Below are 72,089 nucleotides of genomic sequence, written 5' to 3'. Positions count from 1 at the left end.
TCTGGAAAACAGTATGGAGGTTCCTCAAAAAACTAAAAATATAACTACCCTATGACCCAGCAATTGCACTACTAGGCATTTATCCAAGGGATACAGGTGTGCTGTTTCGAAGGGACACATGCACCCCCATGTTTATAGGAGCACTATCAACAATAACCAAAGTATGGAAAGAGCCCAGATGTCCATCGATGGATGAATGGATAAAGAAAATGTGGTATATATAAATAATGGAGTATTACTCAGCAATCAAAAAGGATGAAATCTTGCCATTTGCAACTACGTGGATGGAACTGGAGAGTATTATGCTAAGTGAAATTAGTCAGTCAGAGAAAGACAAAAATCATATGACTTCACTCATATGAGGACTTTAAGAGACAAAACAGATGAACATAAGGGAAGGGAAACAAAAATAATATAAAAACAGGGAGGGGGACAAAACAGAAGAGACTCATAAATATGGAGAACAAACTGAGGGTTGCTGGAGGGGTTGTGGGAGGGGGATGGGCTAAATGGTTAAAGGGCATTAAGGAATCTACTCTTGAAATCATTGTTTCACTATATGCTAACTAATTTGGACGTAAATTTTAAAAATAAAAAATAAAGTTAAAAAAAAAAAGAAAAAAATTTGCTGCCCTAACTCCAAAAATGGAGTAATTAACTGTGTGGAAGGACTGAGAGATGCTTGCATGGAGGACAGCATCTAAGCTAAGGCCATGATCCTGGGGGAGTGGAAATGAAAAGGGTCACAGCTCATCCTGGCCCTTAAGGTCAATGGGGATGCCCATATGTTGGCTGCTATTTACATGGCATAATTGTTCAGGGGTAAGATGGGTTTTCCCTACAAATGTTCTCTATAACTGAGACCCTCCCCAGAAAGCTAAACTAGAGGGTAGAAAATAAACCCAAAGCTGAGAGGTCTCAAAATCGGGAAGCTACTAAGGGTTCCTGGGGACTCTCAGTGGGTCAGCCAGGTAGTGAAGGGAGGGAGAGATTTAGGCATTCTAGGCAGGGGGAAGTATGAGTGCCACATGGTGAAGGAAGGTCCAGGGGTGTTCAGTGAAGCAAAAGGCACATAAGCTGAACACTAAAGAGAGAAAGCAAAGAGTCCAAGCTGGAGGGACAAATAAAGCCAGATAATGGAGGACTTCAAAATCTACCATGAAGAGTTTGGAATTTCTTCTGTTAGTAGGAGCCACAAAAGTTGTCTGAGCAGAAAATGAAGGGAAAAGAGGAAAGAGCAGGACAGATGTTTGGAATGACGAGAAATGGCTACTATAAGGGTGGAGTTAGATAACTTTGGTCTGGGTAACTCCCCATCACAGGTACAACATAAATACAGGTTGGGGGAGGGGGTATCCTGGCTCTAAAGCCAAAAGACAAGAAAGGGGGTTCACCCTAAGAGGGTACAAAAGCAGAGAGGAAAGACATCCTACTGCACTAACCAGGGGTGGACTCTGCAGCAGGCAATAAAGCAGCTCTCTGGATCTAAACCAGAGAGCAACTTTCTGAATTTCTTCAACTGGAGCAACCAAATAGAGACCATCCCTTTTAAGCATGATCTCTACTCTCAAACTCTGAGAGAATCATGCACACTGTGAAGCTAATTCACAGAGCGACCTCCAAATCTACCTGCACCAGAAAGATACCATTCCCTTGTAAAAGACATCTTCTCCTTGGGGTTCACTCCTCAGCTGCCTTCTCTTTTCTAACTACAGTTATCATATCCAGTCCTACAGCTCCAAATGTCATCACTATTTCTAAGCCTCTCAAGTCTTCATCTCCAGCCCTACCTCTTTCCTAAACCCCAGACTTGTGTGTCCAAATATCTCCTTACATTTCCACTGGGACATCAAACAGCATCTCAATCTTAGCATTCCCAAACAAGAGTCTTGAATTAACCTGTTTCTCCTTCAATTTTCCCCAGTTCAGTAAGTTGGAAGGACCACCACATTGCTCAAGCAAACGCCTAGGAGAGACAGTCTTTATTATAATCATTCCCTCTCCCAAATCAAACTCATCAGCAAGTCCCTTTGTTTCTGTCTCAAAATACAGTGTAGCCCAGATCCCACCATTCTTGTCATCTCCCCTGCCATCAACCGTCTGGCCACCGTCTCTCTCCTGGAACCCTGCAACAGCTTCCTGATGGGGCTCCCTACTCCTCTGCGAAATGAAAACCACATCAGGTCACTCCCCTATGTAAAAGGCCCAATGGCTTCTCACCACACTAAGAAGAAAATCCAGCATTCTCCCAGGGCCTTCTTAGGATGGGGCCCTGCCACACTTCATTGTGTACCACTCCCCTCCATCCTGTTTTCCAACCATGCTGGCCTTCCACCTATGATTCCAGAAGGGCAAGCTGGTTCCCACCTCGAGGCCTTTGAACAAGCTATTTCTTTGGCCTGGAAGAGTCCTCTCTCCAGCTTTGTGTGGCTGGCTCCTTATTTCATTCACTCACTCTGACACTGAGTCTAAAAGAGTAGTCCCCAGTCACTCCAGATCACATCCTCCTCTTTCTGTTGCTGTTCTCAGCATTTTTCATATCTGTTATCTTGGTTTTGTGATACCTGTTTATTGTCCTTTTCCCCCTACTGGAACTTAAGGTCCATAAGAACACAGATTTTGATTGTGCACTCATGGTGCATGTTCAATGGGTGTATGTGTCCACTGAATGCACACAGAAGTCCTCTGTGATCTTGCTTCAGTCTACACTTACAGCTTGCTTCCCCACTATGCCCCCACATGCCACCTAGACTCCAGCCTAACCAGACAACTGCCCAGCCTCCACACCTCTGCTTATACCATTGCCTCCACTGAAGCACTATCCTAACCTTCACCTGGAAAAATTCTATCTATCCTATTAATTAGCAGCACCTCCTGGACCTATCACCAGTGCAAAATTTGTCACATTGCACTGAATCAACTCTACACCCATCTGTTTCCCACACCGAGCTGCAAGGTTCTCCAGGCAGAAACTGCATCTTATTCAATTGTATCTTGGGCACCAAGCACAGTGACTGACCAACTCTATGCAAAGAGACTGAGCTTTGGAATAAAAAACCATGTATTTGAGACCTAACTCTACCACTTACTGATTTTGTGATATTAGAAAACTTAGAAAAATTCTTTGTCTCTTTAAATCTCAGTTCTTTCATCTATAAAATGGGGTTAAAAATTCCAATAGTTGCTTAAAAATAAATTGAGATGACATGCACAAAGTAGTTAGTAATCTGATATCTTCTTACTTATTTAGTTGGTATTTATCATCTTTTCCCCTTTGGCATTATTTTTAATAGAAGCTTAATAAATGTTTACTGTATTATTGAAAAGCCCAGCTTATGTGTCAGCTCCTCCAAGAAGCTTTCCTTGATCCCCATTCTTCCCAGGCAATAGCAACCACTTCTTTGTCTTCAAGCAATATCTTTGGAAAGCTTTTGTGATCATCATCACAGTCTATGTTATTGTAGGTATCAGTGAATATTTTCTCTCCCGGAATGTATTAAAACTCCTTCAGAAAAAGTCCACACTTTATTCTTTACATCATTATTAGCACCCAGAACACCCAGAATCAGTATTTGGTAGATGTTTGTTGAATCAAATTCAACTGAATGGACTCTCCATTACATTGTGGCTCTGCCCCTCCATGCCTGGCACCACTACTCTGCCCCCTTTGTCCTGTTCTGTGCTTTCATCCCCCACCTTCCCCTTCAACCCAGGACCCAGCCTTTCTCTCTCTCTCAGACTTCTTGTGCATCCCTACTTAATCACCATTTATTATTTTCTTATATTTTTTATTGAAGTATATTGTATTGGCATGCAATGTTATGTTCATTTCAGGTGAACAACATAGTGATTGGACAATTGTATCCACTACACAACACTCACCACATGGTAAGTGTAGTCACCATCTGTCAACATACATTGTTAAAATATTACTGACAATATTCCCTAGGCTGTACTTTTCAGCCCCATGACTTACTTATTTTATAACTGGAAGTTTGTGCCTCTCCATCCCCTTCTGCCTAGTTCACTCATCCTCCCCCGACACAGCCCCATTGAAACAGAACTCCTGAGGGTGGTAATCTCCCCTCAGCACCAACACTTTCCACAATTTGTAGGATCCCAGACTGTAGCCATTCTATTCTCTTACTCCTCACTCTACTCTCCCCCTTCTTCTCCCTTGCAGTCCAAACCCAACGATCCCTATCCCCCAACTACTGAAAAGACCAGTTCCAAAGTCCCTCATCTAATCCTCCATGCCCTGTTGACTTTCATATGCTCAGACTTCCCTGTGAGTGCTCTGCTTTCTGACACAGACACACACAAATGTTCTTTCGTTGCTTCCGTTATGCTATTCATCTTTTCCACTGAATTTACAAGCCATTAAGAAGCTGATGAAATTGGGGCGCCTGAGTGGTTCAGTTGGTTCAGCATCCAACTTCAGCTCAGGTCATGATCTTGCATTCCATTCAAGCTCCACATCGGGCTCTATGCTGACAGTTCAGAGCGTGGAGCCTGCTTCGCATTTTGTGTCTCCCTCTCTCTCTGCCCCGTCCCTGCTCATGTGCTTACCTCTGTCTTTCTCTCACAAAAATAATAAACATTTTTAAAAATTTAAAAAAAAAAGAAGCTGATGAAATCAAGGTAATGCTAGCTTCAAGAATGAGTTTAGAAGCTCTCCTTCCATTTCTATTTTTTGGAACAGTTTGATAAGAATAGGTATTAACTCTTCTTTAAATGTTGAAGAAATTGGTAGAATTTCTCTGGGAAGCCATCTGGCCCAGGACTCTTGTTTGTTGGGAGGTTTTTGATAACTGATTCAATTTCTTTGCTGGTTACAAGCCTGTTCAAATTTTCTATTTCTTCCTGCTAAGTTTCAGTGTATGTGAGTTGCTAGAAATTTGTCCATTTCTTCCAAATTACCCAGTTTGTTGGCATATATTTTTTTTTATTTTTTAACATTTATTTATTATTGAGAGACAGAGTGTGAGAATGGGAGTGGCAGAGAGAGAGGGAGACACAGAATCTGAAGCAGGTTCCAGGCTCTGAGCTATCAGCACAGAGCCCGACACAGGGCTGGAACTCACAAACCCCGAGATTATGACCTGAGCCGAAGTCAGGCGCTTAACCGACTGAGCCACCCAGGAGCCCCTGGCATATAATTTTTCATAGTATTATCTTATAATTGTTTGTATTTCTGTGGTGTTGGTTGTGATCTCTTCTCTTTCATTCGTGATTTTATCTATTTAGGTGCTCTATCATTTCTTCCTGATAAGTCCGGCTGGAAGTTTATAAATTCTGTTTGTTATTTCAAAACACCAGCTTTTAGTTTTGATCTGTTCTATTGTTGTTGTTTTTTTTATTTCTAATCATTTATTTCAGCTCTAATCTTTATTATTTCCCTTCTTCTGCTGGATTTAGGCTTTCTTTCCTGCTACACCTCTTTTAGGTTTAATAATGAAGCAGTAGAAAAAGAAACCAAGGAACCAATCCCATTTACAATTGCAACAAAAACCATAATATACCTAAGAATAAACCTAACCAAAAAGGTAAAAGATATGTAAGCTGAAAACTATAGAAAGTTTATGAAAGAAATTGAAGATGACACAAAGAAATGGAAAAACATTCCATTGGAAGAACAAATATTGTTAAAATGTCTATACTACCCAAAGCAATCTACACATTCAATGAAATCCCTTTCAAAACAATACCAGCATTCTTCACAGAGCTACAACAAGCAATCATAAAACTTATAGGAATCAGAAAAGACTCTGAATAACCAAAGTAATGTTGAAAAAGAAATCCAAAGCTGAAGACATCACAATTCCGGACTTCATGCTGTATTATAAAGCTGTAATCATCAAGACAATGTGGTATTGGCACAAAAACAGACACTCAGATCAATGGAACAGAATAGAGAACCCAGAAATGGACCCACAAATGTATGACCAACTAATCTTTGACAAAGCAGGAAAAGAATATCCAATTGAAAAAAGTCTCTTCAGCAAATGGTGCTGGGAGAACTGGACAGCAACATGCAGAAGAATGAAAGTACCACTTTCTTACACCATACACAAAAACAAATTCAAAATGGAGAAAATCCCTAAATGTGAGACAGGAAACAATCAAAACCCTACAGGAGAAAACAGGCAGTAATCTCTTTGACCTCAGCCATAACAACTTCTCACTAGACAAGTCTCCAGAGGCAAGGGAAACAAAAGAAAAATGAACTATTGGGACCTCATCAAGATAAAAAGCTTCTGCACAATGAAGGAAACAATCAACAAAACTAAAAAGCAACCAATGGAATGGGAGAAGATATTTTCAAATGATATATTGGATAAAGGGTTAGTATCCAAAATTTAAAAAGAACTTATCAAACTCAACACCCAGAAAACAAATAATCCAGTGAAGAAATTGGCGGAAGACATGAATAGACACTTTTCCAAAAAAGACATCTAGATGGCAGACACACGAAAATATGCTCAACATCACTCATCATCAGCGAAATACAAATCAAAACCACAATGAGATATCACCTCACACCAGTCAGAGTGGCTAAAATTAACAACTCAGGCAACAACAGATGTTGATATTTGCAAACAACATATCAGATACAGAGTTAGTATCCAAAATCTATAAAGAACTTATCAAACTCAACACCCAAAAGACAAATAATCCGGTGAAGAAATGGGCAAAAGACATGAAGAGACACTTCTCCAAAGAAGACATCCAGATGGCCAATTGACACATGAAAAAATGCTCCACATCACTCATCATCAGGGAAATACGAGTCAAAATCACATTGAGATACCATCTCACACCTGTCAGAATGGCTAACATTAACAACTCAGGCAACAACAGATGTTGGCGAGGATGCGGAGAAAGAGGATCTCTTTTGCACTGCTGGTGGGAATGCAAACTGGTGCAGCCAGTCTGGAAAACAGTATGGAGGTTCTTCAAAAAATTAAAAATTAAAAATTAAAAATATAACTGCCCTACGACCCAACAATTGTACTACTAGGTCTTTATCCAAAGGATACAAAAATGCTGATTCAAAGGGGTACACGCACCCCGCTGTTTATAGCAGTGTTATCAACAATAGTCAAACATGGAAAGAGCCTAAGTGTCCATTCACTGATGAATGAATAAAGAAGACACACACAATGGAATATTACTCAATGATTAAAAAAAATGAAATCTTGCCATTTGCAACAATGTAGATAGAACTAGACTGTATTATGCTAAGCAAAATAAGTCAGTCAGAGAAAGACAAATCTATGATTTCACTCATACGTAGAATTTAAGAACCAAAACAGATGAACATAGGGGACAGGAAGGAAAAATAAGATAAAAACAGAGAGGAGGCAAACCATAAGAGACTCTTTACTACGGAGAATAAACTGAGGGTTGCTGGAGTTGGGTGAGGGGATGAGCTAGATGGCTGATGGGCATTAAGGAGGGCACATGTTGGGATGAGCACTGGGTGTTATATGTAAGTGATGAATCACTGGGTTCTACTCCTGAAACAAATACTACACTGTATTTTAACTAATTTGAATTTAAGTAAGTTATTTTTTTTAAGCTGATGAATGTCCTATTCCTTTTAGAACCCCACACGATGGATTTGCAACCACTTGTGTTGGCTAACTGACTGGGAGGCTCACTCAAGACCTGGAGCTTAATGTGAATTGAACATTTATTGAGTACCCACTGTCAGAACACATTTTGCATACAAGCAACTTGCATTCTTGAGTTGGAGATAGATAGTTAAATAGACAGCAACAGCCTAAGAGAGAGAGAACTGAACTGGGAGTCAGAAAACTTAAGTTCTTGTCCTGGGATTGCTGCTAATGCTACGTATGACTGGATAATTTTGTCCCCATACTGTGCTCCAGTATTCTCATCCTTAAAATAAGAAGCTGGCATAGTACAACTTACAATGTAGATTTCCCTCAAGTTATACTGCTCTGGTTTCATAACTAAGTGTCTAGGTGAATCAGCCAGCTTGATTAAGGACAGTAAATATTCCAGAGGCTGAAAAACACCTTGGCAGCAAACTAAAGGAAAAATATCATATGGGATTCTAGTGCCACCTACTGGTCACTGGATTCCCTGTGTCCTGAGATGTCTAGAAAAATGACAAAAGCTGTTGAGAAAGGAACAGGTCAGAGCATGGCGCTGTCTGCCCAGTAAACAAGTAAGATTTTTGTCAGATGGACTCATCATCAGTTTCTACTACAGTAGCTACTGTCCCTTCACTGCACAGTGTATATACAGCAGCAGTTTGTGAGTCCAATAGAAGTGAATTCCAATCTTGTCCCAACAACTAAGGTTCTTGTGTGACTTGAGCCTCAGTTTCCTCCTTTTAAAATTCTGATAATAATACCTTCTTTACACGATGGAGTACTATGTGGCAATGAGAAAGAATGAAATATGGCCCTTTGTAGCAACGTGGATGGAACTGGAGAGTGTGATGCTAAGTGAAATAAGCCATACAGAGAAAGACAGATACCATATGGTTTCACTCTTATGTGGATCCTGAGAAACTTAACAGAAACCCATGGGGGAGGGGAAGGATAAAAAAAAAAGAGGTTAGAGTGGGAGAGAGCCAAAGCATAAGAGACTCTTAAAAACTGAGAACAAACTGAGGGTTGATGGGGGGGTGGGAGGGAGGAGAAGGTGGGTGATGGGTATTGAGGAGGGCACCTTTTGGGATGAGCACTGGGTGTTGTATGGAAACCAATTTGACAATAAATTTCATATATTTAAAAAAATAAAAAATTTAAAAAAATTAAACTTGGGGAAAAAAAACTGAGAACAAACTGAGGGCTGATGGGGGGTGGGAGCGAGGGGAGGGTAGGTGATGGGTATCGAAGAGGGCATCTTTTGGGATGAGCACTGAGTGTTGTATGGAAACCAATTTGACAATAAATTTCATATATTAAAAAATAAATAAATAAATAAAAAATAAAATAAAAAGTGAAAAAAAATACCTTCTTTATAGGGTGACTGTAAGGACCTGTGGAGTGATTGCCATAGTGCCCAGCACATTCTAAGCACTACAGAACTATGGTAACACAACTCATGCTCTAAAAGAGCTTGCAATCCGTCAGGTACTAAGCTGAGCATATAAGTAATGATGATTCAATGTACAACACTTTTGTTCACCTCATGCATACCAAGGGCTATAACAGAAGGTGGTACCGTGATAAGAAAGAAAGCACCATGGAAACTCAAAGGAGGTGCAGATCACATGCTGGTGGGGCAAGATAAATGTCTTCATAGTCAAGGCAACATCTTCAATGGACTTCAATGAATGGTTAGGATTTAAATAAGCAGATGGGCTCATCCTTAAAATTTCACTTCAAATCTGATCTCCATAGTTATGCTGTACACTTACCCTAGTCATACTTTTTCCACATCACGTGTCTGTACCTACTATTCTCATTCCTCTATTGTGACATTCTAATTTTTCTACTTAATTTAAAGTTCATAATTTGTAAGTGTCTTTCATGCTGTCTTCCACACACTCAAGGAAATTATTGCTAGTATTCATTTATAAGACCCCACAGTGCAATGTCTAATAACAGCAGCATTTACATATGGAATATTAGGGCTACAGTTCAAAAGTCTCAGATTCATTCATTCATTCATCCAACAAACAATGATGATCATAATCTGTTGGGCACTGTGCTGGCACTGGAGGTTTACAGACATAAGGGTCCACCATCAAGAATTCATATATGGCGCAGGAAGACAATCTCAATTCCATGTGATGGGTCCAAAAGAACAAACAATTGTTTGCAAACACAACTGAAAAATAGCCCTTAACTTTCACAGAGCACTTCCTGTGCACTGGGCACAATGCTGATTCCAAAGCATGGAATCCTTTCATGAACCCTCATAAGTTAAGTGCTTTTTATCATCTCCACTTTACAGATGAGAAAGCCAAAGCACAAAGAGATTAAATAACTTCCCCAAAGTCATATATCTTGTAAGTAAAAAGGAAAGAATTCAAATCCATGCCCGACTTCTGGTATCCATGTTTTTAAATAACGTTTTGCCTCCGAAGCCAATGTAAAGAGCCTACCTGATAAGCACTTTAATTCATGGAGCTGAATCCCGCACATAACTGCCAAGTCAACCAGTCTTTGCTTAAACAGCTACACATAAGACATGATACTGGGACTGTGAGAGGTACAAACATAAACCAAGCTGCCCCTGCCCTCAAGGAGCTCACAGTCTACTGAAGAATGTAATACATAGAAACCAATACATTTAACCAAAAGAATAGTATGACAGTCTTATAATCAAGCACAAGGGCCAGAGGAAGACAATTACATCTGACTGGGAATACTAGTGGTATTCATGCTGAAGGAAGAATTTGCCTTTAAGGATGAGTATCTTTAGAGAAACGTAGGTGAAGAGGTAGAATGAAGGTCACTGGGCTTAACAGCATTAGGCATGAGAGATGTGTGACCAGGGCTTTTGATTGTCCTCATTAACAGGAAAGTAGCAAACTGTAATTGCTTTAAGAAAAAATAAAACAGCCTAAAGCATCACACCAAAAGTAAAGGCAACAAAAGTAAAAATTGATAAATTGGACTACATCAAAATTAAAAACTTCTGTGCATCAAAGGACACAATCAATAGGGTGAGAAGACAACCGATAGAATGGGAAAAAAATATTTGCCATATATATCTGACAAAGGATTAATATCCAAAATGTATAAAAAGAATACCAAAAACTCAACAGCAAAAAAACTCCAAACAATCCAACTAAAAAGTGTGTGAGAGATTTGAAGATGTTTCCCTGAATAAGGTATATAAACAGCCAACAAGCACATGAAAAGATGCTTAACATCACCAGTCATCAAGGAAATGCAAATCAAAAGCACGAGATACCACCTCACAGCCATTAGGATGGCTACTATTAAAAAATTAAATTTTTTTTTAAAAACAGAAAATAACAAGTGTTGGCAAGGATGTGGAGAAACTGGAAACCTGTGCACCGCTAGTGTTTATATAAAATTGTGCAGGCATTATGGAAAATACGTATGGCAGTTCCTCAAAAAATTAAGCATAGAATTATCATATGGTTCGGCAATTATACTTCTGGGTTCATATCCAAAAGAACTGAAAACAGAATCTTGGGACACCTGGGTGGCTCAGTCAGTTAAGCATCTGACTCCTGATTTTGACTCAGGTCCTAATCTCATGGTTCAGGGATCGATTCCTAAATTGGGCTCTGTACTGACAGCATGGAGCCTGCGTGAGATTCTCTCTCTCCCTCTTTCTGCCCCTCCCCCACTCATGTGCGTGCGCGCGCGCACACACACACTCTCTCTAAATAAATAAATAAGTAAACATTAAAAAAAGAAAAAAACAGAATCTTGAAGAGATAGTTGTACACTCATATCATCACCATTCACAACAGCCAAAAGATGAAAATAACCAGAGTGTCCACTGATGGATGAATGCATAAACAAAATGTGATATACACACAATGGAATGTTATCCAGCCTTAAGAAGGAAGGAAATTCTGACAGATACAACATGGTTGAACTTCAAGGACACTAAGCTAGGTGAAATAAGCCAGTCACAGAAAGACAAATATCGTATGATTGCATTCATGTGAGGACCCAGAGTAGTCAAAGTCATAGATACACAAAATAGAATAGTGATTGCCAGAGGTTAGGGATAGAGGGTAATGGGGGAATTATTGTTTAATGAGTACAGAGTTTCAGTTTTACATGATGAAGAGTACCAGAGATTGGTTGCACCACAAGGTGAATTAATTTTTTTTAATTCTTTTAATTAGAAAACGCTTACAGCAGGGCACCTGGGTGGCTCAGTCAGTTAAACGTGTGACTCTTGATTTCAGCTCAGATCATGGTCTCACGGTTGGTGAGATCAAGCCCTGTGTCCAGCTCTTCCTCTCTCTCTGCCCCTCCCCTGCTTATGCTGTCTCTCTCTCTTTCTCTCTCTCTCTCTTTCTCATATAAATAAACTTAAAGAAAAAAAACTTTAAAAAACGCCTAAAGCAATCTTAGATTGAATTAACAGAATTAGTGTCCAGCTAGGAAGGAAAAGAACTCCCTGCCCTGCACTGCTCAGTCCAGACACGAGAGAAGCAAGGCAATGGGATGAGGACCCATCTCCCAGGAAGACTTGAAAGACGCTAAGACATTTGCAAGTATCTGAAGATGGTGACATAGAGTAAGGAGGGATTGTACATTGCTTGAGAGTAGGACTAGAGCCAATAGGTACAAGTTAAAAGGAAAGCAATTTTACCCAATTCAAAGAGAAATATCCTTATATTTATAACAGAGTCCACTGCTTTAGGAGGTAGTGATCTTCTCATCAGCAGCCCTAAGAAGAAGCTGCATGACCCTCAAATTGTGACCCTCTTCCCTTGACCATGACCCTTCTTCCCATGACCCTTCTTCCTTCTTCCAGAGCAGCATTCATGCAGTACATGGGACTGGAGTTGGATGATTTCTAGGTTGAACTAGATGCCCCAACTCTCAGATGCTGTGACATAAGGGGGTCACCTAGTGCAACCGCCCACATAAGCCAGAAATCTCTGCCTTGGCATCCTTGCCAAATGGTTTCTCAAACTTTGTCAGAATCTCATTTAAAAATCAGTAAAGCTCTGAGATATTTTCACTCCTCTGCCTTACTTCTATGTATGGTGTAGCTGGATGAGATAGAGGTGAGTCAGATGAAAAATACAGAAGCCACTCTTCACATTCAGTCCCTCCATGTGTCTGAGCAGAGCACCCAGGGGCTTGTGAACCACACCACAGAGGCTCTCTTGGGTAAGACCAGTGGTCCATACAGTCACTGCTTATATGCTAACTGTGGAAAAGACAGGCAGAGGAAACAGTGTCCACACACATTAGGATGCCAGTTCACAAGCAGCTCATTAGGCTTTAGCTTCTGCAAATTTGTCCAGGCTCTTCTGGAAAAAACCTGCACTCTCAACCCTATCAACCACATCACAGAGTTAATCCCACATATTTACAAGCCATAATGTCCTAATTCTTCTCTCTTCATTTGACTTTGAAGTTCAAAGAGTGGGACACTGTTCTTTAGAAAATCCCCTCCCAAAAAAAGGTAGGAATTTCCAGACAAGGGAGCCACATTCAGGAGATATAAGAGGAAAGAGCTTGAAGTAAGATTCAGTAAACTACCAAAGCCCTCTCCTCTTTAGGATTTATTCCCTTTGAGGGAAAATAAAAAAGGCCAGGAAGCTAAAGAGACTTTTCTCCATAGGAATTAATAAGAGTTTTCATTTGGGGTGCCTGGGTGTCTTAGTCGGTTAAGTGTCTAACATTGGCTCAGGTCATGATCTCACTGTTCTTGAGTTCGAGCCCCACATTGGGCTCTGTGCTGACACCTCAGAACCTGGAGCCTGCTTCAGATTCTGTGTCTCCCCCTGTCTGCCCCTCTCCTCCATGTGCTCTGTCTCTCTCACTCTCTCTCTCTCTCAAAAATTAATAAACATTAAAAAAATTTTAATAAGAGTTTTCACTATAATTGATTACATAAAAGCTGATAAATAAACAAACAAAAAACCAGAGTAAGGAAAGGAGTCAGATTCCTTGACATACTGTTTCTGCCAGTTCAAAATATCTTGCCCATTGATAAGTAAATTTTATTTATTCATTCTTGGATTCTTTTATTCATTCATCAATAAATAGTGAGTGCCTACTACATCCAAGAACAATCTAGGCACTAGGGATACAGCAGTTTTTAAAACTGGACCAAAAAAAAATCCATGGTCCTCACAGAGTTTACATCCTAATGGATACATACTAGGATATAAATAAAATACATATTACATCAGATAATGACAAGTGTTATGGCGGGGGGAGCAATGGAGGAAGACAAGGAATTTGAGGGTCACAATTTAAATAAAGTAATCAGGGAGGGTCTCCCGAGAAAGTAACATCAGAGCAAAGACCTAAAGAGGAAGGGAACAAAGCAAATGAACACCTGGAGAAGAGCATCCAAGCCAAGGGAATGGCTGCTGTGAACACCTGGAGAAGAGCGGTCCAAGCCAAGGGAACGGCTGCTGTGAACACTCTAAAGCCACAGCAGGCCAGGTGAGTTCAGGAACAGCAGAGACACAAGTATGATCAAGGGTGAGTCACAGGAAATGAGGTCCAAGAGGTCAGTCTGCACACCCACTAATCTGATAGGCTTAAGGATTTTGGATTTTCCTCAGAGCAAGCTGGAGAGCCATCAGATGGTTTTGCCTTAACCCTTTCCTACTTCTTGCACACACATAGGATTTGTCCCTTATATGTTTGGAGCCCACAGATCCAGTCTAGATGATACTGACCCAAATAACATCCCATGCCTATACAGGCTATGATCTGACTCTTGGTCCCTGCACAGAGGTCCAGATGTCCTGTCACCTGGGAGCAACACCCTCAGGGATGCTGAGGTTAACCAGCATGATCCCACAAATGGTGTTGGCTGCCTAAGAATCACAACAGCCCACTAAACCCCCTTTTAGAGAGGTAGAAAAGAAACAAAACAGTCTGTCTCTAAGGAGTTTATAATCTAGTTAGAAAATCAAATGAATACACACACACACACACACACACACACACACACACACACAGGCTTTGCTTGCAAAGCAACCTATTCACCTGTGTAAAATTTAATACCACCCTATACCATATGTATATCTTTCTTACAATTTCACATACAAAGCTTACATCAATCCTTCAAAGTAGTAATAGCTATGAATACCTTACAGATTAAAAACAAAACAAAACAAAAACAAACACAAAACAAACAAACAAAAAACTAGTGAGCTTTAATGACTTCCCCCAAAAGGTTCAGCTAACTAATTTGTAGTAGAGCCCAGATTTGAACTCAGATCTTCAGAGTCCAAGCTCAGGGCTCCAGGCATTGTCCCAGAGCTGGGCCATCTCTGACAAACCACTAAATGTATGAGGGACTACCTAAGGAGGATTCTCTGAATCTGACAAAATTAGCCAGATCTTTGGAGGAGGAGTTTTAAGCCAAGTCTTTATACATGAAACAGAAGTGGATTGGCATCCTAGCAAAAGGCAGGAATCTGGGTATCTACAGTAGTTTGAGCAGAGATACAGAGGGACATCTCCCAAGTTAAATGCAAGAAATAACCAACAGATTGGGAGCTTGTGGGAAAGGGTCATTTCAGGAAGTGACTGAAGACTCTGTAAAAGAGGGTGCTCACTCCTTTCTTTCAGACTGCTCACCTTCTTAGCACCCATGACCCATTCTCTCCCTCTCCTTCTGTCTCCTCCAGTGAGGCTTTTCCTGCTCCTCTTTATGTATGCCAAGTGCTTCTCTACTTTGGCTGCCACTTTATCATCTGGTGAGTTCTAAAAAACAAAAACAAAGCCAAAAATGGACACTTGGATCCCATTCCCAGAAATCCTAATGTTCCTGTGATGTGATCCAAGCTATCTGCATTGTTAGAATCTCTCCACCACCCCATGGTTCTAATGCATAGCCAGATGAGAACCACCATGCCACATACCACCCCATACTCAATCTCAGCTCCTCTTGAGGCTACAACCATGTCATTCCTGCTGATGGTTTCCAAATTCATATCTTCAGCCCAGACTTCACTCCTGCCTTCCAGACCAAGTGTCCTATTGCCTTGTAGCCCTCCTCACTTGGTATCTCACAGGCAGCTCAAACTCACACACTCAAAGATTTCCTCTCATGTCCCTCTCCTTGCTTTATATCTGCCCAAAAGCTCCAGACAAACCGAGATCTCCTCCTCATTCCTTCTTCCTCCTTGTCTTCTGTATCCAATACTTCAGCAGGCCTTATGGGTTTCTACTTCTTAAAACATGATTCAAATTATTTTCTCCAGCCCAACTGTAAATATCTTAGCTTAAACCTCCATTTCTCAACTATTTCTCTGCAATGAATACCTAAGTGACTTTGCTGTCTTCTATCTAGCCCACCCTCAGTACCTTCTCAGTGTTTCTGCCATAGTGACCTCTCCAAAATGCAAATATGAGTATGTCATCATATCCTCTCCTGTCTTAAATCCTATAATGGCTCTCCATAGTCTACAAGATGAGTCTAAATCCTTTCTCTTTGCCCACAAAATCCTTCATGATCTTCCCTGCTTAGCTTTCCCACCCTCACCTCTTATCCCTCTCTATCACACCCTACACCCAACCTGGTCCATAGGATTCAGCACAAGCCCAGCCTTCTCTAAGCTGCCCTCTTCAAGCCCACTGTCTGGGTGATGCGCCCTTTCAGTGTGCTCCCATGATACCCTCTTCTATAGCTTTTATTATCCTGGATTAAAATAATGGGTTAAACTGCATGACTCCCTGACCACACTGTAATCTCCTCAAGGGTTGGGACCAGGTATAATTCCTCTCTATATCCCTGGTTCTTCACACATCACAGGTGTTTAATTAAGGTGTGCTGAATAAATGAATGAATGAATGATGGATGGATGAGGAAGGTCAACTGGCAAAGAGTTGAACAACTGACTAGTAATTATGCAGCAGGCAGTCACTGTAAGCTTCTTAATCAGAAGAGTAGCATAATAAAAATAGTACTTGAGGAAGAATATTTTGATAATAGATTATATATATATATACATATTATATTATATTATATTATATTATATTATATTATATTATAGACTGGATACTAAACAATGGATGTTGGGCAAATCTCTAAATTTTTATGAGTATCAGCTTCTTCATCCAAAAAAACTGGAGTATTATTACCTGTGGTACCCGTTTTATAAGGCTGTTGCAAACATAAAATGAAATCAAATTTGCAACAGTAACTTTCTGAAGCCATAAATCACTATACAAATGTAAGAAATTAAAATTATGTGAATAACAAGAAGTGCAGCCACCATAGAATTTTTGGTAAAACTCAAATCAGCAGGGCATAGTGGCAAAGACAATGGACTGAATGGGATAACATCAAACTAAAAAGCTTTTGCACAGCAAAGGGAAAGAAATCAACAAAATGCAAAGGCAACCTACTAGATGGGAGAAGGTATTTGCCAATCATACATCCAATAAGGGGTTAATATCCAAAATACATAAAGAACAACATACAACTCAATAACAAAAAAATTCAATTAAAAAAATGGGCAAAGGCATAACATTATTTCAAAAAAGATATACACTCGGCCAACAGGCAAACAACAAGATGCTCAATACCACTCATGAGCAGGGAAAAGGAGATCAAAATCACAGTGAGGTATCACCACACACCTGTTGGAATGGCTAGTATCAAAAAGACAAGAAATAAGTGTTGATGAAGATGTAGAGAACGGAGAACCCTCATGAATTATTTGTGGGAGTGTAAATTGGGACAGCCACCATGGAAAACAGTATAAAGATTCCTCAAAAAATTAAAAATAGAGTTACCATATGATCCATCAATCCCACTACTGGTTATCTACCCAAAGAAAGCAGAAACATTAATTTGAAAAGATATCTGCACCCCCATATTCACTGCAGCATTATTTACAATAGCCAAAACACAGAAACAACCTAGTGTCCATCAGTGGCTGGATGGATAAAGAAGATATGGTATATATGCATATGTGTTATATATATGTATATATGCGTTTTTTTTATGTTTGGTTTTTTTATCTTATATATATATAAATCTGTTGAACAGAATAGTACTCAACCATAAAAAAGCATGAGATCCTGCCATTTGAGATGCCGTGGATGGACCTAGAGGGTATTATGCTAAGTGAGAGAAGTCAGAGAAAGACAAATACTTCATTGTTTTACTTACATGTGTAATCTAAAAGACAAAACAAAACAAAACTGACCCTCACAGATACAGGGAACAGATTGGTGGTTGTCAAAGCAGTGGGGGGTAGGGGGTAGAATGGGTGAAGGGGATCAAGAGGTACAAACTTTCAGTTATAAAATAAAATAAGTCATGGGGATGTAATGTACTGCTTGGGGAAAACAGTCAATAATATTCTATTAACTTGGTAACGTGACAGATGGTAACTGCACTTACTGTGGTAATCATTTTACAATGTATACAAATGTCAAATCACGATGTTATACACCTGAAACTAATATAATATTGTATGTCAATTACACCTGAATTAAAATTTTAAAAAAGAATGTGGGCTGAATGTCATGTGACCTTGGGCAGGTCACCTGGCCTGTCTATGGCTCATTTTCCTCATCTGCCAAATATGAATACCACACTCATAGGTTTATTATGTTATTTTTGTACCTAGTATACAGCATGACAAATGGAAGGTATTCAATAAATTATAGTTTCCCTTCCCTCCTGAGCAACCACTCTGCACTTAACCCTGTGAGATATGATCCCAAGCCTCTGACACAGGAACCAGAGCCCAGAGAAAAGGAGGGTAGGTGGAGAGCTGCACTTACTGAGACTGGTAGTAGTACTTACGTAGAACAAGAGATAGAAAACTCTTTGCAACCAAGTGAGAACCACAAGGAGATAATGAGCTAAATGATGCCTTAGATAAATGAATTACATCAAAGATTAATGATGGATGGGATGAGGCATCAAAATAGCTCTGGAACCGGGTTTCTGAACAAGCAAGATTATGGGAGGGAATGGGCTAGACAGAGCGGGGTCTGGGAGTGAGGTCAGGGGAGAAGAATCCATCACTTACATCCTCCTTCTCCCTTGTGCTCCTGAGTCACCCTGCAGCCTCAGGCAAGTCCGTCCCACCTCTGCCTCCATCTCATCCTCAGGAAAGTGGGTGTCATAATGACATCCACATAGCAGAACACTGAAATGGTCTGGGCTCCTGAGAGCAAAAAGTTTCTGAGATGCCAGATCCTGATGACTGCGGGTAAAGAATAGCCTACGACACCAGTCCTAGATGTCCTGGACACATGGTAAGAAAAGGCCAGTGACAGAACAAATGTCCAGCAAACATGTCCCAGTTTCAGCAAGTGGGTGTTTGGTAGTTTTCATGAAGAGACTTTGCCTGAATCCTGACACATAGTAGGAAAAAGATTTTATGCAGAAACATAAAATAATCAGGCTGAACACCCCATAATTACAGAAGTTGATTATCAACTGATGGATAAAGGACAGAGAGGCAAATCTCCCAAGTCTCTGTGCTTTCAAGGAGGGTAATGTTCCAGGCAACGCTTAGTGAAAGCAAGAGTCTGTGAAGGCCCATGAGCAGCTCCACGAGCAGGCATCTCTTCCTGGCCTCATTGCTCTCTCTTGGGATCTGATCTCCTGGGATCTATTCCCAGCATTCTGCATTTAGACACCAAGAGAAGGAAAAGAACATGGCGATCCTTAAAAATTCTCTTCTTGCTTTTTTCCTCTAGGCTCAAAACTTATATGACCTCATTTCTTCTAGCACCCCCACCCCTAAGAGGGAGGGAGGAAGCAAGAGACATTATCTTAATTTCACACACAGACACCCAGGGCCTGGTGAATTTCAGTGACTCACCTAAGATCGAAGATAATACCAATCTCCAAACTGGACCCACAGCAGGAACTCTGCCCCCAGCCCACCAGCTCCCAATGTACCACATGGGCAGCCAGAGGCTACCTAAAAATTAACTGTTCCTGAAAAAGACACATTCTTACCCCCCTAACACTACTATGTGCCAAAAATATCCAAGTGCACAATTCTGGGAGGAAATTTGGTGGGGATAACACAAGGTCATTCTTACTATGTTAAAACATTATTGATACAAATGACTCCAAAATGTTGCTCATAATATAGTACAATCTGCATGATCTATACTCCTAAGACCTGTGTAAGAAGTTATGTCCAAACACATACCCCGTAATCAATATTCATGTATTACAATTCAATGGCATAATGAACCAGGGCAAAAATGAAAAGTTCAGTTCAGAAGACACATGGTTCATCTCCTGGCCTTGAGTACAAGCTCATGCCTAGAAGGTACGTGCAGTAAGGATGATATTTCACCTCCCATGAGAAATACAAAGGGAGCATTTCCTCCCCTCCCATGACTCCACAGGGCACAATGAAGTTCCATTAGGAGCCACAGAGAAGGAAGGAGACTGTGTGCTGCCTGTCTGAGTGGGACATGCTTGAGAACCTCAGCTTGAATTTCCTCAGGGATGTTCCAAGGACTGTCACTGTCAGAAGACAGAGTGAAGGAAAAAACAGAATTGGTTGAGTTTCAGATTTGGTGTACACTAGAGTCACCCCTTGGAAACTCACAACACACAGAAAGCTTTGAGAAGTCCTACTGTACAAGAATAATAAACAGGGGCTACTGGGTGGCTCAGTCAGTTAAGCATCCAACTCTCGATTTCAGTTCAGATTACGGTCTCACAGTTTGTGAGTTTGAGCCCCACGTTGGGCTCTGCACTGACAGCGCAGACCCTGCTTGGGATTCCCTCTCCCTCTTTCTCTGCCTCTCCCCTGCTTGTGTTCTCTCTCTCTCTCTCTCTCTCTCTCTCTCTCTCTTCTCTCTCTCTCTGTCTCTCTCTCTCTCAAAATAAATAAACAAACTTAAAAAATATTTAAAAATAAAATTAAAATTAAAAAATACTTCTAAAAAAAATAATAAATAAATAATGTGTTTCAATTTGCTTAACCCTGAGTTCCTACATTTTGTTAACATTAGAGCCTGAAGCACCTGCACCCCTAGGAAGATCCCATGAAACCAGTACTTTAACTAGAGACCCTCTGTGGAGAATGAGAGAATATCACAATGTTGCTTCCAAGCAAAAGAGAGCTCTCTGGCAACGCTCACATGGCCTGTAATCAGCACGATGATAACCACACACCACCTGGCTCCCTCTCTAAATGCCTGGAACTTGAAATCACTCATTCAAGACCAACCTCTTCTTCTGGAGCATAGAGGAAAAACTGGCACATAAAAAAGGGAGAATCGCAGAAGGCCAATAGGAATGACTGAGCTCTTCTACTTTTGACTTATGGACACCAAAACCAAAATTCACACTGGAAAACAAAACACAAGTTTCAAACAACACATCCTACTACCTTCCAGACCCCAAGATATTATTTCATTAGCTCTAAATTTCCTGATTCCCACATCAAAGAAGCAGAGCACATCTGGCCAACCCAGCAAGTCAGAAACCCATCTCAGCTGCAAACCCAGTTCAGCTATGGGTGACCTCTCACAGAAAACTTAACCTCACCGTGGCCCTGTTTCCACATCAGGAAAGCAGAGGCGGCAGCCCTTCTGTCAGGCTAGCCTGGATAGAGAACAACTAATAAAAAGGAGATTGTAAAACACTTGGCAATGCACTCAGTGTCCTATAAAATCTTAATGATTATAATCAAGCTGTGGCTAGAAGACTGCAAGGTCCACACATGACATTCAGCAGTCACTGTCCTGGTATCTGATAACAGGATGCTCTCGGCCTCAGTGCATCAGCTGCACAAACTGGTCTAGGCTGACTCTGGTTTCTTCACACAAAGTTTTCAGGGGAAAAATATCACAGAAGTCCAGGTGTCTTGGTCTAAGAGCCACCATGTCTCGTGGGAGACAAGATCCTTCCCTCCTTCCAACAAAGACCATGAACTTCTGTGTATTTGTGGCTGAGGCACCGGCCCTCATGAAACTGACACGTGTTGCAGAGGGCTGCCCCACATACAGCACGTGTTTCTTCTAGTTACATGGAGGACACAAGAGCATTAGCTCACCATGAGGAGAAGTGGTAGAAGGAAGATCTTTTATCTTGATATGGTACTTTCCATAACAAAGTATTGCTACCTCCACACAGGCAGCAAAGAATTAAAGGAGTAGTACTGAAGATGATAAAAGAGCATGGGTTTTAGAGTCAGAGAAATCTGGATTCAAATTCCTGCTTTGCCACTTGCCAACTCTTCAACCCTAGAGAAGTCACTTACCATCTCAAATTCTCCATCTCCCCACCTACAAAATGAGAATAGGCGTGCTTACCACACAAGACCAGTTAAGAACGAGAAACAACAGCTACCATCATGTCTGGCTCACAGTGATGATGATGAGAGTGGTGGTAGTGGTGGTGATGGTCACAGAAACACAAAAAGACTCCTCGCCACCATGCCACATAGGCCAAACTCCCTTCACCAAACTGGAGACGGAGGACAGAGGTATTTCTCATCCATCTTTTCACTCTCAGTACCTGGACACAGTAAATTTGATTAGACTAACTGATTATATGATGCTGAGTACAGAAGATCAGGCTAAAATATTTCAGATGCTTGGATTAGAAAGATGAGGCCTCCTCATGAGCCATTGTCTAAGTATGGGCAAAGCCAGTCCACTAACTCAGCCTTGCCTAGGCTGGGGCCCCAGGCACTTTTCCTCACTGCTGCAAATTCTGCTTAGTCAAGTCCTCATCTGAATAATAATAGCAGGAGAAGTTCAGACTGGCTCAGGTGATACTCTTGGAACTGCTTTTAAATTACAGATATGAAACTAGCCCCTTGGTGAAAATAATTTCTTTCTCCAAAACTTTGTTTCAAATCTCCAAAAGAAACCACTGACCAGGGCAGTGTAGAAAGAACTAGGATATTAGTTTTATTGTCACTATTCTTGCCCTCCCCATCCTCACTCCCTTGCCACCAGTACAGTCCCAACCACCCATTCCACACTCCCAGCAAGACTTAAAAAATAAAATAAAATTATGTCCTCCCTCCTATTTCATGGTTCATTATAACTTCTCTCACATGCTCTTAATCTCTCGATGCTCCTAATCTCCCATCGAAAAGTAACTTCTTCCGAACTATTTTAGGGCTACTTTCTGATCATGGCACTTATAGATGGTCTTGTACATGATGCATAAATGCAATTTGTTCATTCTTTCAATCAACAGATACTTCCTGAGTGCGTGCTCTATAACAGGCACTGGGGATTCAGCAGAAAACAAAACAGATAGACAATCTGCTTTCACGGAACCTACATCATACTGTATTCAATTCCTTCCTAAATGAATGGATAGATGGTTGATACTAACATCTCTTCTGTAAGGCCAGACCATGAAAGGACCAAGGAGACACAGCCCTTTATCAAAGAGTGATAAACTCCCCAAAATAGTCCAACTGGTCAACACTTTTCTCAAAATAGACTTTGCTTGTTCCTACTGCCCAGCTTTCCACACACTGCCTAGCATGCATGAAATCCTTGGCCTGCCTGAAATCCACTCATCTTATCCAGAAGGAGAACCATCTTCTCCCAGAAGCCTTCCCAAACTATGTTAGCCAGCAGTGGTACCTTCCTTCTTTAACCCATAGATCATGTGTGGGTTATAACCAGACTTCACAATTCTGTCAAACTCTCTGAATGCCCAGGGTGGGGTCTTCTTTTCATCTAGTTCAGTGCCTTCCATTTTATATAGGTTTTCTTTTTTTTTTTTTTGTAACATTTATTTATTTTTGGCAGACAGAGTGTGAGGCGGGGAGGTACAGAGAGAGAGAGGGAGACACAGAATCTGAAGCAGGCTCCAGGCTCTGAGTTGTCAGCACAGAGGCAGATGTGGGGCTTGAACTCACAGACCACAAAATCATGACCTGAGCCAAAGTCAGACGCTCAACCGACTTAGCCACCCAGATGCCCCTATGTAGGTTTTCAATGAAAGCTTTTGATTAGCTGAGGAGCAAGGTGCTGTGAACATTCATGGGACAGGTAAGGTCATACAAGTACTATTTTAGGGTTTGCATTCAGAGACTTTCAAAGAGTTTTGCACCTTGAAAGCATGATAAAAGGGACCCCCAAATCTGATTCTGAAATCTACTGGCACCAAAAGGAGGGATTACATTAATGCCAGAAAAACTTACTTTTTGCCCTATGAGAACTTGCAATCATTCCCCATTTGCAATACCTATGCAGGTTGTGGTTCACTTCAAAGACTCTATGCTGCTGAAAGCAATTTTTCTTATAATTTGGGAAATGCTTTCAAACAATGCAGTTATAGATGAGGCACTCATGGTACACTCTCTGATCAGAGCTGACAGCCAGCCAGCTGAGAGCCCAGAGCCAGTGGGGCTAGTTAGACAACCAGCATCCACAGCACTCTTCATCTGGAGATAAGGAAAAGCCTCAAAGAAAACTATCTGAAAAGTTCCAATTATACATCTGGCAGAAGAGTTAAAAGGCTAAAATGAATGCTTAGTGTGCAACCACTGTAGTGAATCTTAAGGCTCAAAGAATTTAAGGGCTATTTCATGGCATTGTAATTAATATATATACATATATATATATATATATATATACACATACATTTATTTATATATGTATGTACATATACATATATATGTATATGTATGTATGTATATATAAATCCCCAAGTACCGTGCCAGATGCAATACCAAGTGAGTAAATGAGATGCATTCTTGTCTTCTAGAAGCACTGACACCTAGAAACTCTCCTGTTTCTGCTCTTTTACATCTTAGAATAAAATGTTTGATTCCCTCTATCTCATTCTGCCAGTTACTTTCTCTTTGTTTCATATCTTTTCTCTTGGAATTAAACTTTTGTTCTTAGGGCTCAATGTATTTAATTTTTGCACAGATAACACATTTACATGGTTCAAATATCAAAAAGTATAAGAAAGTATACTGTAAAAAAAAAGACACTTCCCCATCTCTCTCCCTATAGGTAGTTGCTGTTACTAGGTTTTTGTGTGTTCTTTTTTTAAAATATTTTTAATGTTTATTTATTTTTGAGAGAGACAGAACGTGAGTGGGGGAGGGACGGAGAGACAAGGAGACGCCGAATCTGAAGCAGGCTCCAGGCTCTGAGCTGTCAGCACAGAGCTGGACGCGCGGGGCTTGAACCCACAAGCCCTGAGATCATGACCTGAACCAAAGTCGGATGCTTAACCGACTGAGCCACCTAGGCGCCCCTGTGTGTTCTTAGCAGAACATATTTTGCACATCCAAGGAAATACTAATACATAGCCTTATTTTGGGAATTAAACATGTCCTGCGCCAAATCATCAGAGGACAGGGTGGAGTGTCTTTTGGTGAGAATGGCGGTGCCTGGCACCATGCCTGGTGCAGAACAGGGACAGAATGCTTGTGGGCCGGAGAGACAACCACAGGAGGGAAAGAGGGAGAAACAACCACACAGCCAATCTTCTGCGTCACCACGAATGCTAGGAGCTCACTCGGATCATCATTCGAGCCAAAGGGACGAGGACCTTGACTGGTCTCCTCCAAAGTCCCTTCAACCCTTTCCTAGTTACTTGAGTTTTGAGGATGTGGTGGAGCAGTGAAAACTTTTTTCGAAAGCAGAGAAGAGAAAGGAGCAAAGAAAGTCCCCGGAAGAAAGGCATCGGAAGGAAGGCTGCTGGGGCGGAGGGTGAGGCCAACCGCAGGGAAACCTGCGCTCCTCCGAAGCGGGCAGGGACGGCAGAATGAAAGCCACCAAAAATTCTGAACATTGTTCTCCTACTTGTTCCACTTCCATCCTTCCGTCAGGCATAAGGTGGGATTCAGGGGGCTGAAACACCTAAGATTCGGACACAATAGCTCTATCATGACACAGGTGACCATTGAATGTCTGGAGCTGGAGAAAATAATCTAAGGCAGATGGGAGCATGCCATCTGTGCTGACACTGCCCTTTTCCACGTTGGGAGGCTGCGACTCTTACTCTCACAACCCAAATCTTCTACTAAGTGTAAAGCCTCAGCTCCCAATCTGTTTTATGTTATGCCTTACTATCAGAAGCAAAACCTTTCTCAAAAAAAAAAAAAATTTTTTTTTTTAGTTCTTTAGACATAAATCCTCTATCTCATCCCAAAGAGTGACTTACCATTGTATTAGGTACAGATCTAAGTCCAAGAGGGAATGTCACACAGCACTTGACCCCTGAAGAGCTATGGCCCTTCTTTCATATGCCAGCTGTGAGCCTTTTTATAATAGACATCAAGTCTCCACTGCCCAACCAAAGATGCCTGCTTCTTTCCTTCAGTGTTCATCAAATTATTAAAATTAAATTCATTTTTCCCATTCAGTGTGTCCTTTGTTGGATCCCAACACTGTGAAATTGAGGAGCTTCTGGTTAGGATACATAGTTACAGGACAGAGAAAAAAATCACTTGAAATCTGCGACCATTTTAATGCCAAAGAAAGCGAGGAGCCCTCTGCTATTCTGGGTGAGAGTGGGAGTAAACAGAAGGTGGAAGTGCCCTCCCTGGGCACCCATGCCCAGTCACCCTTCCTGGCATGATGTAAGATGAAAGCATCTGCTGACTCTCAGAGGTGTAATTACCACCAGGGTGGGGGTATAATTAAAGTAAGAATAATTTACCTTAAAGAAGATAGAAATTAAGAATTATTAATGATCATAATAATTAGTCCTCTTATATCTAAGAATCACAAATGCTTTACAAGCTGTAATTATCACAGCTCCCCTCTGAGGAAGAGATTCATATCTTACAGCTCCTCACTTAACAGAGGGGTGAAGTGATGGCCATGGGGGAAGGCAGAGAGGGGTGGAGTAATGCCTCCTATCATCTGTCCCACACGTGGTGAAACTAGAAAGAGGCCCCAAGAGGGCTGACTCCCATTATGGTGAATGCTTTCATCCCCAGACCCAGAGAACTCTGTACCAGATCAAGCAGTCATCTCATTCTGACCTGCTGGCCATTTAAACTGCTGCAATGCAATAAAATTATATCATATCAGTAAGGACTTTACTAAACACCTAGTCAAAATAAAAGATACGGCATTGCCTTCAAGGAACTTAAAACCTAATTGAGAAGACAAAAGGAGCCCCGAATAAAATAGAGAAAAAAATCTGCAAATTACACATTAACTAGTGCTAGGTTGTATGATGCTGATTATGCATGCTGTGTAATTTTTTTTTAATTGGAAGATCATTATATGTAAAGGTCAAAGAAGGTTTTGGGAAGAGATGGAACTTGTACAGGACCCCAGAGAAAATACATTAGGTCTTAGACTGGCAAAGGTGGGATCACAGCGGATAGATCAATGAAAAAGAAAAAAACAGTAGGAAAACTTGAAAGGTTTAACACATAATTTTAAGAAAAAAATTCTTCATTGGAGAGGTTTTTAGAGAGTTTAGCAAACAATCTTTTTTTAAAAGCCATCTAAAATCATCCTACTTGGACATTTTCCCGGAGTTCCACATTGTGGCTCATACAGTGTTCTGTAGAAGCTGTTAGGCTTAGGATGACACTTTCTCTGCTTTACCTAAATTTTCACTTTGGAGGTGCTGGGTGGCTCAGTCGGTTGAGTGTCTGGCTTCAGCTCAGGTGATGATCTCACAGTTCGTGGGTTCGGGCCCCACATCAGGCTTTGTGCTGACAACTCAGATCCTGGAGCCTGCTTCAGATTCTGTCTCCCTCTCTTTCTGCCCCTCCCCCACTCATGCTTTGTTGTCTGTCTGTCTGTCTCTCTCTCTCTCTCCCAAAGTTTAATAAACATTAAAAAAATTTTTTTTTTAATTTTCACTTTGGTGGTTTCCCAGGAAAGCCAAGACAGGGCCTGGTCCTGGTAGAATGCCACAGAATGTCAAATCTATTATCTACTTTTTCTGAGTTCTGACAAGAGAAAATGAGATGTGAGCCTTTGACTAGGATATAGACAAAGGAAACCTAATACTTCCTTCATTCTGTTAATCCAGCAGAGCTCCACCCTGAAAGATTTGAGCATGATTGACATAATATTAAAGCATCTGATGGGGCTCCTGGGTGGCTCAGTCAGTTGAGCAACTGGCTCTTGGTTTCAGCTCAGGCAAGGATCTCATGGTCATGGGATTGAGCCCTACTCCCGGCTCCATGCTGACAGCACAGAGCCTGCTTGGGATTCTCTCTCTCCCTCTCTCTCTGCCCCACCCTTCCACATGTGCACATGCTCATTCTCTCCAAATAAATAAATAAACTTAAAAAAAATTTTTTAAGTATCTGAGTGATGAAATTTATTTTCTCTTTAATTCCTCTGTAATGAAGAGCCCAAGTCTCAAAACCAAGTAACAGTACAATACTGTAACTGTGCTCTGGACCCAACAGCATTAACCCTTAATAAAGAAGGACATTCTTGCAAAATGGAGCAGGAGCACTTGGGTCTTCCCAGGCCAGTCAATAGCATTTTCTGACCTCTCAATGCCTTAGTCTCCAATCTTATAAAAGAAAGATAATGAAATTTTTTCTGTCTATAGAAAGAATGGAGATCCTCAGATAATGAAAAACACCATTCTTTTTTGATGAACCATAATGAGAGAATACTGCTACATCTCAAGGATTCCCACTTGGTCTTTAAAAAAAAAAAAAAACCACCAGACTGAACCAATATGTTAGAACTTGATAATTTTCTACATTCTTTGGCATTTACCAACCTTTTAAGGAACTAGAAAACAATGAAAATTATTTCCCTGTCCAAATATCATATCAGAAGCTTCTTTTCAAACGGAATTTTAAAACAATGATATTGTGTTAACTAAAAGAACATTATATAGTAATGAGGGCCACTTCATTAGAGAATATAAATGTGATTTTACAACTTAGCATCTGAATTTACTTAAAATTTTTCTGATGACCGACAAAGAGCAGCAAGAAAAACAGGCTAACTCTCTTAGGTTTTTCAGGTTTTTAAATATTTTGCCTCATGGTGTACTGACTTCAAACAAGAGTGGGTAAGAGAGCCATCACTAGATTAAAGATCCAGCTTCATTCAGAATGGGGGAGGGGCTTTTCTGAAAGCTTTTCTGAAAGCAATTTCAGCCATTTTCTCATGGCTATTCAGAAGCACTTTCCTTTTGGGTTTGCCTCTCTATTGTTTTGCTTGTTCAACCATGATTTTAGAATGATTAACATTTTCCCTTTATTCTCATAGAACCTAATTACTGTCCAGTGTCCTTTTGAGTATATTGACTACAGGAAGGTAATGGAAACACAAATGAATCCCAACACCTGGGTTGAGGTTCCCCAACGGATCACATACTCACAGACAACAGCAGAATCAGACACAAATCAGGGTTTGTCCAGGGAATTCCTTGAAGGACACCCATAAAAAAAGGCTATCCTTCTGTAAGAAATAGAGGTTCTGAGATTATCTGTGGTTACATTGTATACAGTGCTCATGGTGGTTCTACCCTAGAATCCAAAGATTAAGAGAACTGTATAGACCCCTAAATAGAAGGGAAAAAAGAAAACATTAAATTTGCCATCTGATCCCAAGAATTAGTGACAGTTCCAGGAAAATTCCCTAGGTCATAGGCTTCGGTGTTAAAGTCCTTAAGGATGCAAAGTTAAGATACAAAGGATGCAATTGTCTTCTCACCACCTCTCACTTCTACTTTCCTCTTCACCCACCTCTGGGATGGCAGCAAGTGAGAAGAGAAATAAAATTCAACTCTACTGTCATTTGCACCAATCTGCACATAATGTACTAGCCATCAAGATTTAGGTTTTAAATCTTCACTTTAAAGGGCCCTATAGAGTCTCTGCAAAATTCAGAAAACCAACAGTTAGATGTGTTGGACAAAGGAGAAAATAGAAATGCTGAAAGCCATTGAATCATTTAATAGTCTCCATAAACCTATTGTGAAGCAAAGTTTCATAAAGTGTGAAATGTAAGGGTGGAAGTCACTGACAAGCAGGGAAAAATCCAGTTCCTTACAATAAAACAGAGCTGAGATTTGCGAGTGATCGCCAGGGTTGAGAAAGGCCTGACAGATATAATGGGCTAGAATGACCGATTACCTTAATGTGTTTCCAGGAGAAGCAGACTCAAGTGCTTAAGTGTCATAATCATTAGTAACTTAGGCTGAGTAGGATGATTATATCTACAATAATGCATTACACCAGCTCTTTTTCACCAAGGGCTTCGATATGCTAATGAGAAAAGAAATGAGCAAACTTCATTTAGATGTAATATCCTAAGAATGAAATTTCACAGATTTCATATTCTCTTTTTTTTTTAATGTTTTTGAGAGAGAGAGACAGAGTGCCAGTGGGGAAGGGTAGAGAGAGAAGGAGACACAGAATCCAAAGCAGGCTCCAGGTTCTGTGCTGACTGGGGCTCGAACCCATGAACCGTGAGATCATGATGGATACTTACCCGACTGAGCCACCCAAGCGCCCCACAGATTTCATGTTCTTATGAACAATTAATGAAATCATATTTGTAACGTGCCAAAATTGCTTACCAAAGAGGCAATCCCAATCTGTACAGAAATCATCATAAAACCCAAAAATACAAATGCAAACTTTTTCCCACCTGCATTTTTAGAGAAAAAACTAAAACCAATTCTTTACACGGTCTCATCATCCTAGAATTGCTTCAGGCAGAATTATATTATTTGGTTCTCACCAGTTTATGTTAAAGTTTCTGTTTAACCCCATTCTAGAATTAATATCTTTTATAAAGTAAATGCCTAGAGGTTACTACTTTTTTATGAAGTCATAATTAACTAATATTCTAAACATTAATTTCTTCATTTCACTGTTTTATTTAAATTTTAGCACTTTAAAAAATTACAGATTCTGTCAAATATTCTATCCATTCATGTTAGGTGGAATCAGTAGCACCTCAACTATCAGGAGGCACGGTCTGTGAACCTCATGTCAAATAGCTACGTGAGCAAATAGTGAGATAAACAAGTCATTCGTGGAGACAGAGGTGGAGCTGGGCTTGGTTAGGAATGAATCAGGCCATCCCACAGAGTAGGTGTCTCCTTTGCAAGTTGCTCTTCAGGGCACAATTAAATCCCTTATAAAAGGTCCAGCTCCCAGCTGCCCAGTACACTTGTCAGCAGTGTCAGCGAGCGCTCAACTTCCTTTGGTGAAGTGGGTAAGTCCCAGCCAATGGGGTCATATTCTTCTGTACAATTCATTTTCCAGCTGTAGTAGATGCTGGGTGGGGGTGAGGAGGATCTATGTACCAGAAAGGATCAGTATCTTACAGGGATATCAAACTCCCACTAACTCCATGCCATTTTATAGCTGGAGCCATCACTTGAATGGAAACATGGCTCTTCTCCCAAGTCTCTGAATTCTTTTTTTTTTTTATGTTTTATTTATTTTTGAGGGAGAGAGACAGAGTATGAGCTGGGCAGGGGCAGAGAGAGAGGGAGACAGAATCCACAAAGCAGGCTCCAGGCTCTGAGCTGTCAGCACAGAGCCTGACACAGGGCTTGAACCCGTGAACCACGAGATCATGACCTGAGCCAAGGTCAGATGCCCAACCAACTGAGCCACCCAGGTGCCCTCCCCACCAAGTCTCTGAATTCTATAAGTTTGTTTGCATATTAGGGGGTGGAGAGTGGTTCATGTGTGACTCTTATGGGGTTCATCTTTCTAAAAACTGCCATCTCAAGAAGTCACCAATCCTCAGTACTCCTTTTTTATGGTTCTTCTCAATATGGGCCATCTTCATGTAGTTATGACATCTGAAGTATTGGAGTTGAGAAATAATTAAAGAAGCTAGCCAATAACTGAGTATTTGCAACATATCTGAGTTAATACAAATAACATGTACTCTGTTTTCTGCATTGTTATACCTGAATATTATAATGTCACTTTTGCCTAGGAAGAAGTGGTGCTTAATCTTAGAAATAGTGACTTATGAATTATCCTCATAGATCTCATATGTACTACATATGTTGGAAAATAATCCACATTCCCTTTTTATTTTTCTGGTTACCACCTAATATTTTGCTGCCACAATTAGATCTACATGGCTTATATCCACCTTAAGATACTCTCAAATCTTTCTTCACCTTTTGGCTTTCATTTATTCTCTTTATTCAACTTTAGAGGAAGATACTTATGAATAGCAACATATCAAATTTAAAATTCTACACTCAGATCACTATTTGATCTGAAATGTGCTAGGGAGCAGGAAGAAACAGAAGAAAAGGATATGGATAATCCAGATTGACTAGACGATCAAAAGCTGACTACAGAATAGTCTGAAGATAATTCCCTAGCTTCAAATTTCTCAGGATCTGTCTTCCCCTTTCTAAGTACAATACTGAAAAATAAAATGCTTTGAAAGCCCAGGTTGAAAATAACTACTGTTAGGACACCTGGGTGGTTCAGTCAGTTAAGCATCTGACTCTTGATTTTGGCTCTGGTCATAATCTCAGGTTGGTGAGATCAAGTCCCATGTAGGGCTCTGTGCTGACAGTGTGGAACCTGTTTGGGGTTCTCTCTCTCCCTCTCTCTGTGCCCCTCCCTCACTTACGGTTCTCTCTCTCTCTCTCTCTCTCTCTCTCTCTCTCTCTCTCAAAATCAAAAGAAAGAAATAAAAGAAAAGAAAAGAAATTACTGTTGTAAATTTAGGGCTCTGACTGAAACAGCATGGATGAAACCTTCCCGAGATGGGAAACAGAGTTTTAATTCTGAATCCTACTTTATTCTTCTAGATTTACTTGAACTTGAAGGAAGGGGAAAAAATGTCTCCACTTCTGAAAAGCATCTTGGATATCACTGAAATTTTCAATCAATATGCCTTACATGATTGTGATGGGGCAGCACTAAGCAAGAAAGACCTGAAGAACCTCCTTGAAAGGGAATTTGGAGATGTCCTTCGGGTAAGAAATAACAAGAAAAGGAAATCTATTGATTTAGAGTTATAAAATTTCTTCTCAGGAGAGATCATAGCAAAGAATGGTGACTTTGTATCCATTTTATACCATCACAGCTCTACACTACAGTCTTCATCTCTGAGTCTGAAGGCACTTAACAGGCATTGTAGTCTTAGTACTTAAAGAAGTTGCTAACAAGTATTTATTTCATGTACTTGATGGCAACGTCAATGTGAATGAACATTGGAAATTATCACCAAAGATGTCAGATCAAACTAAATTTGAAAGGAATTTAAATTTACTTCCAAAGTTTAATAATTAAAATCAGTGTCTTCTCTAGTAAAATGGTGTTAACATAAACGTTTTGTTCTGTTTACAAACATGGGATAAAAATCTATCAAGGGTACTATTTCAGACATAAATGGCTGCTGTAAAACTTCAAAATTTTTCGTTGTTATTTCTCTCTTGAGGATGAGTTCATATTCACCCAGCTAAAAAGAACTTGAGTTCTTTTGATCAGCATTAAATTACAAGTTACAAAAATTTCCAACAAATGTATGCTTTAAAATGAAGTGTTCACATTTTACGTAGCGACAAGACTTGAAACACACTGGATGTTTTTCCAATTGCTTTCAATGTCTTCTGAGTGTCAGCATATCACAAAATATTCATTGTGTGTATGACTTAAAGTTTACTATTTGTAAATAGTACATTGTAAAATTTTTGTTTTCATTTTTTCATAGAGGCCACATGACCCTGAGACAGTAGATCTGATCCTGGAACTTCTGGATCGCGACTGTAACGGGCTCGTCGATTTCAATGAATTCCTCCTGTTCGTTTTCAAGGTGGCTCAAGCTTGTTATTACGCTCTCAGCCAGGTTTCCGGGCTGGATGAGAAGGGGGTCAGGTGTGAGGGAAAGAAGAACCCGTTACAAGATCCCAGACAAGAAGACCAGAGATTTGAGCCCCGGGACAGACAACTGGAAGAACACAGGCAGAAAAGGCAGGAACTGGAGAGGGAGCTCGCAGAGGAAGACAAGCAGCGGCTGCAGAGGCGACAACCGGAAGAGCGCCTGGAGGAGGAAGAGCAGCTGAAGAGGCGCAAGGGTCGGGAGCCTGAGGAATTTCCTGACCGAAAGCAAAGGCAAGAGAGGCGAGAGCAGCGCGAGCTCCGGGAAGAAGAGGCGCAGTTGCAAAGGCAGAAGCGGGAGCAGGAGGAGCCGCGGTTGCAGCAGGAGCTGAGGCGCGAGGAGCAGGAGAGACGCGAGCAGATAGAGAGGCGCGAGCAGCAGCTTAGGCGCGGGGAGCCGCGCTTAGAGCAGGAGCTGAGGCGCGAGCAAGAGAGGCGCGAGCAGCAGGAGAGACGCGAGCAGGAACTGAGGCGCGAGCAGAGGCTGAGGCGAGAGCAGCAGCTTAGGCGCGGGGAGCCGCGCTTAGAGCAGGAGCTAAGGCGCGAGCAAGAGAGGCGCGAGCAGCAGGAGAGACGCGAGCAGGAACTGAGGAGCGAGGAGTTGCTCTTTGAACAGGAGCTGAGGCGCGAACAGAAGAGGCGTGAGCAGGAGCTGAGACGCGAGCAGAGGCTGAGGCGTGAGGAGCCGCGCTTAGAGCAGGAGTTGAGGCGCGAGCAGGAGAGACGCGAGCAAGAGCTGAGGCGCGAGGAGTTGCTCTTTGAACAGGAGCTGAGGCGCGAGCAGGAGAGACGCGAGCAAGAGCTGAGGCGCGAGGAGTTGCCCTTTGAACAGGAGCTGAGGCGCGAGCAGGAGCTGAGACGCGAGCAGCGGCTGAGGCGCGAGGAGCCGCGCTTGGAGCAGGAACTCAGGCGCGAGCAGGAGGAGAGGCGTGAGCAGGAGGAAAGACGCGAGCAGGAGGAAAGGCGCGAGCAGGAGCTCAGGCGCGAGCAGGAGGAGAGGCGCGAGCAGGAGCTGAGGCGCGAGGAGCCCCGCGTGGAGCAGGAGCTCAGGCGCGAGCAAGAGCTCAGGCGCGAGCAGGAGGAGAGGCGCGAGCAGGAGCTGAGGCGCGAGGAGCCGCGCTTGGAGCAGGAGCTGAGGCGCGAGCAGCGGCTGAGGCGAGAGGAGACGCGCTTGAAGCAGGAGCTCAGGTGCGAGCGAGAGCTCAGGCGCGAGCGAGAGCTCAGGCGCGAGCAGGAGGAGAGGCGCGACCAGGAGCTGAGGCGCGAGCAGGAGGAGCCGCGCTTGGAGCAGGAGCTGAGGCGCGAGCAGCGGCTGAGGCGAGAGGAGACGCGCTTGGAGCAGGAGCTGAGGCGCGAGCAGGAGGAGAGGCGCGAGCAGGAGCTGAGGCGCGAGCAGCAGGACAGACGCGAGCAGGAGCTGAGGCGGGAGCAGGAGGAGAGGCTCCAGCAGGAGCTGAGGCACGAGCAGCAGCCTGCTGAGGAGGAGGTGGAGGCCCGTGAGCGGGGCAAGAGCCGCACCTCAAGGTGGCAGTGGCAGCTAGAAAGCGAGGCCGACGCCCGTCAGAGCAAGGTCTACTCCAGGCCCCGCAGGCAGGAGCAGCAGAGGCAACGCCAGGAACGCGAAGAGAAGAGACAGCGCCTGGAGCTCGAGCGGCAACTGCGGGAGGAGGACGCCGAGTGGCCAAGCCGGTCCGGGTCCCTCCGGGAGGAGCGCGAGCAGCGGCTGCTCCGAGAGGAGCAGGCACGCCTGCAGGAGGAGGAAGAGCAGCGCCGAGACTTCAAATGGCAGTGGCAGGCGGAGGAAGAGAGCGAGAGGCGCCGCCAGAGGTTCTCCGCCCGGCCCCAGTTGCGGGAGCAGCAGGAGAGGCAGCTGAGGGCGGAGGAACTGCAGGATGGGGAACTGCTGCGTGAGGAGGAAGAGCAGCGCCGCCAACGACTCGAGAGGGAGCGGGAGCAGCAGATCCTCGAGGAGGAGAAGCAGCTCCGATTGGAGCAGAGCCTCCAAGAGGATCAGGAGAGGAAGCTACGCCGGGAGGAGCAGCGCCGTGACCAAAAATGGAGGTGGCAACCAGAAGAGGAAAGCCAGAGACGCCGCCACACAGTCTACGCCAAGCCAACTCAACGAGAGCCGCTGAGGGAGGAAGAGCAGCTGCAGCGAGAGGAACTCAAGACGAGGAGGCGCCAGGAGCTGGAGAGACAATACCGGGAGGAAGAGCCGCTGAGGGAGGAAGAGCAGCTACTAAGAGATCGGAGGCGCCAGCAGCGCGGCAGGCAGTATCTGGAAGAGGAAGAGCTGCAGCGCCTGGACAGAAAGAGGCAATTCCAGGATGAGGATCAGAGCCGCGATCTGAAATGGCAGTGGCAACCAGAAAAAGAAAATGAAGTTCGTAATCACAGGGTTTACTCCAAACGCAAAGTGAACGAAGAAAGGATCCGGCAATTCGAAGATTCCCAGGTTCGAGATAGACCATTCCGGCAGAATCGGTGGCTCCTGCAGGATGAACGGGATGAGGAGAGAGCGCGAGACAAAGAGAGGACCCGGCAGCAGCGCGACATGCAATTCCCAGCTGAGGAACTGCTGGAGCAAGAAGAGCAAAAGGAAGCCAAAAGGCGAGACAGGAAGTTCGGCGAGGAGGAACAGCAGCAGCGCCGCCGGGAACGTGAGCAACAGCTTCGCCAGGAGCGCGACAGAAGGTTCCGTGAGGAGGAACAGCTCCTGCAGGAAAGGGAAGAACAGCTGCGCCGCCGGGAGCGCGACAGAAAGTTCCGCGAGGAGGAACAGCTCCTGCAAGAAAGGGAAGAACAGCTGCGCCGCCGGGAGCGCGACAGAAAGTTCCACGAGGAGGAACAGCTCCTGCAAGAAAGGGAAGAACAGCTGCGCCGCCGGGAGCCCGACAGAAAGTTCCGCGAGGAGGAACAGCTCCTGCAGGAAAGGGAAGAACAACTGCGCCGCCAGGAGCGCGACAGAAACTTCCCCGAGGAGGAATTGCTGCGCCGCCAGGAGCGCGACAGAAAGTTCCGCGAGGAGGAAGAGCTGCGCCGCCAGGAGCGCGACAGAAAGTTCCGTGAGGAAGAACAGCTCCTGCAGGAAAGGGAAGAACAGCTGCGCCGCCAGGAGCGCGACAGAAACTTCCCCGAGGAGGAATTGCTGCGCCGCCAGGAGCGCGACAGAAAGTTCCGCGAGGAGGAAGAGCTGCGCCGCCAGGAGCGCGACAGAAAGTTCCGTGAGGAAGAACAGCTCCTGCAGGAAAGGGAAGAACAGCTGCGCCGCCAGGAGCGTGACAAAAAGTTCCGCGAGGAGGAATTGATGCGCCGCCAGGAGCGCGACAGAAACTTCCGTGAGGAGGAACAGCTCCTGCAGGAAAGGGAAGAACAGCTGCGCCGCCAGGAGCGCGACAGAAAGTTCCGTGAGGAGGAACAGCTCCTGCAGGAAAGGGAACAGCTGCGTCGCCAGGAGCGCGACAGAAAGTTCCGCGAGGAGGAAGAGCTGCGCCGCCAAGAGAGCGACAGAAAGTTCCGTGAGGAAGAACAGCTCCTGCAGGAAAGGGAAGAACAGCTGCGCCGCCAAGAGCGCTACAGAAAGTTCCGCGAGGAGGAAGAGCTGCGCCGCCAGGAGCGCGACAGAAAGTTCCGCGAGGAGGAAGAGCTGCGCCGCCAGGAGCGCGACAGAAAGTTCCGTGAGGAAGAACAGCTCCTGCAGGAAAGGGAAGAACAGCTGCGCCGCCAGGAGCGTGACAAAAAGTTCCGCGAGGAGGAATTGATGCGCCGCCAGGAGCGCGACAGAAACTTCCGTGAGGAGGAACAGCTCCTGCAGGAAAGGGAAGAACAGCTGCGCCGCCAGGAGCGCGACAGAAAGTTCCGTGAGGAGGAACAGCTCCTGCAGGAAAGGGAACAGCTGCGTCGCCAGGAGCGCGACAGAAAGTTCCGCGAGGAGGAAGAGCTGCGCCGCCAAGAGAGCGACAGAAAGTTCCGTGAGGAAGAACAGCTCCTGCAGGAAAGGGAAGAACAGCTGCGCCGCCAAGAGCGCTACAGAAAGTTCCGCGAGGAGGAAGAGCTGCGCCGCCAGGAGCGCGACAGAAAGTTCCGTGAAGAGGAACCGTTCCCACAGGAAAGGGAACAGCTGCGTCGCCAGGAGCGCGACAGAAAGTTCCGTGAGGAGGAACAGCTCCGGCAGGAAAGGGAAGAAGAGCTGCGCCTCCAGGAGCGCGACAGAAAGTTCCTCGAGGAGGAAGACTTGCGCCGCCAGGAACGCGACAGAAAGTTCCGGGAGGGGGAACAGAGGCTGCGCCGCCGCCGAGGACTAGATGGTACCCTCTCTCAGGAGGAGCAACTGAAGGGTGCTGAGCAAGAGCAAGAGCAGAGCGTCCAGCAGGAGAGAGAAGAAAAGCGACACCGACAGGAGCAGGACAGGCAGTTCCTCGAGGAAGAAGAGCAACTGCCACGCGAAGAGCAGGAAGAGCTGAGGCGCCGGCAGGAGCGAGGCCAGCAGTACCGCGTGGAGGAGCAGTTTGCCAGGGAGAAGAGGCGCCGTCAGGAACAAGAACTTCGGCAAGAAGAGCAAAGACGCCGCCAGCGGGAGGAGGAACGAAGGCACCGCGGGCAAGTCTGGGAAGACGGAGACAGGGGCCGTCGGCAGACTCTGGAGCCAGGCAAGAGTCAGTTTGCCAGTGTCCCGGTGCGCTCCAGCCCTCTCTATGAATATATCCAAGAGCAGAGATCTCAGTACCGCCCTTAAGAGATGCTGCCAATATCCTGACACCTGCCAAAGCTTCCAGCAAAGGAAAAAGAAACACTGGATACCAAATGACTCAAATGTTTCTGGTTGTGGGAGAACTCTCTGATGTTCCAAAATCTTTTTTTTCCAAAATCTTAAACTACACTCATTTCATGTACCTTGTACTCTTGCCTTTTATTCTTCCTCAAGTAGTTCTTTACTGCAGGGTGTCTTTGCTCTTTGGTGCAGATGTGGTGTGCAATTTTTAAAAATCTAAATCATTTAATTTGTTTAAGGAGTTTTGTTTCGGGAACGTTTATTGCTTTCGAATAACAAGAATAACAATGATTTAAGATTCAAAAGAATTGGGTCTGTTTTTTTCAATGGTTGATTCATCTTATGGAGAGTTTAGATATTTTTTATGTTCCAGTTGGCATTTTTTTTCTTGAGCCTAAATTACACTAATATTTACCTCCAAATAGACTCTCATTTTTTGGCATAATTAACACAGATTCTGCAAGGGGGCTGAATTTTTACAAGCCTTGAATACCGAAGGGCAGGGGAGGAGGAGGGAGTGACTTCTACAGAAAAATTCCCTGTGAAATCAGCCCCTAACTGGAAGAAATCTGAAGATTTAGCTTCAAAACCTAGAATTTGAATTTGATTTTTTTCATACTTGATAAGCACTTAAAATCTCCTGAGCCAAAAGCAAGGTATTTCCCAAAAAACTCCAGAGCTCAAAATTTAAAACTGTCTACTGTAGTCTGTAGTGTTCAGTTCTTTTCCCCCAATCTTTGATGAATTTGAGAATATTCCTACCTTTGTTCATTTTAACTGAGAGAGAACCTGCTCAAGATCCTGTAAACATCTATTTCACTCTAGAGTCAAAAGGAGATCAAAGCATTTTCGGGGAAGGAAAGGGAAAAATTTGTGAACAGAAGGGCAAGTTCCCAGAAGCCCTTAGATGAGACCCATCAGCTCACAATCCTTTGAGACCTATTGATACTACCTTGGAGACATTCTTGTTGAAATGATTGGACTGTGTAAAAAATAAATGTTTGGCAAACAATTATTTTCGTCTGTTTTGATTATGCATCAAATCATGATATCTACTGGTCTGTAACTGATATAAGTTCCCACTAAGAAGTATTTGGCTACTATTATCCATGTCTAAATAGGAAAAAGGGAGGAGAAAAACTATTTTCCCCAACCATTTTTCCCTATTAGGTTGAACCCTATGTTATTTCCATCCCCAAGCTATACAATTCTCTTTCCAAAGGCTTTTATTCTTGACCCCACAGCTTTCTGTGTCCTTTCTTGCAGTCATGACATTATTATTTGTATAATATCATGGACTAGTGTTTGTTAATATTTCCTTCTAAGGCTACAGCAGCTTCTTGGTTTCTGATGTCTGATAAGCCAATAGTAACAAATGGCCTGAAAGTCCAGCTCAGTATTATAGAAATTGTAGATGACCTGTTGATTTAAGCAACATAATCCATGAGGTGACTTAGAAGATGCTTATACCAATCAGGCCAAAGTATCAAATTGTTATCTAATAATCCAAATACCTCTGTATCACCTGCTGAAGTCTGTATTTAGTATCCATACCTTAGTAACTAGGAATAAGTCCAAGAAGGCCCTGATCCAGGATAGAACCATTTCTAATTGTGAGGGTCATGGATGAGAAGATGTTCTAAGTTATAGACACTTAACATTTTTGATCAATGGTACAAACAATAAAGCTAAGCCTGCAGCTCCTGAGAATTGTTCTGGTAAAGCAACATTTTCTGCAAGGAACACCAGCCTTTGTCTCACTTTAACACAAATAGCAGAAGCCCACCAAGGATAGAACCTGGGAATCCCCTGACGCTACCTTGAAACTTCATCTCTTTCAAATGATTTCTAACTGCAAAACTGTTTTCCCCTTAAGGTAAGTATAAGCTATTCTTTATTTAAGGATCTTCACGGGGCGCCTGGGTGGCTCAATCAGTTGGGTGTCAGACTTTGGCTCTGGTCATGATCTCACAGTTCATGGGTTCAAGCCCCACATCAGACTCTGTGCTAACAGCTCAGAGACTAGAGTCTGCTTTGGATTTTGTGTCTCCCTCTCTCTCTGCCCCTTCCCTGTTCTCTCTCTCTCTCCCTCTCTCTCTCAAAAATAAACATTTAAAAAAATGTTTTTTAAGGATCTTCACAGAAACCCTGGAAAAGTCTTACTGGTTTTCCCCAGGATCCTCTCAATGGGCACTCATCTCAGAGCCTCCTTATAAATGTCAGCCCCAGGATACTCCTGAAATATACACTCATCATCTAAGCAAGAGTTCAACTATAATAAAAACAATCAAATCCCTTCAGACTTCTTGTAGCACTTTACAAGATGAGGAAAGAGGTTCCAAAGAAGAAAGTACTGTTTCATCAGCTATAATAACATGTAGTTTAAAAAAAAAAAAAAAAACAGCCAGTTCATGCCCTATGGCTCCTTTTTTAGTTGCTGGCAAGCCAGTCTTCCTACTCCACCTGGATAATGCACATGTATAGACAGAACCTTGAGGCTGTTGGGCAACTGGCTGCCTAACTGTAAACTGGGAGCTCTATTAACATTACCTTGGCTGATGGGGTGCCTGGGTGGCTCAAGTCAGTTGGGCATCCGACTTCAGCTTAGGTCATGATCTCATAGTTCATGAGTTCAAGCCCCATCTTGGGCTCTGTGCTGACAGCTCAGAGCCTGGAACCTGCTCTGTATTCTTTGTCCCTCTCTCTCTCTGCCCCTCCCCAGCTGAGGCTCTGTCTCTCCCTCAAAAATAAATAAAAACATTTAAAAGAACAACAACAACAAAAACATTACCTTAGCTGCTGCTGGGGAATGGGGTTGACAGTTTAATACATATGCTCTGTGATGAAAAAGCTAATTTCCATGTTATGTGCTGAATTATGTCCCCTCTATGGGTTTATATGTTGAAGTCCTAACCCTCAACATGTTAGAATGTAATCGTATTTGGATATACAGTATTTGAATAGGCAATTAAATTGAAATGAGGTCATTAGGTGGGCCCTAATCTGATATGAATGATGTCCTTATAAGAGGAAATTTGGACACAAACACAGAGGGAAGATAATCTGAGAACACAGGAAGAAAATGGCTGTCTACAAGCCAAGGATAGAGATCCTTGGAACAGATCCTTCCCTCACGGCCCTCAGAGGAAATGAACCCTCCCAACACCTTCATCTTATACTTCTAATGTCCAGAACGGTAAGAAAACAAATTTATGTTGGTTAAACCACCCAGTCTGGGCATTTTGTTATGATAGCACTAGCAAACTAACACAATGTAAGGTGAGGTTATATTGCTAGGGTAACATATCTGTATTGTAATTATAATGATCTTTATCTTTTGACATTGTACAAGCAGATCCTGTTTCCTTAAAGACACTACTGTGGTTCGTTTTGTTTTGTTTTTTAATTTTATTTTAGAGAGAGTGCAAGTGGGGGAGAAGCAGAGAGAGAGGGAGAGAGAGAATCTCAATCATGTTGCATGCCCAGCACAGAGCCCAATACAGGGCTGAATCCCGTGACCCTGGGATCATGACCTGAGCCAAAACCAAGAGTTGAACACTCAACCAACTGAGCCACCTACGCACCCCTCAAAGGCACTATTTTATTAAATCTGCCATAGTTGCTATGGTGCAGTGGAAACAATGCTACAAGGAATCAGGTTCATTCGTTCATTCAGCAAATATTGAGTTCTTGCTATGTGCAAAGCTTTCTAAGGCAATGTGCATACAGTAGCAAAATAGTCCTTCTCACCTGTTCCTTCATTTAACTGTCTATGTGTCCTTGTGCAAGCCACTTAAGCTTTCTGGGCCTTATTTCATGTTTCAAACTATTAGGTTGAAATATCCATCACCAAGGTTATTCCTAGGACTGAAAAAAAATTACTTTAATTCTAACGTTCACTTTGTTCGACTAAAAGTCTAAAAGCAACGCAAATAATGTCTCACCCCAGCCTCTACTTTGAGCTAAGAAAAAGCAGGAAAAAGAACTGATGGTGATCATCAGAGCCTAGTTCCAGCTTCAAAGATCTTTCCTTTCTAGACAATCAGATCTGAACTTCCTTCCCTCTATCATCCCTGTTCCTCTCAAAAGTGCTTTCCTTTCATCCCAGGTTTATTCACTGAGGGAGAAGACCCTAAGCGTACCCCACTTTCTATGATCCTAGAACCGCACATATACATTTAATTACTCCCATATGTTTCAGAGGAGAAAACGAAGTCCTGAAACTTGGTTTCACTCAAAGTAAAAGTCAGTGGCCATTATTTAAGTATGAACCCATCTCTGCTTGATCTTCTGCACTAATTACATATTGCTACTATTTTCATTCAGTCATAGTAATTAGTCTGTTGAGCAAGTGTGCTGGTAATATAAGCCACTGAAGATTATGATCTATGTAATATGTAATAAGCACGCTTCCCTTGTTAAAGAGCTGACAGTCACATGCAATAACCTGAAATTAATGCAAAACATAGATTTCTGAGTAGGTTATTTTCTGAACCCTCAGGACATCTATGGCAAATATTCAAATTACAAAAACTTTTAAAACTTTGATTTCTATTTGTCATCACTCCGCTAAAAATGGGTGTGGCATTTTCTGCAAGATAAAGTTTAAGATCTTCAGTTTGGAATGTAAGGCCCTCCACATTCTAGAGATAATATACCTTTTAACTCTGGCCCCCTCAATATCCCTTGAACCTACTATGTTGTTAAAAGCAGACTAGCCTAGGGGCACCTGGGTGGCTCAGTCGTTGAGCATCCAATTTGGGCTCAGGTCATGGCCTCACAGCTCAGGAGTTCAAGTCTCACATAGAGCTGGCTGCTGTCAGCACAGAGCCTGCTTTGGATCTTCTGCCCCCCTCTCTCTATGCCCCTTCCCCACTCTACACTCTCTCTCCCAAAAAAATAAATCTTAAAAAAAAAAACAGACTACTCTAAGTTGTCATCAAGATATCTTATGATTGTCCTTCGTTCAAAACCTTATTGGCATAATTTTATCTGTTTGGAATACCTAACTCCCTGTCTACCTGGACCATTTCTACTCAGTTTAGAAGACCCAGGCTGAGTCCCACCTCTTCCCTAAAATCTTTCCTAAGCACTCTGATACATATTCACTGAGGTTCTAAAATATCTATTATCTTTACTATTCATTAATTGTTTACAACATCTGCCTTAGTTGGCTTTATCCTTGCTTCATCTCCAACTAGATTGTAAAGACCACGAAAACAGAGACTACAATTTGGAATTCTTGATTTTTTATAGCCTTTCCATGATAAACAATAATTAATAGAACTCTATGAAATTCTAATGAAATATATGGACTGTCTCAGTAGAAAAGTATACATACTCAAAAATTTCACCTAGGATTTCAAAAGTTCTTAGTCCCTATGAAGCCTTCTTAACTTTATGCTAAGAAACCTGGCCCAAGGAATTGTGAGAATTAGATGCATAATGTAAGAATTCAATAAATATTTGTCACATGAATCACTATAACCCTTATAGTTCTTTTAGTCCAAGGTTCCTACTACCCATCTAACCTATCATTCATTTCTTCCTCCTGAATACCAAAGTCCTAAGTCCTTTCTTGTATTTTGAAAATTCCTCAATCTTGGGCATTACTGAATGTTTATGAAGGGGAGAGAAAGTTTGGGTGGGGTTAAGGACACAAGGCAGGATTTTATAAAGTAGGAGACTTGAGCAGGTGTAAATGCTGACGGGAAGGAACCCATAAAGAGAAATTGCAGTATAGAAAAGAGAGGGGAAATATCAAAATAGAAAATTTCCTGAGAAGGCAGGAAAAAAACAGGACCCAGAGAGAAAAAGAGATTAGGCTTAGATGGGTACCTTTTCTGATATAACAGAAAGAAACCATCCATATAAATAGGTGCCAGTAAATTTGTAGTTTGATGGAAGGAAGTTAAGAATTCTCATCTGATTACTTTTACTTTCTTTACGAAGTAAACAGGCAGGACCATCTTCCAAGAGTAAGGAAGGTGGGGTGACTGGGGAGATGTCAGATAACCAAAGGGCATGGAGATGGTTTAAAATAACTTGTATTGGGGTGCCTGGGTGGCTCAGTCGGTTGAGTGTCCGACTTTGACTCAGGTCATGATCTCACAGTTCGTGGGTTCGAGCCCCGCATCGGGCTCTGTGCTGACAGCTCAGAGCCTGGAGCCTGATTTAGATTCTGTGTCTCCCTCTCTCTCCCTGCCCTTCCCTGCTCACGCTCTCTCTCTCTCTCTCTTTCAAAAATAAATAATCAAAATTAAAATGTATATATATAACTGGTGTATTACAAAGCTGTAGTGATCAAAATACTATAGGACTGGCACAAAATAGACACATTTTGTCCGGAAAACTGGACAGCAACATGTGAAAGAATGAAACTGGACCACTTTCTTACATCATACACAAAAATAAATTCAAAATGGATGAGACACCTAAATGTGAGATCTAAAACCATAAAAATCCTAGAAGAGAACAAAGGCAGTAACTTCTTTGACATTAGTCATGGCAACTTCTTTCTAGATATGTTTCTTGAAGCAAGGGAAACAAAAGCAAAAATAAACTATTAGAACTACATCAAAATAAAAAGCTTCTGTATGCTGGAGGAGACAATCAACAAAACTAAAAGGCAATGTACAGAAGGGGAGAAGATGTTTGCAAATGACATATCCAATAAAAGGCTAGTATCAAAAATATATAAAGAACTTATAAAACTCAACACCCCAAAACAAATAATCCAATTAAAAACTGTGCCAATGGCCAACAAACACATGAAAATATGCTTAACACCACTCATCATCAGGGAAACACAAATCAAAACTACAATGAAATATCATCTCACACCTGTCAGAATGGCTAAAATCAACAACACAGGAAACAGTAAGTATTGGTGAGGATATGGAGAAAAGGAACACTCATGCACTACTGATAGGAATGCAAACTGGTGCTGGCACTTTGGAAAACTGTATGGAGGGTTCTCAAAAAGTTAAAAATGGAACTCTCCTAAGATCTAGTAATCTTTTGAATCTCAGTCCCATTCCTCAGAGAAAGACGTTTTTTTAAAAAAAAAAATTTGTTGTTCTTCTGGTAGTAATCTCTGATAGTAAAATGTATCCATTTAAAATGATATATTCACTATAAAAAGGGAGGATTTAAATCATTTATACTGCCTCTCTTCTCCTCCCCCATTCTCAGTGTTTATTATTTCATTATTCTGATCTTCTTTTGCCTTTCTAACTCCAAATAATACACTTATTTTTCTTTTTCCATCAACTTCTAACAGTATCACTTCCACTTTTACATTTCCAACCACAACCAAATATATCAGGCATTGTACATACACAGACTCTAACACTTGGAAACCAGTAAATGTCTACATTGTGTATTAAGCACATAGGCACAGAAGTAAGATTGCCTAAGAGCAAAAACTGGGTTTACCACTTAATCGCTTTGTAACCTTGGGCAAGACACTTGACCTTTCTTTTCCTCATCCTTGGGGTTCTAGATGAACATGTTGTGGACCTTTTAAAATCTGAAGTTTCTAGGAAATCTTCATTTAATTTTTTGATAAATTAATCTTTTATCTCCCTGTTTTATCTTTCTAATGTTCCTATTAGTTGGAAGTAGGATCTCCCGAGTTGATTATGTTTCTTATCTTTTTTCCTACCACTTAAATTTCTTTCTCTTTTTGCTCCATATTCTAAAACTGTATTATCCAAGGAGGTAGCCACAGATGAATGTGGGTATTTGCATTTAAGTTTAAATTAATAAATATCAAATAGGGGCGCCTGGGTGGTTCAATCGGTTGAGCGTCCGAATTCAGCTCAGGTCATGATCTCATGGCTCATGAGTTCCAGCCCCACATCTGGCTCTGTGCTGACAGCTCAGAGCCAGGAGGCTGCTTCATATTCTGTGTCTCCGTCTCTCTCCCTGCCCTTCCCCCCACTCGCTCTGTCTCTCAAAAATAAAAACATTTAAAAACCTTTTTTAAATTAATAAATATTAAATAAAAGTAAAAATGTAGTTTCTCAGTCACACTAGCCACATTTCAAGCCACATATAGCTAGTGACTATCACATTGGATAGTGCAAATATCTAAAATTCTATTGGATAATGCCATGCTAAAAGATTTTGTCAACATTGGAAGGTTTGTTTTCATTCTATTGTTCTTTTTAAATTTCAGTTATTTTTTTAATTTCATTTAATTTAACCTAAAATACCACTTATTCTCTGATTTTTCTTCTCTGTTCTTTTAGAGCATCTTGTTCTTGCCTCAATTAATCTCTTTGAAGTATATTAATTAGAGGGGTTTTTTTAAATTTATCTTCTTTCTGAATTATATCTACTCTATTTCCTCTGGAATCAGTTTTTATCTGGAATCCACTTATGTTCTTTTTTTTTCATGCTGTTGATTTATTAATATGCCTGATTATTTAGTATATTCTTTATATCAGTTATAACATCTGAGTTTCTTCTGATTGGTATACATAGGTCTATTTTCACACCAACTTTCTTATATGAATGGGGACTTATGGCAGGCTGGAGGAGAAACCTGTGAATTTGCAAAGGCTGTCAGGCTTCAGACCTGCCCCTTCCCCTGCATCCCCATCTAATGTGAGAGCGTTTTCCCAGAGCAACACTGACACTAGATACCTTAGCTGTCAGTCCATCTATTAATCAACAAATATGACAGAGCACCTACTATAGTCCAGATCCTCATTCAGCTTCTAAGGATAATATAGAAAGTAAGATACAGAGTCCTGCCCTCAAGGAGTTTACATTTAACATTTCTAATAATTTTGTTCAATTTCTTTAGGGAAGAGCCATTTGGGGTTTTGCTAGGAAGGTTAGGTAGTATATGCCCAGAGGTCTATGTTCTGTGCTCTAAATAGAAGAGAGAGATGGGAATGGCCACTGAGATAGAAGTTCCTCGTATAAACTCTCAATTACTTTCCCTATGTAAAGCTCCACTTCCCACTCCCACCTCCATCATATCTGCTAATTCTAAGTCCAGACCTTCTCCAGATTCTGATGCCAGAACCGCCTTCACCTCTGATCCTCCTTCATAACACATTCTGGGCTGTGCCATTCTCCATTTGTTTCTATTATGAACATTCAATCATCCACTTTTCAGCTTCCACAAATTTCCTAAACCTAAGCTGTAATTCTCCAGCTCTGTTTATAATACTGGTTCATTTTTTAATTCTTGTGTATTTTTATTTTAGAGGATTCCAAGAGAGACATAAGAATATATGGTTGTTCAGTCCATCATCATCTTGAACACTTTTATAATAAGTAAAAAAGATAATGAAACCATATCTATAAGCTGAAGTCTTCTTTTTTGCTTGCTGCATTTTCCATATTACAGAGAATCATTAAAAATTGCTTTCTTTGCCATCTTTGCCAAAGTAGCCATCATAGAACTTTTATTTGGAGCTTTCATTGAAGACCTTAGTTGTGACCTTGAAAAGTAAGTGGCTAGGGGCACCTGGGTGGCTCAGCCAGTTAAGCATCTGACTTCGGCTCAGGTCATGACCTTGAGTTCTTGAGTTTGTGCCCCGTGTTAGGGTCTGTGCTGACAGCTCAGAGCCTAGAGCTTACTTCAGATCCTGTGTCTCCTCTCTCTCTCTGCTCCTCCCCTGCTTGCACTCTGTCTCTGTCTCTGTCTCTCTTTTAAATAAATTAAAAACATTTTTTTAAAGTAAGTGGTTCTTTTTTTTTTTAAGTTTATTTACTTTGAGCGAGAAAGAGAGAGAGAAAGGTGGGGAGGGGCAGCGAGAGAGGGAGAGAGAGAATCCCAAGCAGGCTCCACACTGTCAGTGCAGAGCCAGATGCCAGGCTCGAACTCATGAATCACAAGGTCACTACTTGAGCCGAAACCAAGAGTCAAATGCTCAACTGACTGAGCCACCCAGGCACCCCAAAAAGTAAGAGAGTCTGAAACATAGTTCTTTATTAATCAATTTCTTTTCACCCCTGTTTCTCTTTCTCCCTTTCTTCACTATCCCTACACAAAATTAGAAGGGAGAGAACATCACAGAGGGACCACGAGAGACATCTTTTTAGAAAAAGAAAGGCAGTTCGGGTCTTTTCTTCGGTAATAGTAGAGTTGTTTGTGGTCTATTGTATAGCAGTCTAAATAATTTTTTTTAACAAAACATTATTCTTACCCTTCTCCTCCCATCTCTCTCTTGCTTCTGCCATCTCTTGAGTCACTACCCACCCAGAAGTAGGGATAGTAATTAAATGGTCTTAAGTAAGCGCTGAAAAAATAGGAATGCCTATAAAAGGGCTAGGAAGCCAGGCCTTACATTGTTCAAGATCCAAACCTGACCTTCTAAAGAGAAACTATAACCTAAAAACATAGACATTTAGGGTTGGAAGAATCCTGTGCCCTTCACCGTAAGCCACTCTAGCTTTTCCTCCTGCTGTGGTAGGACTCTACCATGACCTAGCCAATGGACTGTGATTCAGCCTCTGACAGTTCCAGTGACAGGGATCTCATTACTTTAGGAGCAGTGTGTATCATTGCCAGACAATACTGCTCCTTGTAGATATCTTAATAAAACTAAAGACTTCTTTTTAGAAAATGTCAATCATTGATTCTAGCTCTATTTTCTGGCATTACACAGAATAAGGAACTCAAGATAGTGGAGATACCATGAACTCAAAGATACATTCTTGAGGCATTTCCATTCTAAATCTGGGCTTGCCATTTACTGGGCACATGGCCATAGGCAAGTTACTTACCAGCTAAGAGCCTTAACTTCCTTATCTGCTAAAAGAGGATAACTACCTAAAATGTATATAAGAACTTAAGTCAGACAGCCAAATAGAGTACCTGACATATCACAAGTATTCAATGAATATAAGTTCCTTTCTCTTATCACCTCATTTCTCACCCCCATGAAAACCCTTCAAATATTTGAAAACAGTCATTAGGTTTCCTCTAAGTCTTTCTTTCCAATCCAGCCTTGAAGATACTCCATTTCCTTCAACCATTTCTCATGAGACTAGCCTATATGACCTCCAGGGCAGGAAGACAGAACTTACTCAACTTTTTTTTTTTTTTAACAGTGATTTTTCATATTTTATTTCTTTGGACATTCTAGAACGATAAAAGATAATTTTTGCAATTGCCCACTATACAGATTGTTTGATTTACCTGAATACCCAATTTTTGATGAGTCAAAATAAAAGGCAATATACTTTATTAAACTGAAATATTTTCTATATTTAATACTTTATTGTTGCTTTAATGTCTGTATTTTTAATGAAAAATAACTGTATTTCTCAAAATAAAAATCTCAAAAAGAATGGCATTGCTTTATACTTGCAAATTTCTTTAATGTTTGGCTTTAAGTTAGCTGGATTCTCATATTTACATTTTCTTTTCTTTTTTAATTTGTTGGGTTTTTTTTTTTTTTAATTTACATCCAAGTTAGTTAACATAGAGTGTTAACTCAATGAAGATTTCAGGAGTAAGAATCCAGTGATTCATCACCTACATATGTAACACCCAGTGCTCATCCCATTAAGTGTCCTCCTTAATCCCCTTGCCCATTTAGCCCATCCCCCCACCCAAACCCCTCCAGCAACCCTCAGTTTGTTCTCTGTATTTAAGAGTCTCTTATGTTTTGTCCCCCTCCCTGTTTTTTATTATTTTTGCTTCCCTTCCTTATGTTCATCTGTTTTATATCTTAAATTTCACATATGAGTGAAGTCATATGATATTTGTCTTGCTCTGACTAATTTCACCTAGCATAACACCCTCTAAGAACTTACTCAACTTTAAACACCCCATTGCCTGGCACAGTGGCTGAGAAGTAGCCAGTCGTCAGGAGATGTTGACTGATCAGAATTAAGATGACCTTCACATGCCAACCCCAATTCTCAGGAGGAGGCCTCTGTCTTGTAGGGGAATTCTGAGAAACTTTTTTTACAGGCCAGGACTATCAACATGGGTTTCCCCTCCCCCCACCCCCAACACTCAGTTCCCTAGTACTTGCTTTGATTGTCAGAAAGATCAGAACAAGGTTTTGCTCAATATCGATACTTCCCTTAGCCAGTCTTCTTGTAAAATTACCCCCATCTCCACCCCTCCATTCTCTTGGTCTTCGCCTTTTATGCTTGTCTTCCCGGGTCTGTTTCTTACATCCCTTTACAAACAGGCAAGAATGTTTTAAAACATACTCGGTTCTCTTTTTAAATATATAATAAAATAACCAAATATAATTCTGCTATTAAATATTCTCTGTGAAGAGGGACCCAGATCTAAAAGGTAATAAAAATATTTGCCAGTTTAGCATCTCAGGTCTCTCCCACCTGTCCTCAGATTGGTGGTTTCTAGGTCTCCCTTTCCCTTCTACAAGAAAGAATACAGGAATATAGATGCCCATTTCTAAGCTCCTTGGATATAAAAGGCACCTTTAAAGAGCAGATATCAATCACTTTTTAAAACTAGCACATCCTAGGTAAGCAAAGTTCTGCACACCCAGCAAGATTTTTTTTTTTTTTCCTGACTCTGCCTCTGGGCAAGGAGAGCAGAACATTGAAACACCTCAATCAACTGGTGCCTCCACTCCGGTCACATTGTTCAATGGGGCCTCTATTTTTAAACATATGATTGATACCCATTTGACTGGGTCAAATACAGTCCATCCTGTGGGCAGAGGGAGGAATCAGATGACTTCTGGTGTCCCTGCCAGCCCTATGATTTGACAAACAGAAATATAATTGTGTCCTTAGGTTAAAAAAGAAAAAAAGCCAGCACCACCCTCAAGATTCCTCAAAACTATAACCTGCAAAAGTGAGTAAATGAAACAAGATATCCTCTCTCCTTCCTTCGGATGAGTCTGAAGCTAAGACTTAACTGAAGCTTCTTAAAGAAGGAAATAAAAATAAGAGAAGCTGAGAGTAGACAAGGAAGGGAGACTGGGTTTGATGGTGATGAATCAGGGCATCAGACCCAGAGGGTGTCTCCTTCCTAACTGTGCAATTAGGGACTCAATAAAAGGTTTCAGTGCTTGTTGTCAGCTCACAGCCTGCTGTTCATTTTATTCTACTTGCTCTCATTCGTGAACAAGGTAAGTCTCATAGACCATATGCTTAAGCTTGGATCTCAGCTGCTGCTCTGCTTATCTGGGAGATTGTGTAAGGATTCCAGAGGAGATATACCCCCAAGTCTAATTTGACCACTATTAATCCCACTAAACTGGGATCTCCAGCCCCCCACATGAATCTTTGCTTATGAAATTTCTCTGATCTTTGTCTTTTTTAAAAAATATAAACTGTATGACATAGGCATGAACATTTTTTAACAAGACATGGGACTCAGAGCTATACTAAAATGAAAATACATAGTCATTTAAATGGTGGGTAAAGACCAAGGGGTCAGGATTCTATTTGTTTTACCAGTGAGTTCACTGAGCCGTGTCTTCTTGGTAAAAATATGTTCCTTCAGCCTGCAGATACAGGGGTTGATTTTCTTGGCATTACTTCTCTTTCATCTATAAGCTTTTCTAACTTTAAAAGTTATGCTTTCCCAAGGTACCTGGGTGGCTCAGTCGGTTAAGCGTCCAACTTCGGCTCAGGTCATGATCTCACAGTTTGTGAGTTTGAGCCCTGTGTCGGGCTCTGTGCTGACAGCTCAGACCTTGAAGCTTGTTTCAGATTCTGTGCCTCCCTCTGTCTCCCTCTCAGTCGGTCCCATGTTCATGCTCTGTCTCTCAAAAATAAAAGTAAAAACAAATAAAGTTATGCTTTCCTAAGCAGAGGAGTTAGACTGAACCAAGGTAGGAAAAAAACAGGTGGACACTCTCAGATAAGGCTGGAAGGATTGGTCCCACTCTGTTGGCTTCATTTGTGCATTTCAGTACTTACGTTTGTGTTCTTTTTCCACTTCCTTTTGCAATAAAACTTTCTCTGAACACATGAGTGTCGCTGTCCTCCACAACGTGGGGTGAAGTGTCACTTCTAATACCTACTTGTGTCAGATCTGATCTCACTACATTATCCAGTACAAAACTAAATCACTGAAGTTTAGATACTGTATCTTGAGATACAGAATAGAGCAGATGATACCAGTGGAGCAGAGGGAGAGACAGGAAAGAGAACAACCTCGGCATCTCGTTCCTGAAAGACCCATCCTAGGAAATGAGCTTTGTTTGTTCTTTCTCACAGTCTCCTGAGTTGGGAAAGATGTCTCGGCTCCTGAGAGATGTCCTCTGTGTAATTGAGACATTCCACAAGTATGCCCGGGAGGCTGGTGATGAGGCAACACTGACCTGCACAGAGCTGAAACGGCTCATCCAGGGCGAGTTTGGGGACGTTCTTCAGGTGAGGTGTTCACAGAGCTGTGGAAATTCTCCCCCACTTACTCTGTCTCCATAATCTATGCAAGATGGGCTTAAGTAATCCCTGCTTGTTTTACATTTGTCTACCAGCTCTCGGTACTCACTGATTTTGAATAACTTTTTCCGGTCTTAACTCCCTATTCTGTGTAATTGCTTAATCAATCTTACAGAGAAAAATGAGGCTTTCCTCTGGGACTATGCTTCAGGAGAGTAGGTTCTGAGAGGTGTCACGAACCATTATACATGCAACTCACAGTGATGTAAAAGCTCCTTCTTAGGGTGCCTGAGTGGCTCAGGCAGTTAAGCTCCTGACCTCAGCTCAGTTCATAATCTCACAGTTGCATGAGTTTGGCTCTGCATCAGGCTCTCTGCTGCCAGCTCAGAGCCCACTTCAGATCCTCTGTTCCCCTCTCTGTGCCCCTCCTCCCACCAAAATGAATAAACAGTTAAAAAAAAAAAAAAAGCTCTTTCTTAGCATAGCTCTCTAATGCAAAATGGGATCCAGAATCAACAAGTTCTTACTGTTTTGGGAAATTTCACTAGTTCTTAAAGAAGAAGTTTAAAAAAGGGGGGGTGGATTCTTGGGAGCTATGTAGATGCTCAGGGCACTTGACCACATATAAATAGGCTGATTCCTCATTGTGTTTTCATGCAGCCACATGCCATTCTTGCTGTGGAGAGAAACTTAAACCTTCTGGATATCCACAGCAATGGCACCATCAGTTTTGATGAATTTGTTCTTGCAATCTTCAACTTGTTGAACCTCTGTTACCTTGATATACAATCGTTACTAAAATCAGAACTCAGACAAGTGTCTGAACCAGAGAAGAAGCCAAGCGGTATGGATCTTCAGGTCACCAGTGGCACTGACCAGTGGACAGAGCAAACTGCAGCAACTCAAGACAGGGTGGCACCTCCTTCAGGAATGGCATTATCAGCTCAGCTCAGCCCTAAGGAAAGGGGACACAATGGAGTTGACCCACAGGGAAACACCAAGACTTACAAGCTGCTAGTAGAAGCATCTGAGCACAATGACTCTAAGAACCAACACCTGGAGAAAGATCAACGGAGCCAGAAAACAGCCCAAGGTACACCAGCTACAGGAGACAGTGGGGCTCAACTTGAGAGCAACAAGTCAAGAGCAGAATCAGAACAGATCGGCGGTCCCACAAAGGGGAAGGGACAGGATAAGGACAGTCCCAGGGAGGGAGATAAACCAGTCAGGGAGCAAAGTAGCACTAAGACAAGAGATCAATTTGGAGAACAGGAAGGGAACCTGAGAACCCAAAGTGATCTACCAGAAAAAACACAGAGGCCTGCCAAAGATCAGGAAGTTGCAGCAGGAAAGGGTATTAAGGAACATTCTAAAACACAAGAACTATCACTGCCAGGAAAAGATGATCCCAGTTCAGAGCACACTGACCTGCCAGAACAAGAAGCTGACCAGAAATCCTTGCAGACAGAGAAACCAGTTGAGCCTGAGGATGATGATAGAACATCTGAGAACCAAGAACCAGGAGAGAATGCTGGTAGGACACCACCTGAGACAAAGAATACAGTTGAACCCAGGGATGATGGCAGAACATCTGAGACCCAAAAGCCACCAGCGCAAGAAAAAGAACATGAACCAAAGAACCTGCCTGACCAAGGTGATAGCATAAATGTTTCAGAAACACCTGATGTTAGAGCTGTAAGGAAAGAGAGGAGAGGCTCCAAAGCCCATGGAACAGCAGGGGAAAAAGAAAATGAGAGAAAAATTCAGCTACCAACTCTGGAAGACCAACCACAGGATGGAAAGTATCAGGAACTCCAGGTGTCATCAAAAGGAAGGTTAGAAGGTTCTAAGATCAAAGGGCTAAGCTCACAAAGAGGAAATCAAAACCATCCTGAGATTGAAGGAAGAGTCACTCCAGAAGAGGCAAGACATGCTAAGAAATGCATAGCAGAAGCACTTAGGGGCATCAAAAATGCCACTGTAGCAGAAGGGACACCAGGAGCAAGAGAAAGAACACAAGAATTGGAACCACTCAAGAACCAGTCTGGAGAAGAAAATAAGAGGGTCACCAAGACTCATGACAAGCCAGTCAAGGAGGACGATGGTTACCAGGGAAAGGATCCTGAGCCCACACTCACACAGAATAATGACAGTTCTCCCGAAACTCCCAATAGCCTGGCTCCAGAGGATGGTGACAGCAGCTCAGAGGCTACTGACTTGCCTGTGAAAGAGGATGCCCAGAGTCAAATAGACCCTCTCAGAGAGCCTGTGGAAAGAAGTCACAATAATAACCCAGACCCTGAGAAACAAGTAGCACTGGGTGAGGAAAGAACTCAGGAGGTCATGGTGCCAGCAGTGGGAGAGGATAAGCGGCTCCCCGAGGAACCAGAATGGGCTGCCAGAGAAGATCACAGGAGTCAGGGCTCAGGGACCAAGGGCCCAGGTCCAGCTGTGCACCCTGATGGACATCCAGAGGCACAGGAGTCCACAGCAAGTGGCGAAAACAGAAAGTCGCTGGAGACAGAAATCCCAGGTACCCTGGATGTAGGCTTCACTGACCAGCTTTCCATAAGGCAGCTCCCTGCAAAGGAAGACAGCAGTAAAACGCTAAAGGCCCAGAGCCCAAGTACAAAAGGAAAGGAAGGTGGAGCACCAGAGACCCAGGAGGCTCGAGTAAAAAGTCTGGATGAGGACAATTCAGCCTCTCCCAAGACACAACTTGAAAGAGAGGAACCTACAACATTGAAGGAGGATGAAATCCCCCAAGAGTTGGCAGGAGAAGCCAATGACCAACAAAATCCAGCCAAGAAAGGATATGATGCTTCAGTCCCCCAGTCAGGCCTTGAAGAGAAGACACAGATGGACAAAGAGCCCCGTTTTGTGGAGAGGGGTGCAGTCTATGCTAGTCCTCTGTACCAGTACCTGCAAGAAAAGATACTGCAGCAAATGGACATGACCCAAGCAGAGCAGCAAAATCAAGCTCGATCAGCCAGAGCATCAAACCCAGATCATCCTATCTCCTTCGATGACAGCCAAGCATTACATTCCACCAGGGAACATCTGCCTGGTACAGATCCTGCCCATGCACAGCAAACATTAGCCCCCCAGGCCTCAGAAGATAAGCAGGACCACCTTCAGGGAGAGAACCCAGTACTGCAAAGGGAGGCAAGCACCAAAAAGCAATGAATCGTTATCATGATTGCAGGTGAAGTTCCAAGGAACTTCATGCATCTTAACATGTCCCAGGCTTCTTCCCTCCCAACCACCCTAGTGTTCACATACACACATGCAGATGCAGATTAATAATAATCTTTTAAATTCCCTTCCTGGGTTTCCACAAATGCAAATAAGAAAGTATTCAGCAGTGGGAGCTGCCAACAAAGAAATATCACACCAAACATGCTACCATATGATGCTACTTCCAAGTAACAAAATGGATTTTCTCATGACACAATTTATCGCAATTTACCTGTCACTAAAAATAGAAAAATTCCTTTCATATTTTTAACAGATGATGATTTCCTCAGTTGATTCATTGGCTTTTTATAATGTGACAACAGTGAGTACGAGACTCCTCAATACCACCTTATAATCATAAAATATCACTAATTCATAGATGCAGATTATTCTGCTTCATATTTCCTAACAGATTTCAAGTTTATCCTAAAACTGTATCCTTCAAGATAATCTCAGATATTGCCATAACTTAAAATAATTTTTCTAGCACCCAATCAGAGTAGATTCGTGACTCTTTGCTAATGTCTGAGTGCAACTAAATCTATGCCATAGATTCATTCATTCATTGATTCAGCAAACTTCTATTAAATCCCACTCCTTACCCAGAGTTTTCAGAGTGTCTGGCTCAAATAAGCAATCAGAATAATTATCAAGGAGAGAGAGTATACAAATCTAACATATGCTTGATTCCATAAGAAGCTCTTAGAACCTATGATCCACTAAGTCTATAAAATGTTTACCCATATGGTTTGCTGACAGCATTGTATCAAAATTAGCAAATAAATGACCTTATAATCAATATCTTTTGTTCATTCTTTTCTTTCCCCCTTTATTCGCCATCTAGCCCTGAAGACACTGATCAGAAACAAAAACAATCTTAGATTATTTTAAAAGACTGTAATTGGGGCGCCTGAGTGGCTCAGTCGGTTGGGTGTCCCACTTCGGCTCAGGTCATGATTTCACGGTTTGTGAGTTTGATCCCCACATGGGCTTCTGGGCTGACAGCTCAGAGCCTGGAGCCTGCTTCAGATTCTGTGTCCTTCTCTCACTCTGCCCCTCCCTCTGTCTCTCTCTCTCTCTCTCTCTCTCTCTCTCTCTCAAGAATAAATTTAAAAAAAAACATTAGAAAAGACTGTAATTAAAGGATGATGTCTCAGAGGATGAGGCCCAGGAAAGGAATAAAATAGATATCATATTATGTTTCCTGAATCCAAAATGCCCCATCTCCCATTGCATCCTGCTTTTGAGTTTCTTCCACTTCATCTCACACCTCTTCCATAATTTAAAATTCTCCTATATTTCTTCCGCCTCCAACATCTTCAGCTCTCTTCACTCTACCTTTGAACATGAATGAATATCCCTATCTAAAATTTTTTTTAATGTTTATTTACTTTTGACAGAGAGAGAGACAGAGCATGAGCAGGGGAGGGGCAGAGAGAGAGGGAGACACAGAATCTGAAGCAGGCTCCAGGCTCTGAGCTGTCAGCACGACACGGGGCTCGAACTCACAGACCGCGAGATCATGACCTGAGCCGAAGTCGGACGCTCAACTGACTGAGCCACCCAGGCACCCCATGAATATCCTTATCTAAAAAAATATATATGCACTCTAATGACCAAGAGACATAAGCCAACTCACAAAAAAGAAAGATATATACTGGAGCTTAAACTAACCAGCCTTTTTCACAAGCAACAGGCAATATGTATCAGGAACCACAAAAATGGCAAAGGGTATAAATAATAGATTTGCAAAAGAAGCTATACATATGGCCAATGAATGCATGAAATCCTCACTAGACTTTATGGAAATGCAAATTAAAAATAGTTTTTTCAAGAGGCACCTGGGTGGCTCAGTCAGTTAAGCGTCTGACTTCAGCTAAGGTCATGATCTCATGGTTCGTGAATTCGAGCCCCACATCAGGCTCTGTGCTGACAGCTCAGAGCCTGGAGCCTGCTTCAGATTCTATGTCTCCCTCCCTCTCTGCCCCTTCCCTGATCACTCTCTCTCTCTCTCTCTCTCTCTCTCTCTCAAAAATACATAAATATTAGAAAAAAAATTTTAAGTAGTTTTTTCACTTGTCAAGTTATTAAACGTTATTTGTTTCTTTTTAATAACCACACAGTGATTAGAAAAACAGGAACTTTGAAATACAAATGGTAGGTGTATAAATGAGTAAAACTTTCAAGATGGCAATTCAATAATATGCACAAATAGGGGCTCCTGGGTGGCTCAGTTGGTTCAACATCTGACTTCAGCTCAGGTCATGATCTTGCAGTCTGTGAGTTCGAGCCCCATGTTGGGTTCTGTGCTGACAGCTTAGAGCCTGGAGCCTGCTTCTGATTCTGTCTCTCTCTCTCTCTCTCTCTCTCTGCCCCTCCTCTGCTCATGCTCTGTCTCTCTCACTCTCAAAAAATGAATAAATGTTAAGAAAATAAAAAATAATATGCACAAAAATATTATTAAATATTTCTCAGATGGCACTATAAGGAAATAATCAGGGATGTGTATAAAAATTCATCTACAAAGATATTAGTCATAGTGTGTTACAGACAGAAAAAACAGAAATAACCTAAATGTCCATCATTATAGGAATGGTTAACTAAATTATGGTTACTGGATACTGTGGAATGCCAAAAAGCGCAACTGGCGGAAACCTAGAGGCATTGACAATAGGGTGTGCAGAAGATTCAAGGGCCAGATCTTGATGCCCAACATTGGTTACAGGAGCAACAAGAAAACAAAGCACATGCTGCCCAGTGACAGCATTAGAAATTATGAGGTAAGATTTTCTTTAATTGAGAAATGATTCATAAAATACTAAGCTTTGAAGGATTATAAAATTGTATATGGAGTATGATTCTCTTAAAGATTAACAAATAAATAAATAAGGAGACTATGAGACCAAAATCTTAATAGTAGTTATCTCTAAGTAGGGCAACTGTAATGACATTTATTTCCTGATTTAAGATTTTCTTCATTTTCCAAATTTTCTGTAATGAAAACGCAATACATTTGCAATCCCAAAAATAAATGCTATTTTAATAACTAATTATAACCTTTAAATCTAGTCTCAAGAAATAATGTAAAACAGAAAAAAATGTTCTTCAAGATGTTCACAACATCGTTATTTTTATAATAAAAAGTACATAAAACCAAATTTTTAATAGCTTATAAATAGCATCAAATATCCCTTTGATGTTAAAAAAAAATATCCCTTTCGTGTTAAAAAAAATCCCTTTTATAACATTTATTCATTTTTGAGAAACAGAGTGTGAGTGGGCGAGGGGCAGAGAGAGAGGGAGACACAGAATCTGAAGCAGGCTCCAGGCTCTGAGCTGTCAGCACAGAACCCAACGTGGGCTCGAACTCACAGAACGCAAGATCATGACCTGAGCTGAAGGCAGACGCTTAACTGACTGAGCCACCCAGGCACCCCTGATGTTTATATATACTCTCTAAAATGTGCATTTATGAAGCATCTGCATCATATGGAAAATCCGTTATGTGGAAAAGCATGATACCATCTGTGCTTACAGCAGGATATCGACAATATATATGATGAAGAGAAAATATACCTAAGTATCTACAATGTTCATCTCTTGGTGATAGAATTACAAGTGACTTTTTCCCCTTCTTTCTAAATTTCTATATTTTCTGTGTTGAGTATATCTGATTTATTTTATAAGAAAAAAATTGAAAAATAAATAATAGTTTTTTAAACATTCTCTTCACATTCTAGCAACCATTCAATTTTTCTCTCCCTCTCTCTGCCCTCTGTTCTATCCTTAATACAAAGCAATGCTTTTTTCCATCATCCAATAAAAATTATTCCTCTGAAGAGGGCATTGCCCTCCATCTGACAAGCCTAGCGACCTCTAACCTCCATGTTTTCAGACCTCTTGTGGCTGATAACTGCCTCTCAATTCCCCAGTCCTTCGCCACCTCCTGTGGGTTCTTCTCAACCAATTCACAAGACTATGGGTTATTTCCAAGGGTTTTTTTTTTTTCTGGACTTTCTCTCTCTGAGAACCTCTCCCTGGCCCAGTTACTAGTGTCTCTTCCACAGTGGTGTTTCAACTCACCTTGTTCAGATTTGACTGTGCAGTTCAATCCAGTTTATGCAATTGCTCACAAGATATGACCCCTGAGACTGCCAACCACTCCCCATTAAACTGGCTTGTCTTCTCAATTTCCCTCATTCTGTCCTCTCCATCCCCATTCTATCAGGCTTCAAAGGCACAAACTTTGGAATCATCATTTACCTTATTTCTCTTATTCTCCATATCTAATCCACTACAATATTTCCATAGTAGTCCTTAAACCAATTTTCCAGATCCATCTTCCATTCTCTGCTCCCTTTGGGACTTCAAATACCCTCCACCTAAAATAATGTCTCTCCCTCCCCTTTTACTGAATGCCCAAATCCTGCCCATCCCATGGAATCCAACTTCAATGTCACTTCATTCATTCATTCCAAAATTGTTATTAAAAGATTTATGTTAGGGGCGCCTGGGTGGCTCAGTCGGTTAAACCGCCAACTTCGGCTCAGGTCATGATCTCGAGGTTGGTGAGTTCGAGCCCCGCGTGGGGCTCTGTGCTGACAGCTCAGAGCCTGGAGCCTGTTTCAGATTCTGTGTCTCCCTCTCTCTGACCCTCCCCCGTTCATGCTCTGTCTCTCTCTGTCTCAAAAATAAATAGACGTTAACCAAAAAAAAAAAAAAAAAAAAAAGATTTATGTTAGTACCAAATACTGGGTGAAGAATTTGAAATACATAAATGACAAGACAAGTAGGTACTCTCTACCTTGGAGCTTACATTCTACTGATGGAGGGGAGAGACAAACAGCAGATAAGGACAACCATAAATAAACAAGATAATCCCAGACAATAAAGCAAGGTAACATGATAGAGAGGGACAAGGGCGCAGGAAGGCAGAAGCAGGTAGAAGTGCTGCTAGAGAAGACTACTTGAACCTTTCCTGACGCCCAGCCAAACGGACGCTGTCTTCTTACGACTCCATAGTCTTTACTTGTGCCTCTTTTTCAGATTTCCTTCTATGACTCACAATCACGGGTGAACTTCTCTTAGCTCTCCTCTCAGACTATAAGCTCCTTGATGGCAAGGTTCACGATTTACACATCTTGCTATCCTTCATTAGCATGGAGTTTAGCACCAAATGTGTAGTATGACTTCAACAACTGTTAAGGGGCGCTGGGTGGCTCAATCACGTTAAGTGTCCAACTCTTGATTTCGGCCCGGGTCATGGTCTCACAGCTCATGAGATCAAGCCCCACATCATCAGGCTCGTGCTAACAACAGCACAGAGACTGCTTGGGATTCTCTCTCTCCTCTCTCTCTGCTTCCACCACCCCCAGTTCATGTGTTCGCTTGCTCTGTCTCTCAAATAAATAAACTTAAAAAATAAGTGTTTGTTGAATAAGTAAATAAATCCAGATAATCACTGCAACAGCCTCTTTGCTGGGCCCCCTGCTCCCAGTCCATCCCTCATTTAATCACTCATGAATTTTGCAAAACATTGTTTTCATCTCCTCTCTCTATGTTCAAGACCTGTCAGTGATGCCTCACACTTTCCTCTGTGCCACATCAAGTGTAAACTGATCAGACTCTATAATCTTTCCCTCCAATTATAATTTATCACTAGTTTCTTTAGAAATCCTGCTGAGGACATCAGATTGGTCATCTAATTTAAATCTTCACCTTGATCATTTAAATCCTATTTTACTAAATTCAAAGGAACATTGTTGGGATTGAATGCATTCTTTCATTTCATTTATACGTATTTATTGAACACGTACTATGTGCTGGGCACTATGGTGGGCACTGAACATGCCCTGGTCAATGGAACAGGCATGATCCCTGCCCTCATGAAGGATGTAGTCCTGCATAAGACAACTGTAAAGTCCTGAAAAGAACTATCCAAAAGCAAGGTGTTAGTCACATTATTTCATCCATTTCCATGCCTGCCTCTGCTTCTGTGGTTCACCTTCCCTGAAATGTGTTTTCATTTCCTCTACTTCCTCAATTATACCAGTCCTTGATGTACTAGACTAAATCCTACCTCTACCAGGAAGCTCACACTGATCCTTTAATTACTATGTCATTCATAGCCTATACCACCCACACTAATACTTTAATACTTACTGACTAATATTACTCACTAATTTTTCTCTGAGTGTTATTTCCCCAACTAAATAGATTATAAGTCACTAGAGAGAAAGAATAATTCTTATATTCTAATACCCAACATGTCTCTCAGCAAGTGACTTAACCCCTCTGACCTCAGTACCTGTCATTTTAATAATTCACAGGGCTATTGTAAAGAATTTTTTAAAAAATCCAGAGCTAATATCCAGAATACAGAATATACAAAGAATGCTTATAAGTCAATGAGAAAAAGACAACTTTCTAAACAAATTAAAAAACAAACAAACAAAAGTAAGACATGAACAGGCACTTCAGAAAACAGTATATCAAAAAGAGCCAATGAAAAGGCACTCAACCTTATCGGATATCAGGTAAGAGCCAGTTAAGCCACACTGAGAACAATTTATATCTACCAAATGTCTGAAATTAAAAAGTTATAATATCAAGTGTATGCAAAGAGGTAGAACAACTAGAACTCTCACCCTGGTAGCAGGAGCATAAGTTGATACACTAGTCATTGAGATAACTATAGGGCAATATCTACGAAAGCTGAATATATACAAGCCTATCACCAAGTAATTCCACCCCAGGTATATAACCCAACAGAAATGCACCAAAAGACATGTTCAAAAATATTCATAGCAGTACTGCTTGTAACAGCCCCAAAGAAAAGATAACCTAAATGTCCATCAACTGAGAGTGAGGCAATAATTTGTTCCATATTCATATAAAGGACCACATTTAAAGTATATAGCAAGGAGACTGAAAGAATTACAATCAGTAATGTACAGCATGGTGACTGTGGTTACCAACACTGTATTGTATATTTGGAAGTTGCTAAGGGAGTAGATCTTAAAAGTTCTCATCACGGGGGTGCCTGCATGACTCGGGTGAGCATCCAACTTTTGACTTTGGCTCAGGTCAAGATCTCACAGTTCATGAGTTTGAGGTCAATGTCCGGCTCTGCATGGATGATGCAGAGCCTGCTTGGGATTCTCTCTCTCCCTTTCTCTCTGCCCCTTCCCTGCTCTCACTCTCTCTCTCTCTCTCTCTAAATATTTATTTATTTATTTGTTTATAAACAAATTTAAAAAAAAGAAAAAAGGTCTCATCACGGGGAAAAAGAATTGTTAACTATGTGTGATGATGCATATTAACCAGACTTACTGTGGTAATCTTTTCACAGCATATACAGGTATTGAATTAGTATGTTGTACACTTGAAACTAAAATATTATATGTCAATTATATCTCAAAAAAATTATAGCGACACAAAAAAACAGCATAAAAGAACTTGATAAGTACGATGTTGAGGAAAATAAAGCCAGACACAAAAGAATTCATACCAAGTGACTGCGTTTACATCGGGATAATGGTACCACTGGTGAGGAGGAGGATGACAGAGTAAGGGCAAGAGAGGGACTTCTGGGGCACTAGTTAATGTTCTGTTTCTTGATTTGGGTGGTGGTACATGAGAGTGGCCACTTCATGATAATTCATCAAGTGTGCACTTATGATTTGCATATTATACTTCAATAAGAAAGTTTGTTTTAAAAAATAATCAAGAGCAGAAAACATGAATAGACACTTCTCTAAAGAAGACATCCGGATGGCCAACAGGCACATGAAAAGATGCTCAACGTCGCTCCTTATTAGGGAAATACAAATCAAAACCACACTCAGATATCACCTCATGCCAGTAAGAGTGGCCAAAATGAACAAATCAGGAGACTATAGATGCTGGAGAGGATGTGGAGTAAAGGGAACCCTCTTGCACTGTTGGTGGGAATGCAAATTGGTGCAGCCACTCTGGAAAACAGTGTGGAGGTTCCTCAGAAAATTAAAAATAGACCTACCCTATGACCCAGCAATAGCACTGCTAGGAATTTACCCAAGGGATACAGGAGTACTGATGCATAGGGGCACTTGTACCCCAATGTTTATAGCAGCACTCTCAACAATAGCCAAATTATGGAAAGAGCCTAAATATCCATCAACGGATGAATGGATAAAGAAATTGTGGTTTATATACACAATGGAGTACTACATGGCAATGAGAAAGAACGAAATATGGCCCTTTGTAGCAACGTGGATGGAACTGGAGAGTGTGATGCTAAGTGAAATAAGCCATACAGAGAAAGACAGATACCATATGGTTTCACTCTTATGTGGATCCTGAGAAACTTAACAGAAACCCATGGCGGAGGGGAAGGAAAAAAAAAAAGAGGTTAGAGTGGGAGAGAGCCAAAGCATAAGAGACTCTTAAAAACTGAGAACAAACTGAGGGTTGATGGGGGGTGGGAGGGAAGGGAGGGTGGGTGATGGGTATTGAGGAGGGCACCTTTTGGGATGAGCACTGGGTGTTGTGTGGAAACCAATTTGACAACAAATTTCATATATTGAAAAAGAAAGTAGTATTAGATTATAACGCAAAAAAAAAAAAAATCAAGATAATATACATAAAAGTGCCCAGCAAACTGCTTGGCATTAGTAAGTATTCAATACATATGTACTTACTATTTCCCAGTGGACCTAGAGTAGTACCAAATCCATGGGAGGCACTTTGTTCATCTTTGCTTAATTCAACAACTGACCATCTACTAAACTATGTTTACAGGGTATATAGTGATGAACAAAACGGACATAATTCTTGACCTCATAGAATATAGAGTCTGATGGAGGAAGAGAGTCATTTAAAAAATTAACAAAAAAACAATGCATAATTACAAACTGCACTAAGCGCTATGAAAACAAAAAACAGGGAGTACTAATTTATTTGTTTAATTTTATTTTTTATTTTTTAAAATTTACATCCAAATTAGTTAGCATATAGTGAAACAATGATTTCAGGACTAGATTCCTTAATGCCCCTTACCCATTTAGCCCATCCCCCCTCCCAAAACCCCTCCAGCAACCCTCAGTTTGTTCTCCATATTTATGAGTCTCTTCTGTTTTGTCCCCCTCCCTGTTTTTATATTATTTTTTTCTTCCCTTCCCTTATGTTCATCTGTTTTTTCTCTTAAAGTCCTCATATGAGTGAAGTCATATGATTTTTGTCTTTCTCTGACTAATTTCACTTAGCATAATACCTTCCGGTTCCATCCATGTAGCTGCAAATGGCAGGATTTCATTCTTTTTGATTGCTGAGTAATACTCCATTGTATATATATACCACCTCTTCTTTATCCATTCATCCATTGATGGACATTTGGGCTCTTTCCATACTTTGGCTATTGTTGATAGTGCTGCTATAAACATGGGGGTGCATGTGTCCCTTTGAAACAGCACACCTGTATCCCGTGGATACATGCCTAGTAGTACAATTGCTGGGTCGTAGGGCAGTTCTATTTTTAGTTTTTTGAGGAACCTCCATACTGTTTTCCAGACTGGCTGCACCAGCTCGCATTGCCATCAACAATGCAAAAGAGATCCTCTTTCTCCTTATCCTCACCAACATCTGTTTTGTTGCCTGAGTTGTTAATGTTAGCCATTCTGACAGGTGTAAGGTGGTATCTCATTGTGATTTTGATTTGTATTTCCCTGATGATGAGTGATGTGGAGCATTTTTTCATGTGTTGATTGGCCATCTGGATGTCTTCTTTGGAGAAGTGTCTCTTCATGTCTTTTGCCCATTTCTTCACTGGATTATTTGTCTTTTGGGTGTTGAGTTTGATAAGTTCTTTATAGATTTTGGATACTAACCCTTTATCTGATATGTCATTTGCAAAAATCTTCTCCTATTCTATCAGTTGCATTTTAGTTTTGCTGATTATTTCCTTCACTGTGCAGAAACATTTTATTTTGATGAGGTCCCAGTAGTTCATTTTTGCTTTTGTTTCCCTTGCCTCCGGAGACGTATTGAGTAAGAAGTTGCTGTGGCCAAGATCAAAGAGCTTTTGCCTGCTTTCTCCTGAGGATTTTAATGGCTTCCTGTCTTACATTGAGGTCTTTCATCCATTTTGAGTTTATTTTTGTGTATGGTGTAAGAAAGTGACCCAGGTTCATTCTTCTGCATGTCGCTGTCCAGTTTTCTCAGCACCACTTGCTGAAGAGACTGTCTTTATTCCATTGGATATTCTTTCCTGCTTTGTCAAAGATTAGTTGGCCATACATTTGTGGGTACATTTCTGGGTTCTCTATTCTGTTCCATTGATCTGAATGTCTGTTCTTGTGCCAGAACCATACTGCCTTGATGATTACACCTTTGTAGTATAGCTTGAAGTCTGGGATTGTGATGCCTCTTGCTTTGGTTTTCTTTTTCAAGATTGCTTTGGCTATTCAGGGTCTTTTCTGGTTCCATACAAATTTTAGGATTGTTTGTTCTAGCTCTGTGAAGAATGCTGGTGTTACTTTGATAGGGATTGCATTGAATATGTAGATTGCTTTGGGTAGTATCAACGTTTTAACAATATTTTTTCTTCCTATCCAGGAGCATGGAATCTTTTTCCATTTTTTTGTGTCTTCTTCAATTTCTTTCATAAGCTTTCTATAGTTTTCAGTGTATAGATTTTTCACCTCTTTGGTTAGATTTATTCCTAGGTATTTTATGGTTTTTGGTGCAACTGTAAATAGGATCAATTCCTTGATTTCTCTTTCTGTCACTTCATTGTTGGTGTATAGGAATGCAACCAATTTCTGTACGTTGATTTTATATCCTGCAACTTTGCTGAATTCATGAATCAGTTCTAGCAGTTTTTGGTGGCATCTTTTGGGTTTTCCATATAGAGTATCGTGTCATCTGCGAAGAGTGAAAGTTTGACCTCCTCCTGGCTGATTTGGATGCCTTTTATTTCTTTGTGTTGTCTGATTGCAGAGGCTAAGACTTCCAATGCTATGTTGAATAACAGTGGCAAGAGTGGACATCCCTGTCTTGTTCTTCAACTTAGGGGGAAAGCTCTCATTTTTTCTCCATTGAGGATGGTATTAGCGTTGGGTCGTTCATATATGGCTTTTATAATCTTGAGGTATGATCCTTCTATCCCTACTTTCTTGAGCGTTTTTATCAAAAAAAGGATGCTGTATTTTGTCAAATACTTTCTCTGCATCTATTGAAAGAATCATATGCTTCTTGTCCTTTCTTTTATTGATGTGATGAATCACGTTAATTGTTTTGTGGATATTGAACCAGTCCTGCATCCCAGGTATAAATCCCACTTGGTTGTGGTGAATAATTTTTTTAATGTATTGTTGGATCCAGCTGGCTAATATCTTGTTGAGGATTTTTGCATCCACATTCATCAGGGAAATTGGTCTATAGTTCTCCTTTTTCGTGGGGTCTCTGTCTGGTTTTGGAATCAAGGTAATGCTGGCTTCAAAGAAAGAGTTTGGAAGTTTTCCTTCCATTCCTAATTTTTGAAACAGTTTCAAGAGAATCTCTTCCTTAAATATTTGGTAGAATTCCCCTTGGAAAGCCATCTGGCGCTGGACTCTTGTTTTTTGGCAGATTTTTTATTACTAATTCGATTTCTTTACTGGTTATGCGTCTGTTCAAATTTTCTATATCTTCCTGTTTCAGTATTGGTAGGGTATGTTTCTAGGAATTTGTCCATTTCTTCCAGGTTACCCATTTTATTGGCATATAATTCCTCATAATATTCTCTCATTATTGTTTTTATTTCTGTTGTGTTGGTTGTGATCTCTCCTCTTTCATTCTTGATTTTATTTATTTGGGTCCTTTCCTTTTTCTTCTTGATCAAACTGGCTAGTGGTTTATCAATTTTGTTAATTTTTTCAAAGAACCATCTTCTGGTTTCATTGATCTGTTCTACTGGGGGTTTTTTTGGTTTCGATAGCATTAATTTCTGCTCTAATCTTTATTATTTCCTGTCTTCTGCTGGTTTTGGGTTTTATTTGCTGTTCTTTTTCCAGCTCCTTAAGGTGTAAGGTTAGGTTGTGTATCTGAGATCTTTCTTCCTTCTTTAGGAAGGCCTGGATTGTTATATACTTTCTTCTTATGACCACCTTTGTTGCGTCCCAGAGGTTTTGGGTTGTGGTGTTATCATTTTCATTGACTTCCATATACTTTTTAATTTCCTCTTTAACTGCTTTGTTAGCCCATTCATTCTTTAGTAGGATGTTCTTCAGTCTCCAAGTATTTGTTACATTTCCAAATTTTTTCTTGTGGTTGATTTCAAGTTTCATAGCATTGTGGTCTGAAAATATGCACGGTATGATCTCGATCTTTTTGTATTTAGGGCTGATTTGTGTCCCAATATATGGTCTAGTCTGGAGAACGTTCCATGTGCATTGGAGAAGAATGTATATTTTGCTGCTTTAGGATGAAATGTTCTGAATATATCTGTTAAGTCCATCTGGTCCAGTGTGTCATTCAAAGCCATTGTTTCCTTGTTGATTTTTTGATTAGATGATCTGTCCATTGCTGTGAGTGGGGTGTTGAAGTCTCCTACTATTAAGGTGTTACTATCAATGAGTTTCTTTATGTTTGTGATTAATTGAGTTATATATTTGGGTGCTCCACATTTGGCGCATGAATGTTTACAATTGTTAGGTCTTCTTGCTCTATAGACCCCTTAATTATGATGTAATTCCCTTCTGCATCCCTTGATACAGTCTTTATTTTAAAGTCTAGATTGTCTGATATAAGTATGCCTACTCTGGCTTTCTTTTGTTGACCATTAGCATGATAGATGGTTCTCCATCCCCTTATTTTCAATCTGAAGGTGTTTTTAGGTCTAAAGTGGGTCTCTTGTAAACAGTATATAGATGGGTCTTGTTTTCTTATCCATTCTGTTACCCTATGTCTTTTGATTGGAGCATTGAGTCCATTGACATTTAGAGTGAGTACTGAAAAATATGAATTTATTGCCATTATGATGCTTGTAGAGTTGGAATTTCTGGTGATGGTCTCTGGTCCTTTCTAATCTTTTGTTGTTTTTGGTATATATATATATATATATATATATATATATATGAATATATGTATATATATGTGTGTGTGTATATACATGCGTGTGTGTATATATATATATATATATATATATATTTCTTTTTTCATCTTTTCTCCCCTCAGAAAGTCCCCCTTAAAATTTCTTGCAGAGCTGGTTTAGTGGTCACAAACTCCTTTAATTTGTGTTTGTCTGGGAAACTTTTTATCTCTCCTTCTATTTTGAATGACAGCCTTGCTGGATAAAGAATTCTTGGCTGCATATTTTTCTGATTCAGCACACTGAATACATCCCGCCACTCCCTTCTGGCCTGCCAAGTTTCTGTGGATAGGTCTGCTGCAAACCTGATCTGTATTCCCTTGTATGTTAGGGACTTTTTTTCCCTTGCTGCTTTCATGATTCTCTCCTTGCCTGAATATTTTGTGAATTTGACTATGATATGCCTTGTTGATGGTCAGTTTTTGTTGAATCTAATGGGGGTCCTCTGTGCTTCCTGAATTTTGATGTCTGTGTCTTTCCCCAGGTTAGGAAAGTTTTCTGCTATGATTTGCTCACATAACCCTTCTACCCTTATTTCTCTCTCTTCCTCTTCTGGGACCCCTATGATTCTGATGTTCTTTTTTAATGAGTCACTGATTTCCCTAATTCTAAAATAATGCTCTTTTGCATTAATCTCCCTCTTTTTTTCTGCTTCATTATTCTTTATAAGTTTGTCCTCTATATCGCTGATTGTCTGTTCTACTTCATCCATCCTTGGCGCCACTGCATCCATCCATGATTGCAGCTCAGTTATAGCATTTTTTATTTCATTCTGGCTATTTTTTTACTTCTTTTATCTCTGCAGAAAAGGATTCTAATCTATTTTCAACTCCAGCTAGTATTCTTATTATCGTGATTCTAAATTCTGGTTCAGACATCTTGCTTGTATCTGTGTTGGTTAAATCCCTGGCTGTCATTTCTTTGTGCTCTTTCTTTTGGGATGAATTCCTTTCAGGGCTTCTTGCTCCCCAAGTTCAGCTGTCCATGCCATGTACCTGCTGAATTCTGTGGTTCAGGTTGTGCAGATTGTTGTGTTAATCCTCCAATCAGTTTTCTAGGTGTGTAGGATGGTTCAGTGTTGGTCTGGCTGTATTTTATGGACATGAGAAACACAAAAAGCTTCCATGCTGTTCTGCCATCTTGGCTCCTCCAGGGAGTCCTAATTTAAATTGAAAAGTTACAGGGGCGCCTGGGTGGCTCAGTCAGTTAAGCATCCGACTTCCACTCAGGTCATGATCTCACAGTTCATGGGTTCAAGCCCCACATCAGGCTCTGTGCTGACAGCTCAGATCCTGGAGCCTGCTTCAGATTCTGTGTCTCCCTCTCTGCCCCTACCTTGTTTGTGCTCTGTCTCTCTCAAAAATAATAAACATTAAAAAATAAAAATAAAAATAAATAAACTGAAGAGTCAGAGAAGACCTCTCTGAGAAAGTGGCATGTCTTCATGATTGATTTCTGAATCCTTGGACAGCAAGGATAGGAAGATCAACCCTTTGAAGTTAATGCCCCACAAAGCACTTGAAGGTGTGTCAATACCATTCAAGAAGCATCACTCCCACGAGTTATTATGGCAAGGCTGAATACAAATTCACACTTCTTCCTCAATATGCTAGGAGAGAAGTATTTAAGAAGTGAGGAAATAGTGGTTAAGAACATGGGCTCAGGAGTCCACCCATACCCAGATTACAATCAAGGTCTGCTACTCACTTATAGTGTGTCCTTGGGCAAGTTACTTAACCTCTTAGTGCTTCTGTTTTTGTAACTGTCAAAAATGTTGAGGGGCGCCTGGGTGGCTCAGTCAGTTGAGAGTCCGACTCTTGATTTTGACTCAGGTCAGAGTGTCACAGTTTGTGAGTTCCAGCCCCACATCAGGCTCCAAGATGATTGTGTGGAGCCTGCTTGGGATTCTCTATCTCCCTTTCTCTCTGCCCCTTCCTTGCGTGCTCTCAATTAAACTTTAAAAACAAAAGACCCAAAATGCAGCTTCCAGTGACCAAATCCACTGTGTCCTTATGGTCGGTTTCACCCCACCAGGGGCTGCCATCACTGGTCAGCCAGTCAGTGGCAGTTGTTGGCCACACTGTGCTCCACGATTACCAACCTTCAGTCTTTTTATGGATATGGATAAACAAACAATCACTAATGGAATCCAACAACATTTCAAGTGTTATGTCATTAAAAAAATAAAAATAGTAAAATTTGATCTCTATACCCAAATAATTTACAATATAATATAAATGAGCAAATAAGACATTCTTAGGAAACAATTGGAGAACATGCAGTTAAGTGATAAAGGCCTAAATAAGGCATCATCATTCAGCTCTTACAAGTGCCTCATATGGGCCTATCAGACATGGATCAGGCAATCGGTGTAGAAACTATTAAAAAGGACAAAATTATGGTAGTTAGAGTCACTGGTTTATTCATTCAACAAATAGTTGCTGCACACCTACTACCTGGTAGATATTTTCTAGGTACAAACCTTGGTTTGTGAGGTCAATTCGTTCCGGAAACATGTTTGTAATCCAAAGCATTTTATATATCAAAGCAAATTTCCCCATAAAAAATAGGGAAAACTCAGATGATTCATTCCACAATCTAAAAATATTCATATAAAAATGATTACAATACTGTAATATAATACAAGATAATAAAGAAAATACAAAATATAAGGAAAACTAAATAAATTAACCTGCACTTACCTCTGAAAACCTTCGTTTTGTGGCTGGTGTGAGAGAGACAAGAGAGAGGAGGATTATTGTGTAGGACAACTTTCATGATCACTAACAGAATCACTGCTATCTATTGGCTCAATGGAATTTTGTGCAACTTTAATAAGGAACCTATGCAATGACATTTGCTTTTGCCTCCTTTTGAGGACTTCACAGAAATGTGACATTGCATTGTCATTAAACTCAGGGGGTGCTTTTCTAAAAAATTTTGCACTGTTTCCCACATTTTACACATCTCCCTAATCTCCTTTGCAGTGCGGGATTCCTCCACCTTTTTCTCCTTCTCTGCAAACCAGATGCAGACATAGACTTCTTATAAAATCTTGCAATTTCAGCCACTCGTTTGTACTTCCCAATGATTTCTTTCTCAACTTCCACCGTCATTATCTCCTTCTTACCACCTTTCTTTTCAACCTTTTTCTGCACAGGGGCAATAGTATACACTTACATAGATATTGACTACAGTAC

The 72,089-nt window shown here is 41.4% G+C and overlaps 2 protein-coding genes across 2 annotated transcripts; both read left to right on the top strand.

The window, feature by feature from the left end:
• Positions 1 to 30,695: 30,695 nt before the first annotated feature.
• On the top strand, positions 30,696 to 39,207 carry TCHH (trichohyalin). The gene is made up of 3 exons (XM_053214819.1): positions 30,696 to 30,776; positions 32,353 to 32,520; positions 33,258 to 39,207. The coding sequence occupies exons 2-3, from the start codon at positions 32,383 to 32,385 to the stop codon at positions 38,157 to 38,159; spliced, it is 5,040 nt and encodes a 1,679-aa protein (XP_053070794.1). The 5' UTR covers positions 30,696 to 30,776; positions 32,353 to 32,382; the 3' UTR covers positions 38,160 to 39,207.
• A 12,038-nt stretch (positions 39,208 to 51,245) lies between these two features.
• TCHHL1 (trichohyalin like 1) lies at positions 51,246 to 56,033 on the top strand. Its single transcript, XM_015077933.3, has 3 exons — positions 51,246 to 51,280; positions 52,377 to 52,532; positions 53,205 to 56,033. The coding sequence occupies exons 2-3, from the start codon at positions 52,395 to 52,397 to the stop codon at positions 55,728 to 55,730; spliced, it is 2,664 nt and encodes an 887-aa protein (XP_014933419.3). The 5' UTR covers positions 51,246 to 51,280; positions 52,377 to 52,394; the 3' UTR covers positions 55,731 to 56,033.
• Positions 56,034 to 72,089: the final 16,056 nt, after the last annotated feature.

Source organism: Acinonyx jubatus, chromosome C1, assembly GCF_027475565.1.
Source record: "Acinonyx jubatus isolate Ajub_Pintada_27869175 chromosome C1, VMU_Ajub_asm_v1.0, whole genome shotgun sequence".
Taxonomy (NCBI): Eukaryota; Metazoa; Chordata; class Mammalia; order Carnivora; family Felidae; genus Acinonyx; species Acinonyx jubatus.
Note: the sequence above shows the minus strand (reverse complement) of the source record. Positions and strands in the feature narration are given on the sequence as shown.

What these genes read in the sequence shown, in the direction of transcription:
- TCHHL1 (XM_015077933.3), top strand. Translation starts at nt 52,395, where the DNA reads ATGTCTCGGCTCCTGAGAGATGTCCTCTGTGTAATTGAGACATTCCAC. An exon ending in AGTTTGGGGACGTTCTTCAG is followed by an intron (nt 52,533 to 53,204) that starts GTGAGGTGTTCA and finishes GTTTTCATGCAG; the next exon opens with CCACATGCCATTCTTGCTGT.
- TCHH (XM_053214819.1), top strand. Translation starts at nt 32,383, where the DNA reads ATGTCTCCACTTCTGAAAAGCATCTTGGATATCACTGAAATTTTCAAT. An exon ending in AATTTGGAGATGTCCTTCGG is followed by an intron (nt 32,521 to 33,257) that starts GTAAGAAATAAC and finishes ATTTTTTCATAG; the next exon opens with AGGCCACATGACCCTGAGAC.